The sequence below is a fragment of the Solanum dulcamara genome, chromosome 5, assembly GCF_947179165.1.
Source record: "Solanum dulcamara chromosome 5, daSolDulc1.2, whole genome shotgun sequence".
NCBI lineage: Eukaryota > Viridiplantae > Streptophyta > Magnoliopsida > Solanales > Solanaceae > Solanum > Solanum dulcamara.
In genome coordinates, this window is record NC_077241.1 from 2521977 (window position 1) to 2593793 (window position 71817).

The 71817-nt window shown below is 32.4% G+C and overlaps 6 protein-coding genes and 2 long non-coding RNA genes across 11 annotated transcripts; 6 read left to right on the forward strand and 2 right to left on the reverse strand.

Moving 5' to 3' along the window:
- The first annotated feature begins 8473 nt into the window (after nt 1–8473).
- Nucleotides 8474–14627, forward strand: LOC129888753 (type I inositol polyphosphate 5-phosphatase 2-like). Of its 2 annotated transcripts, XM_055963748.1 has the most exons (11): nt 8474–8632; nt 8737–8842; nt 9036–9122; nt 10175–10262; nt 10373–10477; nt 10969–11761; nt 12233–12423; nt 12786–12894; nt 13073–13221; nt 13522–13719; nt 13811–14627. In XM_055963748.1, exons 1-11 carry the CDS (start codon nt 8603–8605, stop codon nt 13812–13814), a joined length of 1860 nt encoding a protein of 619 aa, XP_055819723.1. In that variant the 5' UTR covers nt 8474–8602; the 3' UTR covers nt 13815–14627. The 2 variants fall into 2 exon arrangements, with proteins under 2 accessions (XP_055819723.1, XP_055819724.1); XM_055963749.1 differs by lacking the exon at nt 8474–8632 and having other exon boundaries at nt 8826–8842; nt 10175–10257.
- A 2599-nt stretch (nt 14628–17226) lies between these two features.
- LOC129888756 (uncharacterized) lies at nt 17227–33486 on the forward strand. 2 transcript variants are annotated; one of them, XR_008766712.1, is made up of 3 exons: nt 17499–17933; nt 32043–32076; nt 33188–33486. It is a non-coding gene; the product is annotated as an uncharacterized LOC129888756 (long non-coding RNA). The 2 variants fall into 2 exon arrangements; XR_008766711.1 differs by lacking the exon at nt 32043–32076 and having other exon boundaries at nt 17227–17933.
- Nucleotides 17548–23671, reverse strand: LOC129888754 (protein NRT1/ PTR FAMILY 7.3-like). The gene is made up of 5 exons (XM_055963750.1): nt 23563–23671; nt 22937–23051; nt 20178–20395; nt 18957–19516; nt 17548–18819 (listed from the first exon to the last, which is right to left on the reverse strand). Exons 1-5 carry the CDS (start codon nt 23593–23595, stop codon nt 17943–17945), a joined length of 1803 nt encoding a protein of 600 aa, XP_055819725.1. The 5' UTR covers nt 23596–23671; the 3' UTR covers nt 17548–17942.
- A 17026-nt stretch (nt 33487–50512) lies between the features above and the next one.
- Nucleotides 50513–52448, forward strand: LOC129890328 (uncharacterized). Its single transcript, XR_008766998.1, has 2 exons — nt 50513–50628; nt 51839–52448. It is a non-coding gene; the product is annotated as an uncharacterized LOC129890328 (long non-coding RNA).
- A 2703-nt stretch (nt 52449–55151) lies between these two features.
- LOC129889780 (ent-kaurenoic acid oxidase 2-like) lies at nt 55152–55640 on the forward strand. The gene has a single exon (XM_055965229.1). The coding sequence runs from the start codon at nt 55152–55154 to the stop codon at nt 55638–55640; it is 489 nt and encodes a 162-aa protein (XP_055821204.1).
- A 602-nt stretch (nt 55641–56242) lies between these two features.
- On the forward strand, nt 56243–57989 carry LOC129889786 (beta-amyrin 11-oxidase-like). The gene is made up of 4 exons (XM_055965236.1): nt 56243–56455; nt 56690–56782; nt 57655–57779; nt 57884–57989. The coding sequence occupies exons 1-4, from the start codon at nt 56243–56245 to the stop codon at nt 57987–57989; spliced, it is 537 nt and encodes a 178-aa protein (XP_055821211.1).
- A 542-nt stretch (nt 57990–58531) lies between these two features.
- On the reverse strand, nt 58532–62186 carry LOC129888757 (glycine cleavage system H protein 3, mitochondrial-like). Of its 2 annotated transcripts, none has more exons than XM_055963751.1 (4): nt 62012–62186; nt 61136–61230; nt 59468–59638; nt 58532–58792 (listed from the first exon to the last, which is right to left on the reverse strand). In XM_055963751.1, exons 1-4 carry the CDS (start codon nt 62121–62123, stop codon nt 58667–58669), a joined length of 504 nt encoding a protein of 167 aa, XP_055819726.1. In that variant the 5' UTR covers nt 62124–62186; the 3' UTR covers nt 58532–58666. The 2 variants fall into 2 exon arrangements, with proteins under 2 accessions (XP_055819726.1, XP_055819727.1); XM_055963752.1 differs by having other exon boundaries at nt 61136–61224; nt 62012–62184.
- A 1475-nt stretch (nt 62187–63661) lies between these two features.
- Nucleotides 63662–70149, forward strand: LOC129888758 (uncharacterized). Its single transcript, XM_055963754.1, has 7 exons — nt 63662–63934; nt 66436–66568; nt 67434–67516; nt 67665–67743; nt 67845–67954; nt 69045–69109; nt 69558–70149. The coding sequence occupies exons 1-7, from the start codon at nt 63839–63841 to the stop codon at nt 69649–69651; spliced, it is 660 nt and encodes a 219-aa protein (XP_055819729.1). The 5' UTR covers nt 63662–63838; the 3' UTR covers nt 69652–70149.
- Nucleotides 70150–71817: the final 1668 nt, after the last annotated feature.

A 71817-nucleotide genomic window follows, 5' to 3' on the forward strand; every position in this document is an offset into this window, starting at 1 on the left:
TAACTTTCACTTGATGTATTCTTATCACTAGACCAAAAGTCTTGGCTATAATTAGTTTTCTTTATTTTAGTCCGATGTTTGGTATGATAAAAATCGTGTGTGTAAAACACATGTTAAATTTCACTTATATTTTGAAAACTCCATAACATAAATTATTTTTTAATTAATTATTTAACATGTTTAAAAAGTGTCTATTTATGCATTTTACCATTTGGTATCCACTTTAGAATCTTACTAATTTAAATTTGCGTAACTCAATTTTTTTTTATTAGGATTTTTCTAAAAAGAAAATTAGTAGGGATTTTTCTATTCATAAGGCCAAATTCAAGACTCCAATATATTAAAAATTAAATTTTTTTACCTATCTCACCACACTCCTAAATGGATGAGCCACAATACATAACCCTTTTTTTTTTGTGTGTGTGTTGCTCAATCCCACTTACAATATTTTTTTATACATTTTTGTGTGACTAGCATTTATGCATGCATGCTTATTTTTGTATGATGTCCGACCTATAAGTCTACAGCTGTTTTAATTCCTGTTGGCAAGAAGCTATTTCTGAACCTGAAGCTTCAAGAGAAAAATGAAGAGAAAACAAAGAAGAAGAAGAAGAAATAAACGGACAGAACAGAAGTCTCCAGAAGAAGCCTTTTATGTGTCCAAGATAATGGACACAATGTATCACAGCCGTTGATGCTCGACATAGTATCACAGCCATTGAAATTATGTTGGCAAGAAGCCATCTCTGAACCTGAAGCTTCAAGAGAAAAATGAAGAGAAAACAAAGAAGAAGAAGAAGAAGAAATAAACGGACAGAACAGAAGTCTCCAGAAGAAGCCTTTTATGTGTTCAAGATAATGGACACAATGTATCACAGCCGTTGATGCTCGACATAGTATCACAACCATTAAAATTAATTTTGATGGATCAAATCTGGGCCATACACCTCAGTAAATAACACATGTACATAAGAACAAAATTAGTTAGTTTTGGTATTTACTTAACCAATGAGAAAGGACAAATATGGGTAGGAGTTTTTTTTATTTTGTTTTCCTTAACAGATTATTCATTAGGATTTTGTATAAAAGAGGTACAGATACAATATTAATGAATATACAGAAATTTCTAAAATTTCATACATCTTCATCTTGGTTTTCTCACATGGTATCAGAGCATAATCTCGATCCATATCAGATTTTCTATGTCATCATCTTCATCACTGCTGTCTCAGATTCATCTACTCACAAAGGCTAGACAAAATGGGTGACAATGCTGCATCAGCTGATACTGCCAACAACACAATGGTGAGTTATGATGTAGGTCATCCATATCATCTCAATCCTTCAGATTCTCCTGGGATGAATCTCATTCACTCTATATTTAATGAAAGAGGTTTTACAGGATGGAGAAGATCAATCTTTATTGCTTTGTCTGCAAAGAAGAAATTAGAATATATTAATGGTTGCATTAAAGCACCAGATCTGACATCTAGAGACTATGAACAATAGAGTTATGTAAATGATATGGTAATAGCGTGGCTTTTGAATGCACTATCTCTGGATATTAGAGATAGTGTTATTTACTCGAAAACAGCTAAAGAGTTATGGGATAGTTTGGAACAAAGATTTGGAAAGCTAGATGGAGCTAAACTCTATCAACTTCAGAAGGAATTATCAACTATAGTGCAAGGTAATACAACATAGCTGGGTATTTTACCAAGCTTAAAAAGATATGGGATGAGCTAGATTCTCTTAATCTTGCATCATATTGCACCAGTGTTTGTGTATGTGATGGTAAGGCTAAGCTAATGAAGTCTCTAGAAGATCAAAAGTTAATCCACTTTCTTATGGGGCTTAATAATGCTTATTCTCAAACTAGGAGTGCTATTATCATAATGAATCCATTACCATCAATGGATGTTGCTTATTCTTTGCTATTGCAAGATGAAAATCAAAGAAAGGCTAGTGTTACTACTTTCAGCACCCCAGCTGATTCTGACTCTTTTATGGTTTCTGAAAAAATGAGAGAAAACTACAAACCTGGTAATCAACTTAACAAGGGAGGAAATAATTTTAATTTGAATGGAAATGGTGCTGCTAAACCTACAAGAGGAAGAGGTAACCAGAGATTCAAATAGAGAAGAGCAAAGTACAATCCTAATGTTTCTTATTCTTACTGTAAGAAGCTAGGACATGTACATGATGACTACTTCAGACTTCATGGTTTCCCTGAAGATTTTGAATTCACCAAGTCCAAAGAGTATGGACACAATATCAGAGGAAATATTGTTATAGGAAATGAAGAGACTGAGGATATAAACTCCACACCTGCTGTTCAGTCAACTCAATTCACCCCTAACCAGGAAAATTAATTTAGCAAAGAACAATATAATGAAATAGTCCAGCAGGTGCTAAAAGAAATGAAACTCAGCCACTCAAATCCATCAGGTTCAGCTCTCAATGTCAATGCCATGGCTGGTACTATTCTAAAATATTCAGGTTCATGCTTTGTAGTATATAACACTATCACCTGGATCATTGATTCAGGGGCCTCAGAACATATGTGTTTTAATCCTAACTCTTTTCTAACTCTTAAACCCTTACCTGCACCAATGAATATAAGTTTGCCCAATTCTTTTAGAATTTCTGTCACATACATAGGGAGTGTTTCTGTTCTTCCTAATCTCACTTTAAATAATGTATTGCTTATCCCAGAATTTAAATACAACTTGCTATCGGTTCATAGATTGTGTGTACAACTTCAATGTGACCTCTTATTCACTCTTACTGAATGTGTGTTACAGGAACCTTTCCTGAAGAAGGAACAAATTTTTGGTGAAGTAGGGTATGAACTCTATCTACTCAAGCCTACTAAATTAGAGCCAAGCCAAGTCAAGGAAGTCTTTTCTATTCAAAAAGAAGGAAACTCCACAGTTCCTAGGGAAGTAGTTTCAATTTCAAGAAAAGTGGACTCCAAAATTGTTCCTAGTTCCATTTTAGTGTCTAATATAGAATGTAATACTTCTTCTGTTGATGTGCATGCAAATGCTATTTCTAATGTAAGATTATGGCACATCAGACTAGGGTATCTACCTTTTCCAGCAATGAAAAATTTAAGTTTCATTCAATTTCCTTCCTGCTCAAATTATGTGTGTCCTATATGTCCTCAAGCTAGACAAAGTAGGTTACCTTTTCCATTGAGTTTTATCAAAATACAGAGAATATTTGAATTGATTCACATTGATACTTGGGGTCCCTTTAAGGCAGCAACTTATAATGGTTATTCTTATTTCTTAACCATAGTGGATGACTATAGCAGGGGGACATGGACTTTTCTTCTAAAAACTAAATCTAATGCATTTCTAGTTCTTAAGGATTTCTTGTCAATGGTGGAGAGATAATTTGAAGTAAAGGTTAAGAGAATAAGATCAGATAATGTCTTAGAGCTTGGAAAAGGATCAGTAGAGGCTGCTTATCTCAAATCAACAGGGATCATTCATGAGACATCTTGTGTTGCTACCCCTCAATAAAATGGAATTATTGAGAGGAAGCATAAACATCTTTTGGAAGTAGCAAGAGGACTATATTTCCAATCTAAAGTTCCTATTCAATACTGGGGTGAGTGTATACTTACTGCCACTCACATCATTAATAGACTGCCTACTAAGGTCTTAGCGAACAAATCACCATATCAAGTTCTTTTCAGAAAATCACCATCTTACAACAGTTTTAGGTGTTTTGGATGTTTATGTTTTGTTTCCAGTCTAACACAAAACAGAGACAAATTCCAACCTAGAGCTAAAACTTATATTTTTTTGGGATATTCTCAGACTCAAAAAGGGCATAAGGTTTTGGATATGAAAACTAGAAAAGTATTTGTTTTTAGAAATGTAAAGTTTCATGAAGAATACTACCCTTTTGCCAAAGTTCTTAATTCAGATCCCTCTCTTTTTCCACCATTTGATTTTGCTACTGAACCTACACAACCTATCCCTATCTCACCACCTTTTAAATCACCTGATATACCTCATCCCTCACCCACACACTCACCTAACACTCTCAGATTTTCCTCAGGCTCACCATTTACTTCTCAATTCTCTCCTCATAATGCACCTCCTGATTCTTCTACTGGTATTCCTAACCTTCAACAATTCAATGTAAAAATTCTTCCTATCTTCACTAGACAATCAACCAAAATTAAACAGACACCAGCTTACCTTCAAGACTTCATATGCAATAATATTCAGTTAACTGATGTTACAAGTTCTTGTTTCATTCATCCCACAACACCAACTTTTTTTCTCTTTTGCATCTCTATCCCTCTCCATCAGACTCTTCTCCAATCTTTTTCACAAATTTTAGAGCCTACAAGTTATGCTGAGGCAAGCCAACACCCAGGCTGGATCAAAATAATGGAAGCTGAAATTTAAGCCCTATAAGAAAATAACACATGATCAGTAATGAAATTACATGTAGGGAAGAAACCTTTGCCATGTAAATGGGTATTTAAAGTGAAACATAAATCAGATGGTTTCATAGAAAGACTAAAAGCCAGACTGATAGTAAGGGGGGATATTCAACAAGAAGGAATAGATTTTACTGAAACTTTTTTTCCCAGTGGTCAAAATGACCACTATTAGATGTCTACTCACAGTTGCTGTAAAGAAGGGATGGAAAGTGTCTCAACTTTATGTCAAGAATGCCTTTTTACATGGTGAATTACAAGAGGAGGTCTATATGAGATTCCCAACAGGGCTGGAACCTCCTTCACCAAGGCATATTTGTCTTCTCAAGAAGTCTTTGTATGGTCTTAAGCAGGCATCTCGACAGTGGTATGCTAGGCTTGCGGGAGCTTTGAGTTTCAAAGGATATACTAGTTCTTTAAATGACTACTCTTTGTTTTTCAAGACTACTGGTGATCTTATTTTCATTATCGCAGTATATGTGGATGACATCTTAATCACAGGTGATGCAGTTTCAAAAATTCTAGATGTTACTGATTTTCTTAATGCTGAATTCAAGGTCAAGATGTTGGGTGAGATAAACTATTTTCTGGGCATGAAAATAATCAGGGAAGACTCAGGTTTCATCATAAGTCAACGACAATTAACTATGAATCTTCTTAAGGAATTTGACTGCACTAGTTCAAGTGTGTCCTCACCGCTTGACCCTTACATGAAGTTGCAAGCTGATGATGGACCTTTATTGGACAACCCCACTGAATATCGGCATTTAGTTGGGAAATTAAATTATCTAACTCATACTAGACCTGATCTATCCTATGCAGTTTTATGCCTTAGTCAATACATGCAACGACCTTGTATTTCACATTTCTCAGCTGCTCAGAGGGTACTTCGTTATCTTAGGGAAGATCCAGGCCAATGTATTCTTTTATCCTCTACGCCTTCTTTTGATATGCTAGCTTTTTGTGATGCCGACTGGGCCTCCTGCAAGGACAGTAGGAGATCAGTTAGTGGTTTCTTTATTACACTAGGAGGAGCTCCTATTTCGTGGAAGTCAAAGAAACATATGTCTATTTCCCTCTCCTCTGCCGAAGCAGAGTATAGATCGATGAGACGAGTTACAGCGGAGCTTACCTGATTAGTGCGACTTCTGGATGACCTATCTACTCCTCCTTCACTTCCTATTCCCCTTCATTCCGATAGACAGGCCGCGATCCATATCGCTCGCAATCCCGTCTTCCACGAACGCACGAAACACGTTGACTTGGATTGTCACTCCGTGCGTCAATAATTTCTCTCCGGTCTGATTTCACTACATTTTGTTCCTTCTCACCATCAGCTTGCAGATCTGTTTACCAAGCCTCTCTCTAGGGCTTCTCACCGTGAGATAATGGACAAGTTGGGTGTTATGACTTTTCCCCCCAACTTGAGGGGGGATGTTGGCAAGAAACCATCTCTAAACCTGAAGCTTCAAGAGAAAAATGAAGAGAAAACAAAGAAGAAGAAGAAGAAGAAATGAACGGACAGAACATAAGTCTCCAGAAGAAGCCTTTTATGTGTCCAAGATAATGGACACAATGTATCACAGTCGTTGATGCTCAACATAGTATCACAGCCATTAAAATTAATTTTGATGGATCAAATCTGGGCCATACACCTCAGCAAATAACACCTGTACATAAGAACAAAATTAGTTAGTTTTGATATTTACTTAACCAATGAAAAAGGACAAATATGGGTAGGATTTGTTTTTGTTTTGTTTTCCTTAACAAATTATTCATTAGGATTTTGTATAAAAGAGTTACAGATACAATATTAATGAATATACAGAAATTCCCAAAATTTCATACATCTTCATCTTGGTTTTCTCACAATTCCATACACTTTTATTATTATAATATAACTATTCAAATTGTTAATCACCAATTTGACCTACTATTATTTTAGTCATTAATCATTTTTTGTCTCAATAAGGTCATTACATATTATTTCTAAGTTGTGGGGTCTTGAAGATCATGCCATGAAGTCATGACTAAATTGATTATCTTAAATTCTATCAATTAGTCGTGGCTTTTCTTACAAGTTGCAAGTTTTAATCCTTGTTTAGCTTATTCTTAATCAAAGCTTAATTAACTCATCAAATTGGTTAAAGGATTTGATTTTAAAAAATTGCTTCTCTGCCTTTTCAAGATAGGAGTAAGGCTACAAACACACCGCCATTCTCAAATTTGATTTATAAAATTATATTAAATATATTATTAAAAATGGAGTCAAATATACAAGATTTTTTTACATAGTAAATATTGAATCCCATTTGCAGACCTCCGAGTCTTAAATGAACACTATTATTCTTGGATTACTACTCCTAGTTGTGTGTAAGGGTGTTCATTTATTTATATATCAACATAATAGAGACTACTTTACTTATATGCGTGGTTTAATTTTCCGGTGAATGGTGTTCGATTAATCACTTTTACTTGGTTATGATTCGATCTGCCCTGTAGAAGATACTTGATGAAATAATTGAGATGCCAGCCGTTGTTAGCAGGGCGGAACTTAGGGGGCGCTCGGGGACTAGAAAACACACTATATATGGCGGAGTCAAAATTATTGATTATATATATATATATATGTGTGTGTGTGTGTGTGTGTATGTATAGTAAATGTTGAGTTTTTTTAATTTCTTCTCGTATTTACTTCTCTATATTTGAATCTCGTTAATGAAAATTTTGATCCATCACTAAATATCAGATAACAGTCTTACAAATTGCGTATATTTTTAAAAATAGGAGGTTGCATATAAATTGAAATAACAGATATTTGGTGAAATAATTAAGATGCATGTACCAAACAAACACCATGTTATAAATTTTCTATATTATATATAAGGGTTGCCACTTGCCAACCAAGATTTTGGTCACCAACAGTGAATTATGGCCTTAATAAAACAAGTGATTAATTAATCTTACTAGATCCTAATCTTTCTGAATATTCCATTAATTATGTGATTCTTGGACTTTGTCATTTGTCGTTTGCATGTGGATTTTTTTAAATTGGAAAAAAGAAAAAACATTAGTACAAATCTTTCCTAACTATTTGTGTCAATAGCTTATGTTAGCCCACTAGGCATGGATCTATTTATCATTTGAATTTAGTACTAAACAGTTGTTAAAGATTGAAAATGACTTTTCCTATTTTTATATGCTTTTTCTTTGTGTTTACTTGAAATTTCAGCAATATCACCACCTTTTTTTTTATATCTCATGGAAGGACCTATTTTTTGGGACCATTAACAAAAAAATCGATATTTATTTATCTATTTTTACAAATGCAAGTTGAGGAAATTGATGGCTGTTAAGCTTGGCCATACCTTTTTTCTGTCATGTTCCATTTGGTCTTAGTAAGAATCTTCTTTGTAATTAGCAACAACTTGTTTTTTTTTTAGTTTCACACTCTATATTCAGTATCTATATTGAGTTTGACTAAATTTTAATTCACGTTGTGAAATTATATTGGAGTTTGACTAAATTCTGATTTACGCCACAAAGCTATATTGGTGTCTGACTAAATTCTGATTAATGCTGTGAAGTTCACTCCCGGACAAAGGCAATTTTATACTTAGGTTTTAAACTCGAGACATTAAGAGGTCGTTTTGTCCGCAGACTAAACAATCCCGAGATTAGACTACCTTATCCCACATGGAAGGTGGGATAAAATAATTTCAAGTTTGATGGGATAAGATGAGATACCTAAGATTAAGATTGAGATTAATTTTATATAGTGTTTGGTAGAGAAAACAAATTTAACCGGGGATTATAATGTCAACCGTATAAAACTAATCTCAAACTTATTCCTGAGATATCCACCTTATCTCGCGTACCAAATGATTCCTAAGAATGAAGAAATACTTACCGATCTACAACAACTTTGTTGGTAAGCAACTTGTTTGTTAAATGGTCTAAGAGAAGGCCCTTAAATACATATGAAACTCCAAGAACACTGGCAAAAAGAAGTTTAAGTCTTTTGTGACTTCTTTTTTTATCTTGGCATTCTTGGGAACAAAACATTTACTAGCATTTACTGTTTCTTGAACTTCATTAAGTTTTAAAAGTTTCCAACTTTATTTTGTTCTTGTGCAAATGAAAACTAGAAGAGGAAAAAGATCAGAGGTATGTTTTTTTTAAAAATTTATATTGTATAGTATATTTCTTAGTTATTTGTTTGCTTTAGTGGGAGATTAATTGAAGAGTGATTTGTTTTGTTTTGGTATTAGGCATTTTGGCCCTCAATTGTGATGAAGAAATGGTTGAATATTCAGCCTAAACTTTATGATTTTAGTGAAGATGAAGTTGATACTGAAACAGAGAGTGAGGATGATGGTATGTTTCTTTTTTCTTTCTACAATACCATTTAAAGAAATTTTCTTGATTTTTCTTTCAAGTTTCTTAGTTGTAGGGGTAAGATTGCGTACACACAACAACCTAGACTTCACTCGTGGGAGTTCACTAGATATGTTGTTGTTTCTTTTAAGTTTCTTGATTAGTTTTTTTTTTTGTGGGAAAATATTTCTAGCTTGTTCACTTAAAGATGAAAGGGTGCATGAAGATCATTGGCATAGATCACCAGGGAAACCTACTGACTGCCAGCCTCAAACTTCAGGTACTTCTTGAAATTCTGTTTCAGTTTATGCTTTTGGCTAACTTGTGCACGACTCGACTATTCCATTAGGTACTAGTACCTCAAACTAGCACAAACATCGAATATCTCTGGCCACCTAGACTTAAGCAGATGGGAAGAAATCACCTGACATCTTTTTCCTATTTTTCGTGTTTCGGTGATTTTACCCTTCCACATAAATACAAAACTTTTAAGTTTATAGACTCGAGGATGTTCCCGCCAGAGTTGATATCAATTTACGCATATATCCAGCCGGGATATCAGATACTGACCTTCAATAACATCACCATCTCCTTTTATTTTGTTCTATGCTTGTAGTTGAGTTTGATTGTTATAGACTTTACAATCATGACTCTTTGATTGTACTGAGTTTCATGATCATGCCTAAATTTTGCATATTATTAGAGGTTAAGATGCAATTTTGACTAAGAAAATACTAGGCGACTTATTCCTATCTCCCTAAGCCTTGGTTAAAAGTTACCTGTTACCTACGTAAGTGGAAGGTAGCAGGTAACCAGTGGAATAATAGAAAGACTCTACTACAATCATGACTTTGATTGTGCTTAATTTCATGATCATGCCTAAATTTTGCATATGGTCTTTCGAAAACAGCCTTTTTATCTCTACGAGATAATGGTAGGGCCTGCGTACACTCTATCATTCTCAGACCCCACCTAATGGGATTTCATTGGGTATGTTGTTGCTGCCTAAATTTTGCATATGATGAGAAGTTAGGATGCAATTTTGATCGGAAAAAAGAAATACTAGACGATTTATTCCTATTTTCCTAAGTGTTGGTTGACATTTACCTAGTACCTATGTAAGTGGGAGGTAGCAGGTAACTAGTGGAATAGTAGGGGCGTGTGCAACTGCCGTTTTCTGTGGACATACACTTAATATAGTTCCATTGTCCCTTAGATATCTCAATAATTCTATTTTTTCCAAATATATGCAGCTATTATATGCCAACTAAGCTTTAATTTCTGTACTGTAAAATGTAAATTATGTTGAAAATTTGAATTGGAATTACTCAGGAAAGACTTCAACCAAGTATTCATCTAGACACAGGAGAGGGAAATCAGAAACTCCGAGAGTTCAGTACATTAATACAAAAGAAGTGAGGTTTGGATTTAAATCCAGTTCATTTCGGTTTGCATTTTTGTGATACCGGCTATCTAAGTTATAAGATTTTTGTTCCTCGGAGATTTACATATTCCCTGATTTTCCTTCAGAGTTACTATAGGAACTTGGAATGTTGCTGGAAGACTTCCAGATGAGGATCTTGAAATTGATGAGTGGCTTTGTATGAATGAACCAGCTGATATATATATCCTTGGGTATGTGCTTTTTTATCAATTTAACATTTTTCAATCGATCTGTGTATCGCTCTTCCTCTTTGCCTTTTACCAAAAATGAAATCCATCGAGGGATGGAACTATATGCTTCGAATGGTGTTCAATTGAATTCCCTTAGTTACAAACAAAAACTGGATGTATTGACGAAGTTTGTTGCCTATCTGTTGCTAACAAACTTTCATGATAATTTGTCGCTGAATAGTATTAGCTACGGATTTTGTTGTTTAACAGCAAAATTTGCTTGTTGCTTCAAATCTTTGGTGTGACAATCTGCATTTTTTGAATCCCTTAGAATTCCTGACTCCCCTTGTTAGAATTCCTGACTCTGCCACTAAATCCATCGTATAACAGGTCAAGGATTTGCAACATCCCATCCCCTTTTCGCATCGTAGCACTTACCTTTTTGTCTAGCCAAGGGATCTGTTGGCTAAATCAGTTCAAACTTATAGTGAATTTGTATCTTCTCTTTATAGCTTCCAAGAGGTGGTTCCTCTAAGTGCTGGAAATGTACTGGGGGCAGAAAATAGAAGGCCAATTCCAAAATGGGAGACGATCATACGCAGAGCGTTAAACAGAACGACAGTGGAACCTGAGGCTAAACTAAAGAGTTACAGTGCTCCACCGTCTCCGGTGTTAAGGACTTCTCCTGCAGCCGATATAATTGCTGATGTGGCAACTACTACTACTGCACTAGATATAATGGCAGAGGCGTCGATGGACACCACGTGCTTCAGTAAAGATAACATGATCAACCTGAGGAAGAACTTGCAATTAAAGAGAATATATGGCATTGATTGTGATAGTCGATTGGATTGGCCTGAACGTTCACTCGATGCAACGCCTCAGGTCCTTTCTTCAACTTTTAAGTTGAGGAGAGTATCAAGCAGCTGTGCTCTTGCTTTTAGCAATCATGATGTTGGATTAGATGGTAGCAAGTTAAAAAGAGGGCACCAAAGCTCCGGAGACTTAGGATTGTTATGGACAAATCAACAAGAGGAACCTGAAGTTCTTGATGCTCTTTCTGATGGCTCTGATCAATTTTCTGACGAGGAAAATGATCTCTTCGAGGAATTCACAGAGTTCGAAGATGAAAGTTCACTTCTAAAACATGCTGTGAATTCACATCCGAGGTATATTCGTATTGTCAGCAAGCAGATGGTTGGGATATATGTATCAATTTGGGTCCGTAGGAGGTTGAGAAGGCACATAAACAACTTGCAAGTCTCCCCCGTCGGAGTTGGTCTTATGGGATACATGGGAAACAAGGTATTGCTTCTTCTTTCAAGAATTTCATTGAATCAAATAACAGCATTCATTAGTTGTAGAAAGTGAAACATTTGAATTGAAAAGAACATTTGAACTTTAGAAGACTTTATTCCCCTTTATTTTCCTCTCTTATATTGAATTCCCTTCGGAAAATTATACTGTGTAATTAGAGTATATGAATTGTTGAATGAAGGGGAGCCTTTGAGCAACAATAAGTCGTCTCCGTGTAACCTATCGTTCACTAGTTCAAGGCGTGGAATTAACCACTGATGTTTGTGTCAGGGAAAGTTGCCTACAACACACTCCTTGTGCACCGAATTGCCCTTTTCTATATATAAATTGTTGAATCCACTTGACATAAGGGAAGCTTTTAGTGTCAGTAGTTCAAAAATTGTTTTAGGTTGAAGGTTCGAATCCAGTTGTCTTGCATTTTCTTGAACCTATTGCTGACTAATTTATGGTGCTATACAGGGATCTGTTTCTGTGAGCATGTCTATTTTCCAGTCAAGGCTATGCTTTGTTTGTTCACATTTAACTTCTGGTCAAAAGGACGGGGCGGATCAAAGGCGTAACTCTGATGTGTACGAAATTATGAGGCGCACACATTTCTCATCTGTATTCGATACTGATGCAGATCAACCACAAACAATTCCATCTCATGAGTAAGTAATAATCCCTCTGTTTCAATTTGTTTGTCTGATTTTGACTTGACACGGAGTTAAAGAAAGTAAAGAAGACTTTTGAATCTTGTTGTCTTAAACCAAAGATATGTAAAATGTACCAAAACGTCCTTTAATCTTATGGTTTTAAACATGCCATACGTAGTATCTGATCCTTTTTACATTATTATTTCTCTCATAGTATGGATGATTTTCTCAATTATATATTAGATTTAGACGTGACGATAACTGCTCAGTGTTTTTCTGTTCAACAAGAAATAGCATATGTTGAAGTTCTAACAAATAATTGTATTTTCTATTTTCAAATAAGAATGCATTTATACTCCGTCCTTTAATGTAAACAGTCAGATATTCTGGTTCGGGGATTTGAATTATCGAATCAATATGTTGGATGCTGAGGTGCGGAAGCTAGTTGCCAAAAAACAATGGGATGAACTTCTCAACAACGACGAGGTAAGACTCATCACTAAGTTAAAAGTACGAGTTTATATTCTGCGCACTCATTTCGGAAACAGACTCTCTATCTCCATGAGATAGTGGTAAGGTCTGCGTACATCCTACCCTCCCAAGACCCCACTTGTGGGATTTCACTGTATATGTTGTTGTCTAACAGTATTCACCACATTGGCAGCTAATCAAAGAACTTCGAAGTGGCCATGTCTTTGCCGGTTGGAAGGAAGGGGTGATTAACTTTGCACCAACATACAAATATGAAATCAACACGGATAGATATGTCGGAGAGACTCCAAGAGAAGGGGAGAAGAAGAGATCTCCGGCTTGGTAAGTGAAATTTTCTTTAAATGGACAAATTTCAAAATCTTGGAGTCGAACAAGACATTGTCACAATCACGACATTGCAGCATATTTTGATAGGATTTAACTTACATACTTTACACTCTCAGTATATTTTAACGTGTTGTAGCATGTTACCTGCCTTATTTTTTAGGTTACTAGTCCCACTTATTATGGTCGATCACATATAGTTATTTTTATATATCCATAGAGTGTATTGACTGTGCATAAAAGTTAAATTCATTCTGAAAATAGACGTTGAAATGAGTATTTCCTAATATCGTGCAGGTGTGACCGTATACTGTGGTTAGGGAAAGGTATTCAACAGCTCTTTTACAAGCGAGCCGAGTTAAGACTCTCTGATCACAAGCCTGTAAGTTCAATCTTCTCGATAGAAGTTGAAATATTTGATCACAGAAAGCTCCAGAGAGTCCTCAATGTTAACACTACCGCTGTAAATCCGGAGATCCTGCTAGATATTGAAGAGTAAGACTTAAAAGCCTTTTCAGATAAGTTTCCATCAAGAATGAGAGTAAGTGAGTTGGTACTAATAACACGAAAATTTTGGTATTTTCAGTTAGGAATAAGAAAAGAGGCATCGCGTACATATGTACTTCAAGGTAGAGGCGAAATCCAAGACCTAGAGTCAGTGGATTCAGAATGTCTTGTACTTTAAAGATGATAAGACATGAGTTCGCGAAATCATTATGAAGCATCGTGTACATATGTACTTTAAGGCAGAGGCGAATCTAATATCTAGAGTCAATGGATTCAGAATGTCTTATATGACGCGGACAAGCCAGCAAGGTCTTCAAAACCATGTTACTTTGAAGAAGATAAGACACGAGTTAACAAAAGAAATGTCGGTGTTTTCAGTTAGGAATCAGAAATGAAGCATCGTGTACATATGTACTTTAAGCCAGAGGCAAATCCAGGATCTAGAGTAAGTGAATTCAGAATGCCTTAAATTATATGACGGATAAGCCTGCAAGGTCTTCAAAATCCTGTTATTTGGAAAGGTGATAAGACACGAGATGAAATTCGTGTCATTCAGATACATAACATATAAACATATATACTTGAGCAATGAAGAGTTGGAACCACAATGCGTTTAATGTTTTGTAATTGTAACAAAAAGAAGTCTTGACAAAATTTTGAGTGAATTTTCCCTTATTGTAAAATTTTTCTTCCCAAGTTTTTTTTTGCTGTATTGTTTTGTAAATTATGAAATTACCTCTTGATACACATTTTAAAGTTTGCTTTTAGAGTAGACATCTTTTGTGTTTGTAACAGGCTAACCTAACAGAAGTTATAGTGTTTTATTCATTAACTCATGTAATGGAGTTTCTGTTTGTGAAAGGAATCAGGGATTTATGTTTACTTGAGTTGAGTATCTATCAGAAACAAGGGTAAGACTAAGACTGTATAGATACCCTCCTTTCCGGATCATAATTATAGAATTACACTGAAGTGCGTAGTTGTAATTCATATATCTTATAGTGGAAAGCAAAAGGGAAGGTTGTTTTATTCAATTTTTAGTTTCAAGAAACAAATAAGACAATAAAGAGCACAACAATGTTTGAGTCGGCAATCAAAGTTTAGCCACAATTTCAAATGTATTTAGAAAATAGCCATTTTTTGAAAAGTTTTTGAAAGTTTGAAGCTCCGAAAACCATATATAAGTTTTAAACTAGATTTCATGAGATAGGACATGAACACACACTCAAGTCCAAAATAAAAGATTCAGAAAATGAAAAATAACTAGGATTAAAACTTTAGTTATAGTGTAATAAATAAAATGAAATGGAATTAATAATATTTGTGGTCCTTTGGTAATTAATAAAATTTTAATTTTAGTCTTTATGATATTCAACTAAGTATATTTAACCTTTAATCACTTGAAATGTGCACTTTTAATTCTTTTTCTCGTAAATAATCATAATTTTTTGAGTACAACAATAATAACATACCCAGTGATATCCCACAAGTGGGGTCTGGAGAGGATAAAATGTACGCAGCTCTTACCACTACCTCATAGAATCATAATTTTTTGAGTATTCTGTTAAAATTGTATTTTTGCTCCGTATTTGAGTATAATGTACTTCTTAAAAAAAAGTCTAAATACAATACATTTCCAATATAAAAGGACCAAAATCAAAATATTTTAATTAATTAAAAATTAAAAATGTTAAATTATGTATTATAGGGACCAAAATTAGAATTTACCCACAAGTGAGCAACCAAGAGTGTTATTATCCTTAACTTTCTTATTACTCCTATAAAGATGAACACATTTGGTAAAATAGAAACTATTTTCCCGCATAATATATTCACGATAAATCTCCTTACTGGAACGTACGTTTTCAGATCTGAGGCGTTGTACCGCCTTTCGTCGGAGAAGAACGTCGGTGATTTGTTATTTTCCGATTCTATGCCGCCGGAAACAAGTTGCTCCGAATTTAATCGTGGCCGTTCAATTCCTTTGATCAAATTGATGAAGCTGTAACATCTGTAAGTTGTGTTCTGTTATCAATTACTATCGTCTTTACATTTGATTTGCACAGTTTCATTTAGTGATAGTCAATTTGATTAATTTTTGAGGGAAGCGGAACATAGATAAGTTTCATATTTTTTCAAAAATTGAAGTAATATAAGTTGCATTTCTCGATGTTAATATGGTGAGTAAAATGCATTTTTGAAAAAATTGGTTAAAATTCCCCCTAATTTGAACCTGTAACATTTGTAAGTTGCGGTATTATCAACTACTATCGTCTTTTCATTTGATTTGCACATTTTCGTTTACTGATAGTTAATTTGATTAACTGTTCATATTTTTTCAAAAATTGAAGTAATATAAGTTGTATTTCTCGATATTAATATGGTGAGTAAAATGCATTTTTGAAAAAAATTGGTCAAACTTTCCCCTAATTTGAACCTGTAACATCTGTAAGTTGCGGTATTATCAACTACTATCGTCTTTTCATTTGAATTGAACATTTTCGTGTATTGATAGTTAATTTGAGTAACCGTTGAGCGAAGCGGAACATAGATAAGTTTCATATTTTTTTCAAACATTGAAGTAATATAAGTTGCATTTCTCAATATTAATATGGTGAGTAAAATGCATTTTTGAAAAAATTGGTTTAACTTTCCCTGATTTAAATCCGGAAATCGGAAAGAGCTAAGCATTTTGGGACAAAGGAATGTTTGATGCTTAGTGTTCATATATCATTTGATTGGTGATTTTTCGGTTTATTGAGAGTCAATTTGATTAACTGTTGAGCGAGAAGCGGAACATAGATACATTTCATATTTTCAAAATTACAGTTGTATGAGTTGCACTTCTCGTGTTCTCCATATCAATATGTGAGGAGAATGCATTTTCAAAAATTTGGTTAAACTTCCCCCTAATTTGAATCACAGAAATCGAAAAGAGCTAAGCGTTTTGGGACAAAGGAATGTTTTATGCTGCTTAGTGTTCATATATTATCACACATAAGATGAAGGATTATTTTGAGTTTTCTAAAACTATTCCGGTTGTATAGGTATAGATGTGTGCTGCTCTACAAATCGATGCTAACAATAGCAATAACTTGTTCAATGAACCTGTAACATCTGTAAGTTGTTTTACGATCAACTACTTTCGTTTTCTCATTTGATTGATATTTTTTTTCCGGTTTTTTGAGACTCAATTTGATTAACTGGTGAGCAAAGTGGAACATAGCTACATTTCATATTTAAAAATCACAGTTGTATGAGTTGCACTTCTACTCACCATATACAAGTTTGTAAGGTCCAAAGTTGATTTGTGCCTTAGCCATTTATTTAAGTAGAAATCATGTTGTGTAGTACTGTAGTTGGCATCTAGGCTATAGTTTGTAATTCTTTCTTACATGCAGTTGTTTTTAAGCTTAACTTATTCTTTCTGTGATGAAATACAGAAGTTCTTTAAGTGTGGTTTATTATTTTTCGATGTTACCTGTGAAAGAAAGATAACAGTTAGATATCTTTGTGTTGCATTTCAGTTCAGATTTCACCATGTCTAGTCATCAGCATCTCAGTTCCATCTGGATTTTCTAGGTTTACTACACCTAGGAAACAAGTACATCAATATCGCGGATAAAATAAAACAATGGAGGTTTTTTTTTTCTTTTTTTTTTTGTAATTTCTAGTGTTGTATTTCTTTTCTCGGAATTTGCATTCTTTTTGATGACCTGAATCCCTCTTCGGATAGTCATATTTCATAACTAGTAAATGATGAACTTATGTTCTTCATGGAACTAATTTTGTGAGGAAAACACTTAGAGCTCTGAATTGCATATGAAATTAATGAGATCTTTTAATACATGGAATTTTTGGGGGGTACAGCAGTACTTTCAATAGTTTCCTGGATACAGGATAAACCAATCCAATTACATATCAATCTAAAATGCTTGTCAATTTAGAACTAATATGACAGAACCAACAAATGCAGCAACAACGAGAAATGGTGGACCTAGAAATTAAGAGTAGTCCGTTTCCCTGGAGAATTCCGCAAAGCTGGGAAATTTGAATTGATTGGGTTGGAGCACTGGAGAATTGAGGAAATCCAAAATACCAATCATGAACTCTACACAAAACGTTGTTGTGGTGACTGCTGCACATCTTCCTCTTATTCATATGGTTTTGGCAAAACATGCCTAAGGTATGATCCATATCAGGTACGTATGTTAGACCTCACACTTGTCCTCTTCCTCGTTTTCCTGAATCTTTTCGCTATGCTTAATATTCTTGTACCACTTAGCACATGCAATGTATGCAGCCAAATCTATTAGTGTCAAACCAGCTAATAGAAAATAGAATCTGTCTAAATGGCCTTTGTTAAGGTTTCCTGGTATCCATCCAGGCATGCTATCAGTTGCTGATATTTTCATCACTATGCTCACAAGAAAGCTACTCACGTAGTTCCCTAAAGATATCGATGTCATGCATAGTGCACTTCCAAAGCTTTTAAGTCCATCAGGTGCTTGCGCATTGAAGAATTCTAGTTGAGCTACATACATGAATACTTCTGAAGCTCCTATAAAAGCATATTGTGGGACTTGCCAGAAGATGTTAAGAGAGCTTGAGCCTTCACAGTGTTTGCAGTCATTACTAGCATACTTAAGCCTGTAGCACTCCACAATTCCCGATGAAAGCATAGCCATCACTGCTATGACTAGTCCAATACCCATCCGTTGAAGTTCAGTTAGCCCGGCATCATCATCCTTGCACTTCTTAAACCTTCTGACTAGTGGATTAAGAACTCTGCGATTGAGAAATATGACGCCTGCTACACTAAGGATGTCAAAGGTAGACATGCTTGCTGCTGGAATTCTGAAGTTTGCTATTGTTGTTTTCATGGCATCACCTTGCTCGACAAAGAGTGATGCCATTTGCGTGAAAACTACAGAGTAGATAATGGTACATAGCCAAATTGGCAGAAGCCTTAAAATGCATTTAACTTCCTCAACTTGTGATATAGGGCAGAGACGCCACGGGTTGTGAACACCCTGCTTCTGGCTGTCGAGTTCCTTTGATGTCACCACAGCTGCTCTGTCTAAGAATCTGCCAGAAGAAAAATCCAGTTTAGTGCATTATAGAATGTCAACTAGATGTCCGTGACTTAAGCTCTACGTGACTATGACTTTGTCAATGGTTTAAATGACAGAATTAAGTCACAAATATGGTGCATTTCTACTTACTTGAAACCATGGGTGTGCAGCATTTTTCTACCACCAGTTGTGTCATCTTCATCTTCCCCCTGGTAGAAGTCGTCTTCATTTTCCGGTGTCTCCACTTTACCTTTCTTTGTTGCTGCAACTAAAACTTGACCAAACCTGGAAAGAGGATTGCCACTAGACTTGAAGTGTCTGTACCTAGGAGTGCCTCCAAGAAAGAGCATCAATGCTGCAAAGGCAGACGCTGCAGATGCCCAAAAACCAAGAGCCCACATTCCTTCATCCTCAAAGTAGTCTAGAATGGTGTTGGAGAAGAGTGATCCAAGGTTCATGAACAGATAGAAGTAGCTGAAAAAGGCTACTTTAGATGAACACTCCCTCGGATGCTGCTCGTCAAACTGATCAGCCCCAAAGGTAGCAATATTTGGCTGATAACCACCATATCCTAGGGCAATCATGTAAACTGAGACGTAGAATAGACCAACCTCCATGGTTGAATGTTCTCCACATACAGTCGTTCGATTCCCACAACCTTTAGGTTTGAGCAAGTAAAGTTGTGATGCTAGTGCTAGTAATGACAAGCCCTGTCAATTAAGTTTCAAACATAGTAAGAGCAAGATTGAGGACTCTTGTCAATCAACACAAAATAGCCGGAAAAAAATTAGGTTATTACTTCTCATTTGCTTAAGCCTTAGTGGGCAAAATTTATTCAGTACCCATGCTTGTTGAAGGTAGAAGGTACTTAGTGGTATATTCAAGGTGCACCCAAGCTAACTCGAACATCATTGTTGTGAGAAAATATAGGAATAGTGTTGTGCAAAATTGTTGTAGCAATATTAAATCTTATTGATTGTGAATTTATGTGCTAGTGTGTTCTAAGTGGTTTTTCAATATCTAGCACCCGAAGGTGTGAGCTAGTGGTCAATAAAGTGGTTTGAGAACTACGATGTCTCAGGTTTCAGAGACAAAAACACTAGGTGATTTCTTTCTATCGTCTAAGCCTTGATGAATAGAGTTATCCGGAACTTGTGCTGGTGGTAGCCTTGGTAGATAAGAGTTACCCGGCTTGTGCTGGTGGTAGCCTTGGTAGATAGAGTTATTCGACTTGTGCTGATGGGAGATAGCAAGTACTGTGTAAGTTTAGTCGAAATGCGCGCAAGCTTAGCCCAAACATCACGATTACATTAAAAAATATTACTTTTTTCAATATCTGGATAAGTATGATGGGAGGTAGTGGATACTTACAGTTACATAGATGACTTGGAAAATGGCACAAGTTTTGAACCTTCCCCAATAAGAGTCACTCAGAAAAGCACCAACAAGGGAGCAAATATAGACTGTGCCTGTCCATTTGCTCACACTATTAGCAGCATCAGCATTGTTTTCTTTTAGCACCCTTGTGAGGAACAACACCAAATTCACTCCAACTCCAAAAAATGCCAGAGTTGCTAAAGCTTGATTCACTACATAGTCAAGATGGAAACCAAATGTCAATTAAAGAAAGAAAAAGTGACATTGATATTCTCTCCGTCCCAAAATAAGTATTACCTTAACAAAAATGACGTCAATTAAGAAATCAATAAATACAATATGTAGTTTAATAAACTATCCCTACTTAATAAATGTCTCTTGAAAATTGAACACTATTAAGAAGATGGAGTATAAACGACTCATTTATTTTGGGACAACTTTCTTTTGCTGAGGCGACACTTATTTTGGGGTGGATGGAGTTATTGTTTACTCAATACATGTACTGGTTGAAATAATACAACGATACAATGAAATAGAGTACTATTTATTTATCCTTACATGGTGTTTATACCAATCTAATAACATAATCTTAGTAGTTTAAAATTAAAGTGAATTTATATATCACTTAATCATGGTTAAATAGATACTCCCTCTAGTCCTTTTTATTTGACTTTTAGTCTTTGCACACTTATTAAGAAAACTATTTTGCAACAAAGAATTAAGGATATTTTAAACTATTAATCATTATATTCTCCAATTTAAGCATAGAAAATTATATTTTTTCAATAATTTATCTAAATCATTTATCATTTATTAGCAAGGATAATGGTGGGGTGAAAATTAACACCTTAGTTTTTGAATTAATGATTCGAGTACAGATAAATCTTTATCGTAAAATAGTTGAAAGGAAGCAGCAACCTAATTCGGTCACTATCATTTAAGATATCGACGAATGTTTTAAATAAATATATATTTGTATGTATATGAAAAGGCAAAAAAGTCAGGGATAAGTGATAGTCCAGATCACATAATAAAGTGACCCACCCACCCACGCACCAAGAATACTAGTTTTGTCATCAAAGATGACGTTTCTAACCCCACCACATTTTTTCGAACCCATTTAGCCATAAGAATTTTTTTATTTTTTTCTAGATTTTTTTTTACTTTATGTAAAAATCAGCTTTTGATCATAAATTTCAAATATAACTTGAAGTTATATTTAAAATTTGAAAAATACTCAAATTCTATTTTCATTTTTTTCTTTTTTCAAATTACCTTAATTTTTTATTTTTGTAAAAAATAATCTCATTTAAATTAAATTTCATATTTCTTTTTATATAAGTATATTTAGATTTTGAAATTTTTATTGCAAAAAATATGATCAAATACGATTTTAATTTTAAAATTTTTAAATAAAATAATTTTTCTGTTATTTTTGTGGCCAAACACTCCCTCCATTTCATAATTATGTGTCAATGATGTCTTTTCCCAGTAGTGCATGCTTTTCTTGTCACTTCACTATCCATCTTTTGTCTTCCACACGAATTTTGCTATTCTACACAAATCCCTATTGAAAATTTATGAGTATCTATATTTTCCGACTTGGGTCGATAGCGCTCTATTCGAAATTCAATTATATAATTTTTTTTAAAATTTTGTATTTTTCTACTCAAATATGATACTATTATGTGCGGCAAAGTTCAAACGCATTAGACGTGTTTGATTTATGTATTTTTTTTCATAACCAGCAAATTTGTGAGGGTTAATAGTGCACTTTTCGAAACTCAGATGAATATAAGTATGCTTCTTTTATCTTTTTTCGTTTTAAGTATTGAACTCTTGTATATTGCAGAGTTTGAATATCTGGTGGTGTGCTTAATCTACCATCACGAGTTATCCTCTTGCCTATGAATACTACCTATATATCTTTTTTTTTCTTCCTTATATCCAACAAATTAGATTATTTAGGGTTATTAATGCGTTGTTCGAAACATAGATATATAATAATTTTTTTAAAATTATTATGATCATACCTAATCCACGTATCACGTGTTATACTCTCACATGCAGATAAAACACTAGGGGCAAAAAAACCTATGTACTATCTAATAGGCCAAGTAAATTTGACACACGTCGTAGTTTTAGTGCAAAGTGTTAGGCTTTTTTGACCTTTTCATACTCATCATTTTCTAGCATCCAGACATATGATAGCTGGCTTCAGTTACTCTAGAATTATCGTGATTTATTTTTTCTCTTTTTTCCCACACCCCACAAAATTAAAAAAGTATATTACAAAAAATAGATTGGAATGAGCAGAGAATTACATATTAATATTATATTAGTATACATAAATAAACAAAAATCAGTTCGAACTCAATTTTAAAAAGTTAGTTTAAGCGGTAAAAATTGTTCAAAATCATATGAAAAAAATTATAACTTATGTGACATTTTAACATACTCTTCATTTTTAAAATTGCACATTTTGAGTGTGGACGAATATAACATTAGCAATTTAACTCTGGACCAAGTTTAAAGATTGAATCTTAAATTCATAGTTTAAAAATAAATAAACTTAATTAGTTATTGTGGATGCTGAATTTATATACGCTGTACATGATATAATAATTTTAATGAAGATAAGCAGATGCAAATATCACTACTACTTTATGGCATTTTCGTCTTCTTATTTTTCTTTTAAAAAATAAATAATTTTTTTAATAATATGATTAATATATTCAGAAAGAAAATCTTACATAGTATCATAACTCCAGCCACCCATTTCCCACTTGTTTCTCTAATTGCTGGATTTCCTTTCAAATCAACACTTCCATCCTTGGTGCACTCTATATCTTCCCCTTTTAGCTTAACCTGATTTTCATAACACGAAATTTCATAAATAAATAAAAAGCTAGTGTAAAAAATAGCTTTTACTATATACTAATTAGTCATCAAAAGATAATTGTAAATAATTATTTATAAAATAAGATATTAATAACTTGAAAATAAAGCAGTTTGCCTCTAGTGTAGTGTGCAATGTAAATTCTTTTATCAGTGTATATAAGTTAAATTTATAGTTCGTATGTACAACTTTTTGCATGAGAAAACATTTCCTTTGAAAAAAGGAATATATTGCACATCATCTGTGTAACCTTTTGTCTTCAAGAATCAAAGTTTGGTAAATGATAGACACTACAACTAGGAAGGAAGAAAGTTGTTTTTTTTCTTTAACTACGAACGATTTAGCGATCGATATTTTATTTAGCTACAAAATTTAACGGTCACTAATTTCTAATTTTATTTTTGTAGTGATTTTGTAATCTTTATGAAGATGATCAAGAGAAAGAAAAGAGAGACAACCTAGATGTTGAATATTACTAACCTCTTTGGAGAGTTCCAAGCAAGCCATTGACATAATGACTCAAAGGTTTTGCTTAATTAAAAGATTTGGTATATTAGTGAGTTTTCTCAATGGTGGAAGATGAAAGAAGAATTAAACCAAGAAAGAAAAGAGTTTGTGAGTAAATTGCAAGTGAATGAAACTATATATAGAAGTTAGAGAGAGTTAAGTGGACGGTAGAGACAAACTGATTTTTAATATTAGTAAGGAAAAAGAAGAAGAAAGAAGTAATATGCACAAGACCTTATTATTATTACTATTTTAATTTAGTTGATGTTTTTGGACCTAAGCAAATGGGATATGGGAGGGTAGCTTACTTTATATTTATGATCTAACACATCAAATTACCTAATACTGAGGGTCCCCGCTCTACTCCTCTCTTCGAAAGTCTCGAGTTCGAGTCTTGAGTAATATTGTCTTTGATAAAAAATGCTAGCTTTACCTTAAAGTATGACTTTTTAACATGAGTTTAAATTAATCAAACTTCAAAGTAAGTATTGAACATTAGATTAAAAACCAAATTAAAAAAAAAGACTAATATTGTGGGTTGCCACCAAAGCTTGTGTTGAAGTGATCGTGATTGTCAATTCTTAATAAGAGTCTTGATTTCGAATTCTGGATTTAGATCATTTTTGATAGAGAGTGCTTTACTAGGACGCTCTGGTGTGAAATCGAACTAACCGAGCCTTAAAATAGGCACCAAACATCATATGAAAAATTAAAAAGAAAAAAGACTAATATTGAAGGGTCCCATTTGAATGTCCTTTGGTGTTCTCTCAATTGGTTGAGTTGAGTTGAATTGACACATCAAACACTTTAGTGTGAAGCTCTGTTGAATGGTTTTAGAGGCCTGTGTTACAAAGTTGGACAGGGACTTTGATTTTGACACTTCTATTAACCTTATTTGCTTTACCTAAATTATTGTTTTTTATTTCCTTTTATATCTTCCCAAAATTACTCTCTGTATTTTCAGTTTTATCAAATGTTTTATCATTACTTTATGTTTAAGATGATAAGCATATAATTGATTATCAAGAGTACATCTCAATTATATTAAATATGGTGAGTGTTTGTTTCTTCATTAAAGGAGTGTTGTAACTTTAGCTAAAAAAAAGTTTTATGGTGTTAAAAGAATTTACACACGTCATTTTTTTTATGACAAGAAAATCAACAGTCACCATTCTTTGGGTGCGCACAGAATAAACTGCTTTTGTGCAATAGTTTGCAAACTACACAAAAGAGGTAAATTGCACTAGGCAAGCTTCGTGCGGCGAGCTCAACCTAGAAGGCCAACCCCCAGCACAATTTGTGTGATGAGATCGACCCAGAAGGTCAACTCCTTGCTATGTCAAGCAAAGGGTTTCAAACTTGAGATCTCCGTCGTGAAAATCTCAAGCCAAACCATCTAAGCCACCCGTAGGGGTTATAATCATATCACTTATAAAATAATAATTACAAATAGATTTTTATATAAAAATTAATTAGTAACCTGATAAAAATAATAACTAAGTTGCTTTCATAAGTTGAACTATATTTCCATTGTAAAGAAAACTAGCCATTAGTGCGTATAATAAATTAACTCGAGTATTTCCTTACCTAAATGTATTGATTAAGTATGCCAAAGCTATTGGTGCCTCAACTTGATTTTGTTTTTAATCTACCATTTGATATCTGATATTTACTAACCCGGCGAATTTTAAATTCATGTCGTGTATTTAGAACTCATCAACGAGGAAAATATTTACTATCAAAATATAACAGTTATATTCTTAGAACTCGCCGAAGCTGTGGGATGTAAAAATATATCGGTAGGGGAGCGTTCCGCCTTAGAGAGAAGCCTCCGCGCGAGTGGTGGTGGACGAAGCGAAAATCTCTCACCCATTATAATATGGGGAACCACTTGCATTCTTCAAGTGAAGATTTCTCACATATCCCTATATATTTTTAGGCAAATAGTAAGTAATACCTTTTCCATGTTTATATCTTTGAGTTGTCAAAATATCTTCCCACAAATTCCAATAAGCCAAAAACAGTTCCCATCACTCAGTTAAGTCAAATAATAGTGTGAGTTGCTACTGTGGTTTTAGCCACATAAATATGTGGGTATTTGAACTTGAGTATCTAGGAAAAAAATAAGAATATTTGATGGAAAGATGGAGAATATTTTTAAACACCCGTTATAATACAGAAGTCTTCATAAAATTAATTCATCAAGTTGGTGATAAAATCAATAGCCATTTCAGTAGTGTTCTATTTAGATTACACACGCCTTGACTACCTCATCAAGTATCTATTATGTACGTACCACCCACCAGTAGAGGTAGTGACTAGCGAGTAACTATACTCTAGATTAGACGGATGAAAAAAAATCACCTTAATAATTTAAATTTTGTTGGTTTTCATTATAGTACCTATTAGCATTTCTTTCACTAGGTAGGTAATGACATATCAATAACAATGAACTTCTCATAAAGATTTCCATCAATTATTCCTAAATTAAATAAGTCACAGTGCATAATTATTTCATTTTGCTCTTTTAAATTATATTCCCTTTTCAAACACTGTCAATTTCTTTTGATTATATAAGGGGGTCCACCTTTTCCTAATATATTGACCATGTGTGGATTATGATAGAAAATTTTGTGGCAAATTAATTTTTTTATTTATTGTATCTCCAACAGTCACTATACAGAGAGACAAAGAACAAGATATGGTGGAAAAGTTAGGTAGTAGTAAGAAGAAAAAGAAAAGTTTAAATTAGGATTATTATTGATTTTTTTTAGCAAAAATACAGTGATAACTTGACTTTTAACAGCTGGAACCAGGATTCATTGTGTCAAAACATTCCACCTATTTGGAATTTTGGATGGTTGGAAATATATGAATGTTTTTTGTATTTTTAATTTTTTCGATCATCGAAAGCAATTTTCACTGACACAAGAATCTCTTCACATCAATCTTCACTATGATAGAAACCAATAATGAATTACTGAAGGCTTCGAGTAGTGCGAAATAGACTAATCACCAGACTCCTTTAGAATAAATTAATTGTTGGAATTTAAATTCTAAAACAATATAGTATAAAATATATTTATAAAATTATGTTATTTAAAAGATAATTATAAATACTTCATATGTGTATATATATATATATGTGTGTGTTCTATATGTGACTTTTTCCTGTCTCGAATGGTTACCAAGAAATAAGTTTAATTAAACAGAGTTGTGGAAAAGCTGTCATTTAAACTTTTGCTCTAACAAGTGGAGATAAGTTAAATAATAAATTATGATATATAGTTTGGTAAAAGGGGAACGAAAGATATATAAGAAGCAAATCTTCTAAGTATGTCAGGCAAATAATTAAATTGTGTTTTTATGGAAAGCACTTTCCTTCTGACATATTCATGCCACGACCAAGTTTAAGTTCTCTGCATTGATATGGGTGTATTACATGATCAAATTAAGGTGATTTATAATAATATAGAGAGAGAGACCAAATGGGTAGGTACTAAAATTAAGGAGATAGACGGGTATAAACTTTGGTTCTCTGGTAGATCGAAGTATAGGAATGGGGTAGGCATTTTAGTAGACAGTGATTTAAGGAATCAGGTGGTGGAGGTTAGGAGAATCATTGATAGGATGATGTCGATTAAGGTGGTCGTTGAAGGGACCACTTTGAACATTATTAGTGCTTATGCGCCGCAATCGGGCTTAGCCGAGGAGGGGAAGAGGCGCTTTTGGGAGGATTTGGACGAGTTAGTGGGAAGCATACCGCCTACTGAGAAGCTTTTCGTGGGAGGGAATTTCAATGGGCACATCGGGTCTATTTCGACAGGGTATGATGATGTGCATGGATGCTTTGGCTTCGGGGACAGAAATGGAGGAGGAGTTCACTTTTGGAGTTCGCAAGAGCTTTTGGATTAGTGATAGCCAATTCGAGTTTCCCAAAAAAGGAGGACCACTTGGTAACCTTCCGTAGTTCAGTGGTTAAGACTCAGAAATCTACTATACCAGATCAAGGTATAGCTAGTCCGGCGCAAACGGTAGTCGGTAAAGATAAACATAAACACATATTTTTTGGGGAAACTTAATTGTAAAACTTATAAAAACTTACATGACTTTGACTGAGAGAGGTTTCCCTTTCGGGAACCCCAAAGGTCTTGAGATATAAAGAAAACTTCACACAACCACACTTGTTTTATTACATAAACAGCTTTAGTACAACTAGAGAAAGGTTTTTAGAAGGGGACTGGTGTTTTTACAAGAAGGGAAGGGGAATATGTTGGAGGATTTTCTTACACTTAGACTTGGAGCGTTTCTCTCTAGAATTCTGTCTTTCTAACTTACATACTTCTTCCTTATATAGAGGTAGAGATAGCAGAATGAAAGGATTAAAACACTGCTACGTGGCCTTCTTCTAGACGGCCGACTTGTTGATAAGGTTTAATAATGCGCGTTGGGTGCTCATTTGGCCCCATCGTCACATGCATTATCAATCTATCTTTTTGACCGACTATTTACAGACGTGTGCTTTTGTCAACAGTCTTTCCCTCTTTTGGAGGATAGTGATAAAGTGACAACACTCACATAATATCTGTGGACATACCCACATGACACACTTATTTACTTATCTTTATGTCTTTTTCTTCTGGATTATATGTCTCCTCTTTGTCTTTATCTTCTTGGATGCTTCTTCTTTAAGTATCAAGATTATGAAGGGCAATAGAGTCAAAACTCATGCCTGAGTCGTCGTCTTCATATGGGTTTTGGGCATCTTGGTAATTATCGTTCTCATAGCCTTCTTCTGAACTGGTGTTCTTATTGGGCTTGTATTTGTATCTTCGTCTGATTGAACTCTTCTGTTTTCCGGATTTGGACTGTCTTTACTAATAACATGCTTATCAGATCCCTGGTCTTTGAAAAATTGTTCTAAAGTCTGCTTAATTATGGCTTCAATTTTTTTTTATAGCCATATTTCTTTAAGAACTGTCTTGGTAGAAAGTTTTAGGTAACCTTCTTCGTGAGGAAGAAGATTCCTCTTCTTCACTTTTTGGCAAAGTGACAGCCATTAACGAATTTGATTTATCTTTACCGACTACCGTTTGCGCCGGACTAGCTATACCTTGATCTGGTATAGTAGATTTCTTAGCATTCAGAGGGGAATGCACACCCTTCTCATCCATTTTTGGTTGAGATGGAGAACTCATGTCTTCGTTCTGAGTACCTGTATTTGATTTAGCTATGAACTTACCTTGGAAAGTCTCCAGCTGTTTCATAAGTCTCATTTTTTGTATTTAGTCTTTTGAAGGCTTCGATCATGGTAGAACAATGGTCGCAAAATATGATTTTGTCTGTGTCTTTCTGGATGTTGTATTGGGGTATTTGGGCTTGGTTTTGTCTGAGGGTTGGAGAAATGTAATAGTTTGGGCCCAGAATTCCTCTAGCATAGTTTAAGGCTTCTGTAAAATTATTAAAATATTTGAAGAACGGGTTCTTCACCCCATTTATAGAGTCTATTACTTCTAACCAAGTCTGAAAAACGCCATTTGTTTTTCCATGTATGACTATATAGTATTTAAATTTATTTTCTCTATTTTTATCTGAGAAATATTGACATAAAACATTATTGGCTGCAATAAAATATTTTGTGTCTTGTTTAGTATATGCTATTCATAAGTTGTCTATTAAACATTTTTGAGTCTTATCTATATTACAGTCTGGGAGTATTCTAAAAGACAGGTTATATTGAGGATATGAGATTAAATTAAATTTACTGAAGTAAATTCGTTCCATCATCTCAATTGTTTCCTAAGGTCTGAAATTAAACTTACCAAGCAATGTCTGAGCGTATGAGTCTGCTGGGGCTATTCCCTTGCCTTTGTCTGCTGGCTGTTGGCCAGTGGGTCTCATGCTGAAACACAGTTGTTTAATTAGTTTTTACTTGCAATCGACTCAACTGATTAGCTAAATCATTATCTTTTCCCTTACATAGTCAAAAACTATATTATTGTATATAAATATAACATCCATAAAATTTAGTTATCTTCTTTTACTACTTGCTTTACTATTGATTGTCTGGTGAAATTTTACTATTACTTCGCAATCCGTTCTTACTAATACTTCTGATTTATTTAGTATGTATAATTTAAAACTGTTTAGTCCATATATTATTGCTAAAACTTCTGTGTCTATACTACTCATATTTTCTTTTTCTTTATATTTACCACTTTGATAGACACATATTTTTAATACTATATTTATTTGGTCTAGTTTTTAAAACAACTCTCATCCTAGCTGACTTCCATCAGTTTGTACTATTAAATAATTTGTTTCGAGGGGGATTTGTAAATATGGTATATGTTTAACCTTTTCTTTAATTTGCTGAATTAGTTTAATATCTTCTATGTTAAAATATTTTTGTCCTTTGCTACCTGTTTTAGCATATAAAGGTCCTGCTATTTTTCCTAAATCTTTAATAAAATTTCTAGCATAATTTACTAACCCTAGAAAATTTTTGTAGATGTTTAGTAGTATCTAGTTTATCTGGCATGTCTAGTACCTTTTTGGCTATGTGTGGTTGTAATTTTATTTTACCTTCTCTTATTGTTACTCCTAAGAAATTAATATGAGTCTTACATAGTTCCATTTTATTTTTGCTAATTATGATTTCATTTTTAACAAATAAACGGAACACTGTTTGTAAGTGTTCTAAGTGTTCTTGTATGTCTTTGCTAAATACTAGTACATCATCTACATAAACTAATACAAAGTTTTTATACTCTCCGAATATAGTATCCATTTTTCGTTGAAAAATAGGTGGTGCAGTCTTCAACCCGAAAGACATGGCTAGCCATTCGAAATGTCCTTCTGGACAAGTGAATGTTGTCCATTCTATACTTTCTTGGTGTATTTTTACCTGCCAGTATCCTGATTTACAATCAAATTTACTAAAAAATATTTTACCTTGTATTCTATTTATTAGTTCATTTTTGTCTGGTAACTTGTATGCATCTGTTTTAGTGTTATCATTTAATGTTTTATAATTAATTACCATTCTTGCTTTTCCTCTTACCTGCTCACTATGGTTTCTAACCATGAATGCAGCTGATCTATGTTTTGAGGTGGATTGTCTTATTACTTCTAGTTTTAGTAATTCTTTAATTTGTTTACTAAATTCTTCTGTATCTTCGTTATTGGCTTCGATAGCGGCTGTTTTTATGGTATATTCTGGGTTAATTATCTATAGTTTACACATAATTTTGTTATTATCCCAATGTACTAGGGGTCTTTCTCCGATTATTTCCATTTCATCTAATATTAAAATTATATTGTCTAAATCTTTGGAATTTTTTATTTTTCCTAGTGCATTTATCCCTTTTTGAAAATTATAAAATTCTGTTTCTATATTTATTAAGGTGTAATCGTTTTTCAAGTCGTCGAGGTATGTATCTTCCTGTTCTTCATACATGTTTTTTGTGGTACAGTTATTGCAACCTTTGCAATCTGTACAACAAACAACTGTTTCTTCTTTTGGCTGTGTTTTTAGTTGAGATCTTTCCTTAGTAAGAAACTTTTCAGTTTGTACTAGGGTATAAGTTATATTTCTAAATAACATTATTCCGTCTCTGGAAAACAAACAACTTTCATTATTTTGTATGAGAAAATGTAATCCTATTACTAGGTCGGTTTTTTATGTCTAAGTCTTTTGCGAGTATTTTATACATATTGTAAGTAGGTTTATAAAATTCATTACAAGTGTTAATAAAGCTTATTTGGGCTTTGTCTATGTAATGATTGTAAAAATTATAGGTTCCATCCATTTGTATTGCTGATATAGGTTCTTTAAATGTTTTTAATACTTTTTCTGGCAATATCTTTTTATTTATAAGACAACTCGTACATCCTGTGTGTACTAATGCTAAAGTTTCTATTTCTATGTCTTTAATTTTAATTCTAGCTAATACTTTAACTGTTTCAAATTGTTTGTATTCATTACAGATAAGGCCAGTATTATTTTCTTCTATATTCATTAATTCTGTTTCGATATTATCTAAATGTATTGTTCCTAGCGTTTCTTCATTTTCTTCTACTTTTTGTTTATCCTTTTCTAAATATATCAATCTTTGTTCTATTTCATTTATTCTAGTTTATAAGGTTATTAATCTTAAATCTGTTACTGAGTCTTTTGTAATTACTCTATCTTGTTGCTGTTGTTTTTGTTTTTCTATGTTTATTTCTAATTTAGCTTCTATACACGTAATGCATGCTTCCATGTAACATTTATTGCATTTGGCTCTGTTTGCTCTACTGGGGTACCATTTACATATGTTACATTGATTACTGTCAATACCTTTATATCTCTCAAAATTATGGTGACATTCCATTCCTGCGTTCATCATGGTACTTAATTGTAAATCTTCTAAATTTAGCATTCCTCTATTTAATTCTATTTCGTTTACTAGGTTATCTTCATCTGAATCGGAGGATTCGAATTGGGTCTGTTCTGCTACTTCAACACTTACAATGGAGTATATGCTATCAGTATCTGACATACATTCGTCTACATTTAAAAGTGTCTCCTGCAATTCTTCTATCAATTGGGAGTTTCTAGTTCTAATATTATTTCTTTTAGGGCATATGTTGGCAAAATGGTCTATACTTCCACATGTATAACATTCGAATTTATTTTTATAGTTTCTATCACTTCTATATTTTCTAACGTGTCTATCTCTGTTTAGATAAGGTTTTCTTGCTGATGATCTTTTTAAGTAATATTTTTTATGTTTATATGGTTTTGGGTTATAGTATAATTGTCGTTTATGCTTCTTTGGCTTTTGTGCTCTTTTATCATAACTTTGAGTTGTATATATAACAGACTTACAAAAGTTCACTTCATTTTGTTTAAGCTGCTTCTGAATTTGTATATTAGTACATTTCTCTTGTAGTATTTTCATTATATGCTCTATCTTTTGTCTTATTGACCATAAAGCATTTGGGTCTTGTATTACTCCTGCTCTCTTATACCATCGTTCTTCTATTTATCTTCCTAGTTCTCCAGGTAACTTATGAAATAGTTTTTTACCTAGTTCGTCATCAAATGTATTACCACTAACTGTACAATAATAAAAATAATCTTTTAAAAAGTCTTTAATATGCATCCAATTCGTGATGCTTAACTGTTCTAATTTTATTACTGCATTTCTTTGTAAGACTAATAATTCACTATTTGGATCTTCACTTGTTAACAAAACATGTATTTTATTAGCAAAATTGTATGAATTTGGTCCTAACTCTATTATACCTTGAAATTCTTGAGGGTAAGTCTGTTTATATGCTTCCCAAACTGCTTTATAGGATTCTCCTAAAAAGGCTTCTAAATATTTATACATTGTTTCTACGTCTTTTTCTTGATAATTTTTTATGAAATCTGCTACAATTATTCATTTTCATACGTCTATTACTGTATTCCACATTTGTGGATCGTGAGCTGCTATATTAAGTATTTTTTCTTTATTTCCTCCTTCTTGTAATTTAATAGGTTCTTCTAAGGGCATTCGTCTACTTGCTGGTTTAATATTGTCTCTTATTTCTATTTCTTGTGTTGCAGGCCATGCCTTTCTTGAAAGATTGCCTGAAGTATGTGTAACATTTGCTGCTGGACTGGTTCTTTGGAAAGGGCTTGCACTATGGGCACTTGTTGCTTCATTCATTAGTTATTTGTAGCTGATTAAGGATGTTATATCATCTAGAGATTCTAGGTCTTCTGTGTCTTTTATGTTATCACTTTCATTTAGTTCTTTAGTATCTTCTATTCTATATGCCAGGTTATCATTTCTTTTTGGGCAAATTCTAAAATGTTTTATAATTTCAATAATATCCTTTTTGCAACCTTTACATTTAAACACACTATATTTATTTTCTTTGTATAATTCTTTTGCTATCGCTATAGCATTATCTACTTCGCATCCTTCTTGTATTAGTTCTATATTCATAAATTCTTCTTGTTCTGTAGCTATTGTACTTTCTGTATCTGTGTCATCTACTAGATTTTGATTGGTATAATTATAATCTGTAAACCTTATTGAAGTTTCTCCTTTGGAACTAGTGTACATTAGATGGTCTTTTGGTATAAATACTTTAGGCTTACTTAATTTATCTAGATTCCATTCTAAACCTGCGTATTCTTCTGGATTGATTTTAATTGGTTTTATCAATTTTATTCCTTTGTTTTCCATTACTTCTACCGCATCGTTAACTTGGACTTTGAATTTTGTATTACTACTCAAAGTCATTTTTCGTATAAATCCTAAACACATTAGTAAGTTATTACCATTATTCATTACATCATATCCTTTGGTTTGTATTCCTATTTTAATATGTTTACCAAATTCATTAAAAAGTTCGGGCTTACATAGAATATTCCTCTATTATTTGTCATATCTACTTCAGTTAATTTGATTATGGATGGATTTTTTCAAATCTGACCATCTGTCATCATATATTACGATCAATACCTTGGCATCCAAATTTTTTCTAGTTAAACCTTTAATTTCTATAACAATCAATCTCATATTCATCATCATTAATCTAGGGCTTTTTATTGTCTTCAAGAAATTAGGAGTTACTAAGTTTAAAACCGAATAATTTTCTCCTAGTGCTGATATTTGTTCTTCTATATAGTGTCGGTATAGTTGAGTATCTTTAGAGAAACATCCTACCTTGTATAGAGTCTCTGGGTTCAATAGTTTTAATTGATTTTGTTGGAAAATTTGTAAATCTTTATCTTTGTCAACTATTTCATTTAATTCATGGTTTTGTTCATCACTAGAGCTTCTCCTCCTAGATTGTATCCTAGATATGAGATTATCTCCTATTCTATTGTCTGAGTAGTTTAAGCTTGGTCTATTTCTTTGGATATTTTCTTCATCTGTTGATCTAGACTTGTGTGAAAAAAGGTCCATGGTTGTGATTTTTTGACAATTTATATTTTTTTCTTTTGGAGAGTTATTTCTATTCTTTTCAATTGATTTACTAAAGCGTCTATTTCTTTATTAGGAAGTTGCGGTATTTGCACTTCGGATTGTTTTTCTTTAAGTAGTTTGTCTAGTTTAGTATTTAATTCTATTAGCAAAGCTATTATTGTGTTATTTTGTTTTACAACTATTTTATCTGATACACTAGTCGGAAACGTGTTTTGTAAGACCTATTGGGTCATCATGGTATTTGTTTGAGATTTCTAACGCCTTTTTATAGTTTATATCTTCTTCATAATGAAAGAGAAATCTATTCTAGTCTTCTTATTATTTCTTTTAAGTTGTTAACTTCTGAAATTATATACTCTATTTGCTCTGTGATTTTTGTTATTACTTGGTTATTTTGTACCTCTAGTTCTTTAGGTTTTTTCAAAATTGTCTTTACTAACCTTTCTATTTCTGTTTTAGTAGGTATTTTTTCAAGATTAAACTTAGTATTTAAGAAATGTATTTTCCTATCTACTTCTAGTTGTTGTGTTTTAAGGAAATCGAAGTTTTGTTCTAACTTATTTAAAATCTTTGTTTGTTTATTTATGTTAGACTCTATAGTTTCTAGGACGCGTATTACTACTTTGTCTTTTAACTGAGTATTATCACTAAGGTTTATAATTAGGTCGACTAAGGTATTGTGGTGTTTATCTTCTGAATGTAATATGTGTTCTCCTTGTGAGAAATTACACCTAATAGTATTGATTTTATGTATAACTCTATATTTCTTTTCCGGATGTATTCTAAGGTCTAAATATTCTAGGTGTTTTAAATATATATATATATATATATTAAATAAATTTTGATATGAATTTAATAATAGCATAATAACTTGTTATAATCCATTAAATTTATCAATTTCATTATACTCTTAATGCATATGACTTAATTAGTTAAATATCATCTACTTTTGGACCAAATTTGAAAGGATGGAGAATCAATTGTTGTGGAACGGAGGGAGTATAGAAATGATTTAACATATTTAAATATATTCACATCGCATAATTTTTTTAACAAGTTTTTTTAATTTTGAAATAACTTTATATATGCTATGTTTAAAGTTTCACATAATTAAAGTTTAATTATTTTTATTTAGTTTTTAGCTATATATATGAAAATTCAACTATTTTTGTCTGAGCTTCTGTCGCATGATTCTAAGATTGGTAGACACGAATAAAAACATTTAAAAATAGGTTTAAAATCGAATAGCAGCGTTCAAATAAAATGCTCTTTTTTAGTGTCAAAATAATAAGATCAACCACGAAAGCGAAGTAAATTCACTACCTATTTCAATGCATATTCCTTTGTATTAGTACTTACATCTTTTTATATAATCTAGAAGATTTGATTTAAAGGTGGCAAAATTAATTTATAAAAATATAATTCGTTCAATCGATTTAAATTTGGGTTGATTATTGATTATTTTTTATTAGTTCAATTTATTTTAGTTTGTCAAAATTTGGGCTGATATATTATTTAAATTTGATAGATGAAAAATATTATCAAAATATTTGACATTTTTAGTACGTTGTATAACCATAATAAAGGAAAAAATAGTTTTATTATGTAGTAGTAAGTTATTAAAGAACAAATAAAATGATTAGTAAAAATTAAATGTGTTGAATTATGACTTTTCAGCCCATTTCAGCATGCATTTCAGACTACATAACTATTGGCTAGGTAATATTTATTAATTCAGCTAATTTTGATCAGTCTAAATTCAGTCCAATTTTTCTATTTGACATTCCTAATATTAATTAAGCAGCGAGATAAATTTAAAAGGGCGAATTTGAGCCATGGAATCAGCTACTGATACTTTCAGTAGGATAGACCGCCTATATTATACCTTTTAGGGGTGCGATCTTTTGTTGTATTCGAGTTGCTTAGTACATCAATGTGTCCTTTTGAGTGAGATAAATTTAATCCAGCAAGATCAAGATTATTATGCAAATTCATGTCCTTTTCAATCTAAAAATGTATATATAGCTGTGAGCCATTAAGTCAATTAGAAATTTGTCATTGTCTCCCTAAGAAGTGTATAAATATAAATTACCCTTTTTTCTCTCCTTTCGAGCCAATTTTTGCGCACTTCGATTAATTTTATGGGATATTTGTCACCTCGACAAATGAGTAGAATCACCTAGTGTTTTTTTTTTGTCTCCGTTGATTTTTGAACATGAGACCTCAAAATTCTTAACCACTTCATTGACCACTAGGCGACATCGTTAATCTTTCTTTCTAGTATCTTTCTTCTTATTGCAGACCATTTAACCTTTTGTTGACGTTCTTTGTTTTATTTAATTTTAAGAAAAGCAACTATTCAAGATTGAAGCACCATACAGAATTAGGTCTGTAAAGAAAAAATAAAAGGTGGAAAAAGAAAGAAGGGACAAAAAGTCAAAAACCTCCATTGACATATGCATAATATTTTTGGCATTATAGAAAAAGAAAAAAATGATATCCAAAAAAAAATCTCAATTTAATTGGAAATATATACCGACGCTTGATAGTTACATCGAAATATAGCATTTCGTTTAGATTAACTGATTAAAAATGATGTTAACGATTGTTAAATGTGAAAATGTATGTCATGTAAAAAACTAATAATTATGTCATATGTAATTATTTAAATTTTTCGATGAAACAATCACTTAATTTAATATGGTATAAAGGCATACGGAGATCTTGAGTTTAGTTTTTGGTATCAACCCCTTAATAACAAAAACTTGCACATGCTTGACTTATGAAAAACAATTGAGCTTTTATGTAAGAGGACGTATTGAAATATAATTTAAGTAAATAAAAATTGAACAAAAAGTCCCCAATCTAATGTATGTTAACATCATCACCTATCGTTTTTAACCATCTTTTTTGGTTGATGTTTAGCATATATATGAAAGAATACCACCTTTCCCAATTATTTATTTTGAATAATTTACACCATTCATCCTCATCACCAACAGGAATGATAGATATATAATACCACAAAAGATTGTGATGAAATGGTAAATATCTTAAAAGCGGAGATATATTATGTTTATGAGTTCGATAAATTTTATAGATTTGGATCAAATTTTATATTCATTTTAAAAATCAACATAAGTTGTATAAATAAAATTATTCAAAACCTAGTAACTTATCTTTTAAAAAATCTAGAATCCAAAATTAAAAGCTGTGAATCCACCTCTAAAATACTCCTTCCACCCTTAATCAGAATTTTAATTAGATTCGAACCTTGGGAATATGATTATCTTTGGCAAAGAACGCCTTACCCCTCAAAATTAAATTTTTCAATGTGAATCTTAATTAATCATGTTTTGAGATGATACTAGACACAATGTGGAAAACAAAACAACAACAAACATGAAAAAGCTTCCCTTTTTTACCTTTTTTTTCCTCCCAAGAATTGACGAGCCAAAAGAAAAAAATACTTCTTTTTTTGTCCTTTTCATTTTCTTCCCAACCACATTGATGATGCAAGCAATTTAGGTTAAGTGATGATAATTTGGACAACTTTTAACTTGAATATAATTATTGTTCATGTTGCTCAAAAAACACTACTTTTAAGTTTTACCAAACATAATGACTCCACTAACTTAATTATCAATAGTGATTTTCAGGTGTCATATTTGAACTTCTTACGTATCCAAACACTATGGATATGTAATTTCACTGCTCAAAAAAGTAAGATTTCAATTTTTCTCTTTAAAGAATGTAACATATGGCTTGTGAAATACTGTCTTGTCTCCAACTATAGTAGTATTTCTTTTAAAATAAATTTAATTGTATTTTTTTTTTAAATGATTGGTTAAGTATATTGTTGCGGAAAGATTGTGAGCTATGTAATACGTAATAACACACAAAATAAATAAAGAAGAAAATTCTAATTTTTCATAGTGGAAAACTCTCTCTATTTTTATATGAAGGATTAGACTTACTCGAACCTTATTAAATATTTACGTTATTTTTATCTTTATTTTCTTTATGTATGATTATGTGCTACATAATCCACAATCTTTTTGGTCCCTCACCTTTTTTGAGGAAGTGGTTTTAGTCCCTCAATGTGACCCCTATGACTTTTGACACAAGATTATGGAATATGAGGATAAAAAAAGAAATGGGTCCAAAAAAAACTAGTGTCAAGTGAAACTATTATTTTGATTACCATCTAATGTATTAAAGAGACGGTTTCTCAGACACTAAATAAGAAGTAAATTGTGGAATATAAAGAGGTAAGAAATTTTATAGTGGAAGATTCCTTGATCAAGAGAGTAAAACAGACTTATGACAAAGAAATGAACTTTGAGCCTAACTTATCGTAAAAAAACAAATTCACGAGTATTGGGTTGCACATATAAAAAGATCAAACATTCATCCATAATTGATGTGTGAAAATCAACAACCCTCCCCATGTCCAGGAATGAATATTTGGAGTATAAAAACTCATTGGTCCTATTGTCTAGTACCGCGACAACGGCCCATGGTCCGCTACACTAGCCCCGTTGTAGCGTCTGAGGGACCGCGGCAGCGGTCCTAGGAAGTGCCCCTGCTCATTATTTCCGCTCCTAAGAAAATTTTGTTAATCAAGACGGGGCTGACAGTGGCGTAGCTATATATAAACTAGGGTGGTCAATTGGACACTATTCATCAAAAAATTATAATATATATATATATATATATATATATATATATATATATATATTAAATCTTGGATATTCTTAATAAAATTTTTGACTTTGCCACTAGCTGCTGATCCAGCTTAAACTCGATTTGATATACATAATTTCTCACTCAAGTATTTTATCTCAAATATTTTTAACGACAGAATAGATCGTTACAATTCATTCCTTAATGCTCCCCGTCAAAATGGAGCATAGATAGTGGCTATATCCAACTTATTGCAAAGATAATCAACTCGAGTTTCATTCAACGCCTTTTTGAACAACTCATCTAGTTGCTCTCCTATCTTTCACATAAACGGTAAAAATCAAGTTATCTTGAATTTTCACGAATAAAATGATGGTCAACCTTTATATATTTTAATTTTTTTTCTAATACACGAGATTTCATGAGGGAATATGAAGTGCAGCTTAATATGTGTGAGAATCCATTTAACTCATAGCTTATCTTTCTTACAATTACAACATACATTCCATATAAGAGCTTACATATTGTTGCTTTACCGTGCAGAAATATATTAGTCAATAACCTGAATTATTTAATTATTTTTTCAGTATATAAAACTCAAATTCAATATATAATCTCGATTCACTTACTATAAGAAATTAGTGGTTAATAATAATACTTATGTCTCAATTCTAAATAAGCTAAGTTACGTTATATACAAATTATACCAAATTATTTCTCTATTGAAGCTCAACTTATGTCATTATTATATTATTAGAATACTCATTATAAATCAATAAGGTTTACGCTTGTTGTTAGCCTACCTCCATGCTCATCCTTTATCCGAATTTGAGACCAGTAATACAAGCAAGCTCGCATAGGCAGAGTTTAACTTCTAATATGACTACTTTAATTAACAATAACAACAATAAAATATTCAACCGGCCACAAAGTGAGGTATGAAAAAAATAAAACGTATGCAGACCTATACCTTAAAAGTAGAGAAGTTGTTTTCAATAAAAGTTCAGCTCAAAGTAAAACAATCTAAAGCAATCGGAAAAAAAAAGTACCAGAAGAATAAGAATAACAAAACCAACCCATAGTAACACTTTAATTAATAAAGGGATCAAAACAAAATATTTAAATTAACTAAGAAATAAATGTGCCTAGCTGTATATCTCAAGGATCAAATTTGTAAACACCAACATAATGGATTGGCAGAGCACAATTATACTTTAATGATAAAATAAAATCATTACTCATACAATTGGAATGCATGGATTAACCAGTCAGATCCCACCTTAATTATTTTTCATTAAACATCAGCATCAGTTTGGTGCATTCATTAGTTTGAATATTCCCATAAGTAAGGTTGAACTAACTTGATATCGTCATTAATTTATATTTATATTAATGACTCTTTGTTCATATTTTTATTCATTGAGGCAGCCCGATGCACTAAAGCTCTCGCTATGCGCGGGGTCCGGGGAAGGGCCTGACCACAAGGGTCTATTGTACGCAGCCTTACCTTGCATTTTTGCCAGAGGCTGTTTCTAAGGCTTGAACCCGTGACCTCCTGGTCACATGGCAGCAACTTTACCAGTTACTCCAAGGCTTCCCTTCTCATTGGCTGCTTCTTAATTCATGGTACAACATTTTTTTCTAAAAGAAGAAAACTAATTTTTCCGATCTCAAATATTAGTTGTTTTGATAAATTAAAATATTTGTTCTAAAATACTTGTTATCAGAGTGTTAATTAAGAGAGACGTGTATGAAAGAGATAAAATGGTAGTTAGTGGTGGAACTTTAGTTCTGATCACAGGTTTGACAAATTCAATAATTTTAGTTCAAATTTTATATTTGTGTTGAATAATTATTTAAAATCAATGCCTGCTTTTTTTAGAATTTAGAACTCACAAACTCAAAATCATAACCCTTTATTTGATAGTTTAGATAAATACTTTTATGATTTAAAATTTATGGCTATATTGACTTTTTTAAAAAGTGCGTAAAATCTTAAAAGAAAGATAATATAGACCTAAATAATATAGTTTTAATTTGTACCTCTTTCTTCTTGGAGAAAAAGTTGTATTCTTGAAGATGACATAGATTAGTTAGGTCATTATTTCTCCTGAATCTACCATAAAAAGGATATTACAACTAGCTAGCTTTTACTTTATTTAATTTATTTTGTTTTATATATGTTGCTATCACAATATGTTCAAATCCACTTATCAAGAAAAATTACCCCATCAAAATTTTACCTTTGTTTGGATTTTACTTAGGGTTTAAAAGTTGATGGAAAAATCATTAAGTACTATCCTCTTTTTTCATTTATTCTTACAGCCTGGTGGATCATGTCATACACTAGGCAAGAAAACTTGATGAGACTATGATTTACATATATATGATAATAAAGGAATTCATCTTTATTAATTATATGATGGTGACATGCAATCTTGGAAAGTATGAATCAATATATTATAAATAGGTTATTGTCGAATCCATTCAAATTTCCCTTTTTTATGATTTATTTCAAGAATGGCACTTAGGGTCCTAATATGAGACGATTAAAGGCTTATAATTAGTTAATATATGAACCACCAAAGGATATGGTGTGATGGATATGATGCATATGATATTCCTCTGTTGTTAATTAGAAGTTTCAAATTTAAGTCTTGAAACAATTAAGATATTACAAAAAAAAAGGAAAATTTCGCAAATAACCATTATAATGAACTTAATCAGGTTCCTTAACTATAGTTTGTATATTTACGGGTTGTAGCTATATATAGTTTAAGCTGTCTCGTTTGTATAATTCGCGGATAATTAAGCTATTTTTGTATAAACTCAAAATAACGAATTTATACAAACACAAACATCTGAACTTTAAATAGTTATACAAATTATACTATACAAAATTACATTATATAAAAGTTATACAAATTATATTATATAAATTTTAAATTATACAAAGTCAAACCGTAATTAACATTAAATGTTAGTGACGAATTATAAATTAACTAAACTATAGTTATGTTAATTAATTAACTAGTATATATTTATTTATTCGCATAATTTTTCCTATAAAAAATAGCGTCCACTTGTAACTTTTATTTGAAAACTAGTCAATGTCATGAAATTTTAAATTTCACTAATGAAATTGTGATGGACGAGATCCCAATACCTTTAAACCTCGATTTCTCGTAAAAATGGAGTCCACTAGCTGCATTTGGCCTTTTGAATTTGAAACCTATATCAACGGCTATTTTTTAAAAATAAGATAAAAGAGTAGCTATTCGTGAAAAATGGTTATTTGTTAATTTTCCGCTTCTCCTTAATGGGCCTTACGCATCGTGAGTAATCGAGTTTGTGGGCTCCACACATCAAATGCTTAAAAAAAATTGATATACAAATTCCTTTATTGTGTATGATAAAAAAAAAAGTGAAAAAGCTACACCTAATTAATTATGGCTTTTATAAGTGTTATATTTATGCACGCTATCTCAATAGGTTTGATCAGCAAATCCCCTTTTGGATATGGATTTACTTTTGTGAATTTGTGTCCATGTATTTATTTATTGATTTTAAAAATATGTATATGGTGTAGATCAACCTACTTCATACTTTGGTATATCAAAAGTTATGATAGAGTGATAAGTATTCTAATCTTTCTATCTTAAAATTAGAATTCTTAGGTTCGAATTTTGAGTATGAAATCGTCTTTGATAGGATGTGTTTTACTCCCCGAAAATGGGACTTTTCAATGCAAATTCTAATTAACCGCATCTCAAAATGAGTACTGAACATCAGATGAAAAATTTAAATATATATATATATATCTTACTTTCGTATCTTGTCACCCCTAGTGGCAAAATACCCCATCTGCTTATAAGTTAGCAACATTAGGTCCTGTCACTAAATAGGTTTTTACATGTTTATTCTTTATAGTTAAATAAATATGGACAGTTATATTAACTTTTCACGACCAAGAACCCATACATTACAAGTTACATATGCCTTCAGATTCACAGAGATCCAATAGCTTTTATTCAAATCTTTTTTATATATATATTAAAAAAATTACTAAATATTTATAAATATTTGACCATTAATTCAGTTATTATTATTATAATCTTAATTTGAGACCGTTATAAGAATCATAAGCTTTAAATCTCGAATTGACATTTGGTCTCTAGATGTCTAATTCAAGTTAATTACATTATTCCTTGTTAAGAAATTCAATTTCGACCTGATTTAACCTCAAAAGTTAGTTGATGAGATGAGAATCAGGGGAGGATCCAATCATTTAAGGTGTGGGTTTAGAGGTACCTAGTGACTTTTCATGTTCATATCATGTATTTATATCAAGAAATCAATAAAATATTTATAAATAGTAGATTGTGAACCCAAATATTATTTTATATTAATTTGAGATTACTGTAGAAACTCATAAATTTCAAAAATCTGATCCTTCTTTAACAAGGATTATAATAATACATTTATCAACCAATGTGAGACATGTTAACACCTCTCATGCGATAACTTGAGATTGGATATCTGAAATGTGTGGACAACCTAAATCAAAAATTGAAATGAATCTGACTCTAATACGTAAGATATTTATTAAGAAAAATAAAATTTGAATCTTACTCAATTCTCAGAATTTGCTCATAATGTGAGAATTGTCAAATGTCAAAGATCATATAAAAAGACGATAGCATATTTTCTCAACTAATATGAAACATTCTAACATCTTAGTTGAACTTTGAATTTCTTCATAAGAATTATGAAGATTGAAGAATTTAATACTCGAGGGTCTGTCTGAAACTATCTATTTATCTTTACAAGATCGGAATATGATTTACATATATACCACTCTGCTCATATTACACTTGCAAAAATTATACTGAATTTCAATCATTTAAAACACATTTTAATACTAAAATACAAGTTTGTTGCGTGTTATAAACATGCAAGAGTTAAAATACTATTGCTAGGATCTCCATTAATTTTGAACTATTCTGATGAGAAACAAAAATTAGGTCAAATTGCATATATATAATGGATTATGAGCTGGGTACTAATTTAACATTTTTAAAAAAAGAGTTAACATGTTCATCACCTTAATAAATATTTTCAAAAATGTAACTTTAGTACATTTATTTTAAAAAATTATTTACTAATTGCATTTCTAATTTGGTACATAACTTTTACCCTTTCTACAATTATTAATACAAAGGAAAATGGGAGGTTTTGCCACAATAGCTACTGAGCTTTTCCCTTTTCCCTTCTCCCTCTCTTGTTGGATTATAAAATATTAGTCCAAGATTATCTTAAAATCTCATGAATTAATTATGATACTTACATTATTTAAGAAGTTCATCTTGATCCATTGCGTATTATTATTGATAAGAAGCTAAGTTGAACAAAAGATCAATTATCATCAACAATTAATTATTAAAAAGAATAAGAAACTATGTTTAAATAGAGAAATATTGTTAGTGAAAATTTGTATATCTGACAATACAATAACAATAATAACATATTTATTGTAAACTATTTTCGATAGACAACCCTCAGTTCAAAAGAAAAGTTTTAAAGCAGGATATAACTGACGACCCCTTGTTATTGTAAATTGAGACACAATTGTTATTATAAATTGGATAAATGCTTTTCTTTTGTTGAGAAACAATGTCATTTGTTCAGATATCTTTTTCGTTACTACAGCAAAATATGTTTTTGAGAACATTATAATGTAAAATAACATGAAAAATCAATTTCAACGAAAAGTTGACCATTATAATGAAATATTGTTATAAAGAATGACTACCGTAAAAAAAGGTAATTAAACACATATGTATGGAGACACATATATAAAAGAGGACTAGCTTATCCTTTATACAAAATACAAATATCATTTCCTAATCATATATAATTAAAGACCTAGTAACCCAACTTTCTTTCATCTTAATACATTTTTTTATTATTATTATGAAAGTAATTACACACAATTGGCCTAAGATTTTTTTATATATGTTTGTTTATTGCTTTTCCAAGTCTAACTAAGATTTTTCTTGTTTCTGTCATCCACCTAAAGAGGTTTGGTTTCAATTTCGAGGCACTGCTTCGTGTGCTTCAAGAGACAACTTAATGGGAAAAAAATGATGTCCGGAGTGTTGCCTTAAAAAATGAATCATGCAAATGCATAAATTTAAATTTATTTGAGTTTTAATGTAGATATCAAATAATTGAACATCGGGCGAAAAAGTTTAAAAAATTATCCTTTATATTTTGAGTAAGTTTAAAATAGTCTCTTTTAAATGTATTTTTAAGTAGTTTTAATTTGGTTTTTTAAACTTAGCAAAAGTGAGCAATTTTTATATTTGTCAAATATTTATCAAATTTTATCTATTAGATTTGACTGAAATAATGAGAAAAAAAAAGAAAGGATTTATGGGAAACTCACATTTAGAGGTGTAGTTTTTGCGATGTCTCCTATTTTTCTCTATTTTCTAAAGTTTAGTGCAACTTCTTGAGGTGCTACCTTGTTATTTTTTGTCTATTTTTTTGTGTTTAATGTAGTTTTTTGTGTTGAGGTTTTTAGGATTTGTCGGGATTGTTCTGGTACTTTTAGTTAAATATATCTTCTTCTTTTTTTTTTCCAGTTTTTGACAAATCTTTTATTGCTCAAAAATATATTTAAGAAACTGTTAATTTGTCAATTGAATAATTTTTTTCTATTTATGATTATTATAAAAAAAAAACATTTAGCAATCAAGTTTCTTTATTTCGATGAAAAAAGAAAGAAAAAAATACATCTAACATACATTGTCTTTGAGATTGAGAAATAAAATATTTCACACACCTTTTGCCAACTCAATGGTACAAAAGCACTTGTTGACCTCATATTCAATAGATAAAATCAGATATTTATCTAATTATTATATATGATACTTAAATGTTTATCTAATGATGTCAACTTTAATTTAGATGTTTATTTATGTACTCCACTTGTTATTTGAATTATAACTAATTTTCTTTGAACTATAAAAGTACATATAAATTGCATAAAATTGAAATTTCGGAAATTCATTTTTTTTAAGCTTTTATTTAATTAAGTTGCTTTTATGAGACTTTCCCCCTACGAGTTCCAAAATTATAAAATAACTTGAGCTTTTAATTGAAATTTCACATGTATAATTGTAATATCAATATTTTCTCCTCACGCTTAGTTCAAGTGATAAAAGTTGAAGGATTTGTGACTTAAATTATATGTTTGAGTCTCGCATTATGTGACCATAACTTGTTATTTAAGTTGAGAAGAATCAAAAGGCGTTTTCATTATCCTCAAATTTCGAAAGTTACAATTAATCTTAAAAGTTGATCCCAGATAGATTCTTCAGTAATCGACCACTAGATATTCGATTTCTATAAAGAAAATTGCTCTTTTAGTAATTCTTTGATAGCACAATTTCTTGCAACACTGAAAAATTAGACATATATCCATATCACTTTATCTCAAACTCAAGAAAAGCTCACATTATAGTTTTGTTGATATCCAATGGGCTCAAGAAAAGACTGCATGTGGAAATACAACTATGCAAATGGGCCTTAAGTAACTTGGAGTGTTTTTTCTTCTTTGGTTCTCTTTTATTTGGCAAATTTAACCATGTGGGTTAATTCAATGTCACTGCTTAAGTTTTAATACTAATTAAAAAAAGTTATTTGGTCGCAAAGTCCTGACGAATCGCTAGAAATTCAGATGAATGCAACTTATGGCGACCACTAGGAGTTTATTCATATTTCGTAGAGATAAAGAAGTTGTTTCTGTTAGACTCAAATAATTTCGCGATCTTAAATTCAAGGTCTATGTCTATCAAATTGAAATCACAACCGAAGAAAGTAAATAGAGGAGCCCGATGCACAAAACATCTCACAGTCGCACAAGATCTGAAGAAGGAGTGTAATGTAGGCAATATATATATATATATATATATATATATATATATATATATAGTATTTTTACAAGTGAGATTTAAAAAGAAATAGTTTAAAGCATTGTAGAATATCTATATTTGTTAATTCTGGCGCAAATGCAAGGGGCCATCCTGACAATAATGTTTAAACTGCTTTCATAAGTATATATTGGAAGGTATAATCAGGATCTTCTCTAACAAGTTCGATGGCCTAAAGTCAAATTTCATAAAGAGACCTTTTCTTTTAGTTGTCATATGTAAATTGAATAACTATAACATATTCAATGTAATCATACAAGTGAAGTTTCGAGAAGATAGGATGTATGTAGACTTTATGAAATAAGAATGTTAACAATGAAAATATTCAATGAAGAAATATAATATAAAGTTAGAATAATAGAATTTGACTCAAAATTTAAAAAGTTTATATAATGCTAGTATGAATTTGTTACAGTGCTTAAAATTTAAAGAATACATCAAAAAATAAATTTGATCTTTTATAAATATAAAACAATAGATTTTGCATAATGCAAAAGGTTGGACCATTTGTGTTATGACCCGTTTGGTCATTTTGAGAATAAGTCATCTCTCTTCCATAAAATACTCTCTCCAAAAAAAAAATTAATTAAATTATAAATTTGGATTATTCAATAACTACGGTTATTTAGTTGAGGGATAACTTTAGATAACTAATTTAATTGATGGACTAAAGTGTTAGTTTAGTTAATATCTTAAACCACTTTATTTATTAAAATAAGTAGTAGGGTTTTTACTTTTAATTCATATTGGTTAGAAAAAAAAAAGAATAACAATCAAGAAACTGTGCAACGACGGCTAAGTGATTACGAAGAAAGGTAAGAGAATTTCAACCAAGTTTGAAGTTCGTGTGTATGCATGCATTGATTACTCATATATAATAGTATTATTATAATATGTCAGGGGAAGACATTAGATTTCAAATTGTCTTAATGTTTTTTTTTTTACAAATTGATGGGCACGTTTAATTTATTTCTATTGGTTGTTGTTGATAAGGATTAATGGTCAACCATAAAGTATTTGTGGCCAAGGATTGGTAATAGTAAACCAACCACTGAAAGGAAAGTTAGAATTATTATATAATAGGTATACAAGTAGCATTTGCATAGGCATATTTCATAGGTAATATTGAACTTCTACGGGTTTGCATAAATTGAGTCCGATTTTAGGTTTTTTTTATAGTTAGTACATTATGATTTAAGTTTTGATATATTGTGATAGGTAATTAAATATTAGGCATATTATGTCATATAAATTTCATTAAATTTATGATATTGGGGAAATTGAGGCTTAACCCTAATCTTGAAATTTAGAAAAATATAAGATTTGGTTTATTAATTGGCATCAAGATTTGAGAACTTGATTATTGATTTGGGTAGGTTTTGGGTCTAAGCTAGACATATAATAATATGAGTGTTGTTAGTTTCGAAATCTTATTGTGGTTATTTATTTGATTAGATTATACTTATTTGGAGGCCCAACGAAAAGGGAAGACTCAAGTTCCGGAGTGATTGCTTGATTAATTAAAACAAGTGAATTTTTAAACCTCAGTTTAAGCTTGTAGATGCTTGTATTTCCATGTTATGTGTACTGAAGAGTAATGAGAATTGGACTGATTATTGACTGTATGATTGGCCTTAAAAATAGAGATGAGGGGTATAAAATAGTGATTTAATGACATGTATTGATGGAATTGATATGTTGTGATTGTGAGTTTATTTTGGATATATGAAATGACTACGTTGGTGTGAGATAGGAAAAACTATTGTTGTTGTCATTTTATTATCGTGAATTATATGAACATGAATTAATTGCATTGGTTCTGACATATTGTGTTGAGACTGGAAATGATATGAAATAAAGGGGTCGGGCCACACGCTCCGTGGCAGGTATTATGAAACAAAGGGGTTGGGCCACACGCTCTGTGGCAAGTATTATGAAATAAAAGAGGTCGGGCCACACGCTCCGTGGCAAGATATATATGCTGAGGGGACGGGCCACACGTTTCGTGGCAGGTTACATGGACAGAAATGTCCCCCATGGGTTTCAGACTGTGATTCAGTGGATGTGTACCGATAGGAAAGACATGCATCATTTCATTGCATTGCATTGCACCTTTTTGATATTTGTGAATTTGTGTTTACCCCCATATTGCTGTGTGTGTGCTGAACTTGACTTGGTATGATTCATTGACGAGACTATTGATGAGTATTTGTGGACTGTATTAATATTGTTATTGTACAAGTGTAGAGTTGGGCTGATTTTATGCAAGTTGTAGTTAAGGAGGTTCGGTTGGGAGGACAGGAGTACTTGTATCTATTAAGCTTTGCTTAGTTTTAGTTATCCACTTGCTGAGTAACGTGTTGTTTGATACTCACCCCTTGCTTCTACACTTGTGTAGGTTGTGAGCCCGGACCTGCTTGATCTCCTACTGTTTTCTACTACATCCGAGGCTATCATTCCGAGTGTTGAGGTAGTTGTTACATCCATCTAGCGGACATCTCTTACTCTTTTATTATGTTTTAGTCCTATTCCATAGACGAATACATTATGACTGTATTTCTTTTCGTACTTCGGCAATACATTAGTGGCTTGTGTACGTGACAACTAATCTTGGGGATTTGAGTTTATTTTACGTATTTTCGATTAAGTTAAATTTTGAATTATCTCATTTTCTTCCTCATCTACTTTCCGTTGGGTATTAGGCTGACTTATCTCGGTGGGTTGAGATGAGTGTCATCACACCTGGATTTGGGTCGTGACAATTTGGTAGACATTAGAATATTCAATAATGGGATAATAAAAATTGATTGGGGAATAAAAAAGGTAAATGTAAAAATTGTAATGTGGCTTCTTGATAATCACCAAAATATAAATAAGTTAACAAAATAGGTAGTCACGTAAAAAAAGATGTTATAATTAATTAAATACTATTTAATCTCTCAATTATTACAACAACCTCCACATTAAATAAAGTAAACAAATACTATATATATATTCCTTAGGAAAAATTTGAGGGTCCTAAAAAATTTGAGGCCCTAAGCAATTGCTTTAGTGACCTTATAATTGAGACGGTCCTGGGTATAATAGTTTCTATATTCGGCTACGTAGGTTGATTTTGCTCTCTGCCTTCTCATGGTAAAAGTATATCCAACATTTATCCAAAACCACAAGGACACAAGTGCTATTTCCTCAAAATTCGAGGGTAAGAGATGCTAATAAATATAGTTTACTAAAAATAGGGGTTTTGTTGATTGGCTAGCCGATAATCTAATTAAGAGGAAATTGAATTAAAATAGAAAAGCACCACTCATTTATACAAATCCATATACTCATCAAAAAGGCACTGAAAAAAAATTAATCAGAAAGGTGCTTTACTTTTAAAGGTACTCTTCTTTTCTCTCCTCTTTCATATAAATAAAAATATATTTTCTGTGTTTTTGGTTTGTATTCTTTAAAAATCATTTTTCTATTAGATTATGCAATTTGATTTTGTAAATTGTAATCTAGTATATAAATGTTTGTAAATTCACTTAGGAGTCAGAGTCTTGGAATAATTGATAAATGTTATAAGGTCAAATTGTGGAAACATTTTATTGTCTCGCCTTTCTTTAAATTTCATGCATAGCGAAATTTTAGTGCACTGGCCTGCTTTTTCTTTGGTAGATTCACTTTTTATCTGTTCAAATTGTAAGTGAAAAAGTTAGATGGTGGAGATGGCATTCTGAAGTTACGTGTGCAAACAATTTGTTGAATTTTTGGAAAGAAGAGGGATTTAAAATTATAGTTAAAAAAACAATCTAAATTATCACTTTTTCATAAATTTCATATCTCAATTATCTATTATTTGGTTTGGCTATCTAAACTATCAATCCTTTAGTAGGCGCAAAGGAAGTGATAGTTTACGTAGATGTAAATGAAACAATGAATAGTTAATGTACGAAACTCTCTATAATTTTAAGTTTTTTTTTTACCATTAACTTTTTTTTTAATTTAACTTTTCTAATTTTTAAATTCAACCTCTTGATATGGCTGATTATTTCTTGAAAATGTTTTCTCTAATAAGCCCTGTAATTGCTACATGGCAATAGAAGATTGAGATATACTTATTATTTGCTTTGGTGTGTCAACTCAATGATGTTTTCTTTGCTCTGATTATCATATTATTTTATTGTGGTTATTATTATTTTTCTATCAATTTATGCTCTTTGAAATGCTGCTTTACTTGACCTGTGTTGTTTATTTGAAACTACTTTTCTACATTTGCAAGCTAGGAATAAGGTTTGTGTACACATCACCCTTCCTGGACCCTACTTGTAGGATTACACTTAATATGTTGTTGTTGCGTCACTAGTTGTTGATAGTTGCAGAGTTGTGTTTTTCACTAAGGGGTTCAACATATGAAAAGTATACACATGGAGTGGTGAAAGGGAGGTTCAACATCTACTATATACACATAAAAGATAATTTTCATCATGTCGTAGAGGATTCAGATGAAACCCCTCGACTCTACTTGACTCCGCTCCTGGCTGTTGAAATATTACTTTGAAAACCTGTTTTTCAAGCTAATAGTTCTATGTTGTACATTGCATTTAGTGAATTCAGAGGAAGGATCTGCATTTTATGGCAGATAGAGCAATTGGAGAGGAAGCTCCTTTCGATGTAGCACGTGAATTGCTCATTGCTATATCTAATTTGCTACCGGATATAGTGCTTGTGGAGAATTCTTGCACCTCAAACGGTTCTATAACGTCTTCAGGGGACAGAACAGAGGATTTCAGGTCACAATTGATGTCCATTTCTCATACTCAATCTTCAGAGGTTGTTGTTGTCCTGTGTAATGGTTATATATAGTTGTAATTGCTCGTTAATGAGTCGTTGATCGCCTTTCTGTGTTCTTATGCTCTCGCCTTATGAGTGAATCGAGCTTACTCTCCTATGGATGGATCATGTTCTAGTAGTATCATGTGTGTGTTGAGTTCTTGTCATTGAAGTTCTTGTTTGTAGTATTGGCTAAATTCTGTTTTTTAGGTGTGAGATACATCATGTTTAGTGTCCACAAGGGTATATTATCAATAACATTGAATTTGCACTGTAAGTGTGTTGAGTTCTTGTTTGTGGTATTGGTGTGATATGCGTAAGCTATATGTCATGAGTTCGAGCTATGTAATTAGCCACTGATTCTTGCGTTAGGATAAGTTGTCTACATTACACGTCTTTCCTAAATCTTGTGGGAATGTGATATTTTTGTGCATCGAACTGCTCTATTTACTTTCTTCGGTTGTGATTTCAATTAGAGAGACATGGGACCTTGAATTTAAGGTCGCAGAATTACTTGAGTCTATCAGAAACAATCACTTCATCTCTACAAAATATGGGTAAAATTTGCGTATAAGAGTGCTTTATTTTCTATAAAAATCTGTTTAATACGAATTCAAATTTAATTAGATTAGAAAAGCAGATATATAGTAAACTTCTTAACACAAATACACGATTTAAATAAAAATTACTAATTTCGACAAAGTTGTATTCGAACTTCTAGATTAGCTCCTACCCACTAATTAGTTGTGCGGCCATTCAATATATAATAATTCTGGTGAAAAAACAAGTCAGGTGCGGCTGCCGGTTAACACAAGCCGGCTTGTCAATTCTAGGGCAATTGATGCTGGATTTATTTGAATTTAATATTTTTTACGCAAGATATATAATTTATGTAAAAAATTTATTACATTTTATACAATATTTAAAGTATAATAAATTTAGTGCTAAATTAAATTTAAAGACTGAATTCATCAAACTAAAATTTTGAATCCGTCTCTACTTCACATCAACAAGAGGCTGCAATAAGATAGTTACATTGTATATATAATGTAAAATGATTATATATACACTTTACTTTTTTTATTTTTTATTTTATGAAACGGCAGATGACACCATATGAAACATACAACACATCTGTGTCCGCCAATAACAAATTATACTAGGTAAATTCCAACATTATGTCATTATATCTGCTGTCTAGTTATAATATATATATATATATATATATATATATATAAGGCATAATACATAAATATGCCCTTTAATTTAGCCTCATTTCACATTTATGCTCTCTAATTTTGGGTGTGCACAAGCAGACACTTAAATTTGTATAAAATTGAACAAGTAGACACACATGTCTTACATGACACAATACACGTATGACACAAAAATGTCATGTTGAACGTCATGTAGGACGAATGTGTTTATATGTTCAAGTTTTGGATAGTTAAAATGTCTATTCGTGCATTAGTAAAGTTAGAAGTCATAGTTGCCAGCTGAAGCCAAGTTAAGATTTATATTTATGTATTATGCCTAAAAAAATCATTATCGGTTATACGATACATTCACATGGATGAGGTAGGAGAATTTATGTTTTTTCCCTTGGAAATCCTTAGAATTTTCTGAGATAACTATTTACTAAATGGTCCTATATTTATTTCTCTCGTAATTTATAGACCATATAGATCACGGTCTAAAAATCTCTCTTAAGAAAATTGATAATTTTATGAGGAAATGTCAGACCATGATTTAAGATTTTATAAACGTCAAACTACATTTTAATGTTTTATCAGTCCCAAAAAGCTAATTTACACAACTTTTAAAAATAGAAAATGACAACCTAAAAAAGGGACATTTGCATAAATTAACCATCTATTTGTGGAAGATGCTTTGTATGTGACAAACTCTTTATAAAATGATCAATTGAATCATATATTTATCTTTTTTATATGAATTAAACCTTTCTTGGTTTGCCTCAAAATGGTGTGTGATTTTGGATCAATCTTTTTTACATCTTTTGCAATTGGAATTTTTGCTATTTATTGTTCGTTAAAGAGAGCAAATGACTTGTTTTATACAAGCAAATTTAGTTCAAAAGAGTATAACATACCTCCAGGTGATATGAGCTGGCCATTCATTGGGAATATGTTCACTTTTTTTGCAACATTCAAATATGGTGATCCTGAATCATTTATCTCTTACTTTACTTCTAGGTATGTTCCCTACATTAATCATCCTTTTCTTTTAGGAAAAATGGTTTTTCTTAAAACAATATTACTACCCCATTCTACCCTTTATCCCGAGTCCATGCTTCATCGAAAACAGTCTCTCTACCGCCACAAAGGTAGGGATAAGGTCTGCGTACATATACCCACCCTCCCCAGACTCCACTTATGGAATTATACCAATATGTTGTTGTTGTTGTTTGTTGTTGTACTATTTGTTATACTTTGAGTCATTTGTACCCTTGTTGTTAGCAATGCATCTTGCGTATTTTTTCTTTATCTTAACGGAGCTCCAACTTGGAGTATAAAAGTACGGAGGGATGACTTTGTAACATAACCAAAAAGTAGATGGGCCAATTTGAATCTTTTTCTCGAAGAATACTACTAAAAAATAAGAAATTACCGACGGACAAAATTTCGTAGCTAAACAACAAAAATTCCATGCTAATCTCATTTAGCTACAGATTAGCTATGGATGATAAACTTATTTGTGTACTAGAAAGTGCTAAGTTTTGTACCTTTTTCCCCTTCTTTTATTTTCTTGTCAATCCACATAGATTGAAGGGTGGTCTCACATTCCAACTATTAGTTGTTTTTTTTCTTCTTTTAAATCTGAACTATATATCACTATCTATGGATTAAAACAATTGATAGTCGAGATGTGAAATTTACTGAAAAAATGATAATTTAAGTGTGTTTTTGACCATTAAATCTTGATCATCCTTAATAAAACTTCTGAATTCCCCACTATATGATTCTTGTCATCTATTGTCTTAACTAATATTAATTGATTTCTATAGTGCAAACATTCTTGACATTTGGTGAAAACAAATATGAAACATTGAAGGTATGGACAAGGAGGAATGTACAAGGCATTTATGTTTGGAACACCAAGCATAATTGTCACAAAACCAGAAGTATGCAAGAAAATCTTGATGGATGATGAAAACTTTGAATTGGGATGGCCTCAATCAGTATTGAATCTAATTGGAAAAAAAGCTCTCCATGGAATTACAAGCCAAGAACACAAGCGTCTTCGTCGAATAACAACATCTCCTATAAAAGGCAAATATGCATTGTGTGTGTACCTTGGTCTAATTGAAGAAGTTGTGAAGAGTTCATTTGAAAAATGGAATGCCATTAAAGAAAAACCAATTGAGTTTCTTACTGAAATGAAGAAATCTACATTTGAAGTTATAATAAGAATCATGATTGGTAGTGAGATTGATCCTCAATGGTTAGATATGGTGGAAAAGGTGTACACAATTTATTTGCAAGGTTTTTTGGCTCTACCTATCAATCTCCCTGGATTTGCTTATCATAGGGCATTCAAGGTTAGATCTATGTCCTAATTTGTTTTACCCACTCTTTCTACTCATTTTGAGGCGAATTCAAGATTTTAACTTGGCAGGTTTGATCTCTATTAGATTCTTACTCCCTCCGCTTAAAATTATCATCAGTCGTGATTTCTTAAAATAGTTATCTCAAAATGTTTATCATTTTAGAAGGTCAAGGCAAAATTAATATTTTTTTCTATTTTATCCTTTCATTAGTGGTAATTGTTCTCGAAGAACACAAACATCTCAATAGAGTAAATATTTATTGAAGAGAGATTATATCTCAAGATATACATGAGGGTAAAATAGTCAAAAGCCTCTCCTAATTAATGTTTTATTAATGGGTGTGTAAAAGAGAAATATGACAGATAATTTGAGACGGAGGGAGTAGTATTAAACTCATTATACCTTTAAAATTATAAGTTCAGATTTAGTTTTTGTTGAAACTTTAGTGATTTTTCACATATAAATCTATGTTCCACGTCGAAAATACTTAAGAGTCTGATAAGCTTAAGTTTATAGTCATTAACTTGTCTTTTTTTCCAATTGTGGCTTTAATTTAGGCTAGGGAAAACCTGGTGAAGATATTTCAATCAGTAATAGATGAAAGGAAGGTGATGAATATGAAGGATGAATCAAGATCAAAGTGCAATAATATGGTGGATTTGATTATGGCCATTGAAGACGACGAAGGAAGAAGATTACACGATGAGGAGATCATCGACTTGTTAATCGTTTATGTGTTTGCAGGTCATGAAACAACTGCCCATACTGCAGCATGGGCAATAATGTACTTAGAACAACATCCTGAGTTCTTACAAAAAGCAAAGGTAATATCATAACAAGTCATTTGTAATCTAAACAAATATTTTGTTACTATAGTTAAACCTTTCTATAACAACGTCATTTTTCCAGATAACGTATACAACATTACATAAAAAATTGATTCTAAAGAACACTTGGCCGTTATAGTGAAATGTTGTTATATAAGATGACTGTGTCTGTTATAGAGAGTGTAAGTTATCTAAACTTCTTTTTACCTTTGAGAAATTCTATGTTTTCAGGAGGAACAAGAGGAAATTGTAAAGAGAAGGCAGGCTGATTCTGATAAAAAACTTAGCTACGATGAGTTTAGACAGATGAAGTATTTAACCAAGGTACGTAAATAGTCTAGTGGTACGAGAATGTAGACCTTACAAAGTTCAAGAATTTTAACATATAGATTGTGTTCAAATGCAAGGTAATCGATGAAACTCTACGTTGCTCTAATGTCACCTTAGCAATTTATAGAAACGCAAAAAGGAGAATCAACATGAATGGTAAACTTCGCCCTTTTCTCTCGTCTGCACCTTCATTTTTGCCAATTTTTTTGACAAAATAAGATGTCTTATGTACTAAAGGATTTGCTTTGTGCTATATAGGGTACACAATACCAAAAGGATGGAAGGTATTGACTTGGATAAGGCAAGTTAATTTGGATCCTAACAATCATGTGAACCCCAAAGAATTTAATCCTTCAAGATGGGATGTAAGTATTATAAGTAGTATCTCCTTATACTAATTTTCTTTACGATAACAACGATAATTGTGCCTCAGTCCCAAACAAGTTGGAGTCGGGCTTGAGTTGGTTTTCTTTTTTCCTTTCAAATCCCGTATGGATTTCTTCCTCGTAGTTTTGGCCTCAATCCCCTAACTCTTGTAGTTGTTACAAGGTTGCTTCTTCCAAAAAAGTGAGACTTGTTAGACTTACCCTAAGAAGGATGATGACCAAGACTAGCAGAGGCGAATTCAGAATTTGAACTTGATTGGTTCAGCTTTTAAGTTTCTTAACATTGATCTTATTATACTTGTGATTTTTTTTACAGTTTTTGTGTTTTCACGTAAACATCGATGTTATGTGTCCAAACTACTAGGTTCAGTTGAACTCGTGGCTAATAAGCTACATCCTCCACGAAGATTTGGTCAAGGTTAAAGGACAATACTAACTTTTAATCATGGCTGAGGAAGTAACACAGTTGATTCTTAACAGGATGATGAGGCCAAGACATTTAGCGCGTTTCTTCCCTTTGGAGCAGGACCTCGGTTGTGCCCCGGAGCAGAGTTGGCTAGGCTTGAAGTTTCAGTGTTTCTTCACTACTTTCTTCTAAACTATAGGTACTAAGATTATCAACACACATTTGAGTTCTGCAACTTCTCCTAGTACAATTGATTTTTGTGTATATTAATGCATAATTTGCCTTGAATTTGTTCTGGTGCAGGCTCGAGCGTCTTAATCCAGAAACAAGTGTGACATATCTACCAATTCCTAGTCCTACTGATAATTGTCTTGCAAGACTCAAAAGGATCTCAACATCATGTCAATAAAAATTGCATCTTTTCTTGATTTCATATTGAGCCTTATCATATTCTTGTTCATTTAGTGTACCATGTTTTCGTTGTATTTTCGAGTGGATTTTAAACCTGTTCTGTATGTCAACTAGAGATAAATCTTCATTCATTCCTGTTATTCAAGTTAAGAATTTCAGATTACGCGGTCAAGTCTTGGTGTATCCGGTGCAACAAGTGAAGACACCTTAAGAGAGAAGTGAACCAGTAACAAGTACAAGTATTAAGGAAATCAAGCCAAAGCTTAGTTTCTCAGATTCTTCAAAAATGTAGATGAGTGCATGCCAGATCATCCAAAAGTAGTGAATTTTTGGAGGATCTGCCACGGGGGGCGGCAATATTTTTGGAAATTATGAGCAACATAAGGTCAAAACAGTAAGGAAGAATTTGCTATCTAGATGACCTGATCATAATGTAGGGTCGAAAATTCTATCCGTGGACCAATTTTAACGTTGCGAAAATTACTAGAAAGAGTATCATAAATCAAAAAACTCAATCACAACTCTGCTGAGGCAAAGAAAAAAACAGAAAAGTGGATCTTATTATTTATTTTTTGTGGAATTTTAACAACTGACAGGAAGTTTGATCACAATATCTCAGGCCTTAACCAGGCAAATGTTAGTCTAAAAAGTGAATTCAAAAATCACCTTCAAGTTTTAATGACTTTCCTCTTCTTCACAGAATTTAGTGTACTCTTTGGCCTCCATCAAAGATTCAATTTCTGATGGACTGCTCGGCTTCACTTTAATCATCCATCCATCTTCATAGGGGCTCGAGTTGATCTTCATTGCATAAGGTGGCAAAAGAAACATTAAAAAATCTTACGGAATATGGCGTTTCAAACTATGTTACTCGGACTTTTTAGAAATGATTTTGCATACACGCAAGATTCAAGAAGCACCCCATAGCATTTTTGAAAAGTCCGAGCAACATAAATTTCAGCTAGATGGAGAATGGAGGAAAGACACAAGAAGTACTTGAAATATATATATCAGAAAGTAATATTGACCTTGAGTGCAGAAGGTGAAAAATCATAAGGAATATGGCATTTCAGTTTTCAACCTATGTTGGCCGGACTTTCCAAACATGCTACCTAACCCGTATCGAATCTTCCAAAAGTGCACTACTTTTGGAGCATAAAGGCATTTTTGAAGAGGTCCGAGTAACATAAAGTTTCTACTAGCTGAAAAATGAAGGAAAGACACAAGAAATATTTGGAATATATATACCCCCTCCGTTTCAATTTGGTTGTTTGATTGACACGAAATTTAAGAAAGTAAAGAACACTTTTGAATGTACTAAAATATTCTTTAATCTTGTGATCTTAAACATGACATACAGAAAGTTAGAATTAAAGAGTTATCAAAAAAGAAAGAGACGTTCTTTTTGAAACGGATTAGAAAAGAAAGTAAACAAACAAATTGAAATGAAGGGAGTATCAGTTAGTAGATATTTACCAAACCAGGTGTTTCAGTGAGCTTTGTGTTGACCTCAACGATCTCGCCTGAGATTGGAGAGTTAATGTCACTGGTGGCTTTCACACTTTCAACAGCTCCAAAGCTACTTCCATGTGAAACAGAAGAACCAGTTTCTGGCAGATCAACAAACACCACTTCTCCCAAATGATCCTGAAAACATCCATTGTTTGAAGTTCAACTATATATAAATGCAAGTCAATTTCGAAAAATGTAACTTGAATCCCTAATTCCTTATGGACTTGACTTAAATATAGACAACGTATGAAGAAAACTTACGCTACTGATGTATTTTGACCTGTAGTAACAGATAATCTGCCTTATTTTCGAGATCACTAATTCTGTTTTATTAAGGATGGTTACCACAAAGTAGTTATGTTTTAGGTGACCTGATAATGTAAAGATTCTTTTTTTTATTTGAAAGAAAATGTCATCAATTGATAGCATACAAGAAACATTCAATGTATATGCAAGTCTGCCCACAGAGAAAAACTTGGTATTTTAGCGGAGAAAGGTAGAGGGACAAGTCCATTATCCACAGAGTTTCAAATTGTAGGCAACTCGAACCAGGGGCAGAACTAGAAACCCAATAACATTAGTTCAAACCTTATATTTGTATTTATAAATCCATTAAATTTGTATATAGATCTATTCAAAACCAAGCTACTTACACCTAATGTTGTTATCCTAGAATTTACAGCTCATAAAGTTCTGTTGGGTTTAATTGATAGGTTGAATGAGAAATTGAGGGAAAAAGGAGTGGAGAGGAAATGATATGTTATCTCTTGCTTTATTAAATAAGCTTTGGTCCCACATAGGTGGTGGAAATGAAAAGTCTCCTATTTAAAAGTAGAAGCACTCCTTCATGTTGCTAAAGGGTCAAGAAGAGGGTCTCCCCTCGCGCCGTCGTCGTCGTCGCTCGCTCGGCTTCGGAATTGATAATCTTTTTGGACCAAATTTTCTTTAAATTTTTAATTAATTAATATTATTTATTTATTTAATTAATTAAGTGGAAAAAAAATCCTGATCCGCGACCCGCGACCCCCGTTTCTTTCCCGGATTAATTTAAAATTTCCCTCAGTTTTTTCCAACGGATTTTTGAAAGGTTGCAACCTTGTCCGAAAAGTTGCAAACCTTTTTCCAACAGGTGCCTTTTCTTAAAAGGTGTAAACAGTCTATATAAATATCTGTTAATCCTCAGAATGTTCCATACGAAATTCTGAATATACAATCTTCTTCTTCTTTCTGCACTTTCTAAAACTCGTGTGAAATACAGCCATCAAGTGGTTCGCAGTCACCAAAATTAGCAGTGCCTCTACTTTGGTGAGTAAATCGTTCTATCCTGGGAGGAAAGATTCCAAAACCTCGGGTACTTTGAGGGGAATAATTTCCTTAAGGACACACTGTGTATTCAGTGGGCTCGATTTTGTTCTTATAATAATTGTTCATATACTGTTATTATTTTTTTTAATTTCAGATTCTGTCTTTATTATTTTTTCAGAAGTTTCTGTTACTGTTTAATATTTTCCAATACAGTTTACTAACAAGTTCAAATCATGGCTCCACCTCTAAGTCTCGACCCTCTGGGGTTTATTGATATCAAAACATAAGCGGAGAACTACACGAAAAATACTATAAGTCAAGAAAAACCTGAGCATGGTCAGTTATTCCAACTGTTGCCACTGATCCCTCATGCTTCACCCACTCATGTGAAGATGCATACTTCAGCCCTTCAAGAACTGCAACTTGCAATATATCCAATAAAAAACTCAATATAAATTTATAAACAAAACAAGAAATAAGAATTAATCTCTTGGACAGCCGCTCACTCAATCGTTTAAATTAAAAATAATCGATGGATGTATAATATGTGTATAACTGTATATAATCTAGGCATAATACATAAATGTGGCCTTTAATTTGGCTTCAACTGACACTATGCCCTCCAACTTTGAGTGTGCACAAGTAGACATTTAAACTTGTATAAAATTGAACAATTAGATACACACGTCTTACGTGGCATATTACTCGTAGGACGCCATGTAAGATGCAAGTTGACACATAGGACGCCATATAGGACGCATGTGTCTACTTGTTCAATTTTTTACAAGTTTAAGTGTCTACTTGTGCACATCTAAAGTTGGAGAACATATATAGATGTCAGCTTAGCCAAGTTAAAGGACTTATATATGTATTATGCCTATAATTATGTATACCGATTAGTAAAAGTAAACAGTAAATCCGATCGGCCAGGGCAGAGCCACAATGCAAATTACTAGATCAACAGAACCATGTATTTATGCTAAAAAAGAAAAAAAAAAACTATCTAACAAACTACAAATACTCTATTTAGAACCCATTAAGTAAAATGAATAGTACTTCAAAACTCATAACCTAAAAATTGTGACTTCATATCTATGGCCAGCTATTTGTGTAAACATCCTTATAAACAAATTTAGATTTATTTTTTTTACTGATGAGAATGGAAAAAATAATAATTAAAGCAATGAATTGAAAAAAAATTACCAGTAGAAAAACATCTAGAGAGTGAAAAAGCAGGGGGAAAACTGGTTCTTGAAGCATTGGAAGAGACTCTAAGTGCATTGGCTGTTGAAGAAGTCCACATTCTCAGAGCCATTTTTCTCAAAGTAAAGTGTCAATAAAGGGAGAGATTTTGATATTGCTATATAGTTTATACTTCTGGTTCTTATATATATTATCTAACATTGAATGGTTGAAAATGAAAGCCTCATCCTAAAGTCTGGGACCAAACGATATAGTATACTGTTTTTGATTTTTTATCTGGGGTTCAGTATCCGTTTTATGGCCTGACTACTTAAGTTGGGTTCATGCCGGGAAGTCTCACTCTAAGGGGTAAAGTATTTCCTATCGAAGGCGGCACTATACCTAGGGCTCGACCAATAAGGATTGTGGTAAAAAGGTAAGTCATACTTTTTCATCCCAAACGAGAAGTTTCGGGTTCGAGTCCTCCTCAGTACGTGATCGTCTTTGTTAGGAAGCGTTTTCCCCCCAAATATGAAAATTTCTAATACGAATTCAGATTTAGTCGGATCCCATACGACTATCAAAACTAGAGCTCGAATTCAAAACTTCTGATTAACAATAGAGGAACACTTACTACTTCATCAAACCTTTGGTGGTGAGACCAAATGATATATACCAATGAGATTAAGTAATATACGTTGTCGGTGTAAATGACATATTTACACCATTAAATCATTTTTTTTACATGTTATAGCAAATAATATATCTTATTTTTAAGATTTCAAATCACATATTTTAAGATGACTTATCTATAAATACCATCTGGATGACTTGATAGTGTCAAAAATTAGTTGTATACTATTTCTTAAGCTCTATACATATACTCTTTATCTTTTTGGTAATGACAGTATAACAATGACCTGAAAAAATGCAACACTATATTAGTAAAAAAAAAAAAAGTAGATAGAGAATTGACCTAATGACTGTAGAAGGTTAGCCTAAAATCTTGTGCTTTTGAACCACAAGTGATGTTATCCTTCTTGTTGGGCTAATACAAGGGCATCATGGGACCACTATGGACTATGACAACCAATAGATTTTTTTTTAAAATTAAGACAATCATTCGGTATTCAGAATCAATTAATCGGACTAAGTCTGTAAAAAACATTTAGAGGTTATCTGATTGGTGAAATAAGGATAATAATTTCAGAATATTTCATTTCACCAACCAAACAATTAAGGTCTAAAGGCTCGAACATGAAATTTTGCAATTGAGAATAAAGGAATCTCATTTATCCCACGACATTCTTTGGTGCTCAATCTTTGATTATATCACTAGTTTATCCAAATGCTTGTAAACTACTCCCCTGGTTTCAAATATATTCACAAGTGGTTTTTGTTTTAATTTTAAAAATAGAAAAATTTATTAAAAATTAATATTTTTACTTCCGTCAATCAAAAAATAGTATATTTCATTCACTTGTGTAATTGCAGGAAATGAAATATTTAACGAAAGATATATTAACTCTAAATGGTATAGTAGAGGGGTATTTTTGGATTTTTACTATTCAATTATAATTTTGGAAAATTCAGAAAATAGAACTGAGATTTATAAAATTAATTAAAAATCCTAAATCCACGTAGATAAATACATCTTCCCTAATTTTTTCCTTTTCAGCTTGGCATTGAATAATCAAAAAGTGAAACCCGTTTACAAAAGTGGTCCGGTGAACAGTCAGGAGTATTGACCGGAGATCAAATTCCCGGCGCCGGTGATCGTATCTAAAGCATAGCGCCGTCAGAAAAACCTCTAAATTTTGCAATTGAATTAGGTTTTCTAACGGCGCCATGGATGAAATTGAGGAGAAGAAGATGGTAGAAATCTTTCTGAAAATCATCGGTCCTTTTCCGCCTTGTCGCCTTAATGTTCCTTCTTCTATTAAGGTACTTCCTTTTCTCCGTCTCCTTCGATCGTAATAGCTCGAAATTCACGCAAATTATACTGAGGAAAACTAGGTTTTATTTTTTCTAATGACTCGTAATCAGCGCATACTTAGCTAAGGTCAGAATGCGATCTTGATAAGTAAAGGATAAATATAGACGATTTCTACTAGTTGTAATTGAAGTATTTAAGGAAAATTGTTGAAGTATTGGAATGAACTAGAGTTGAATTGAATGTAAATAATTCACAGAGTAGACCCTAAGCTGAATTTGAATTGAGGTGTAGTTGATTAATTGATTGAATGGTGTTACGATTTTGAGTCACATTGAGGAAATGTGTTTTGTTTATTAGAAAAGTGGTGAATTAGTGCAAATTATGAAGTTTGAGATGGAGAATAATGCTGAAAAGATTTTTCCTTTCTTTTCCTTAGTAAATGCTTGGATAGTTGGAAGGAGAAAGTCTGGAAGATAGTGAGTTGAACTTCATGGCAACACTAGGGAACTTAAGAGGACGAGAAAGTACATATTAACTCAGCCAGCTATGGTTCATATTATACCTTATTAATCAGGAATTTACTTAGAAAGAGAAATGGTAGTGGACAAGGAGGATGATTAAGAAAGTAATATGGACTGAAGCAAGAAAAGATTATTATTAGCTTAATGAGCATGGCTTCAGAGAGAACTTGGTGTAGTACATGGATATGTGTAATCTGAGTGATAATTTCTTTCTGATGAAGGTAATCAGAGTTTGATACTGAGATAAGTTTGAAATTAACTGAGAATCTATGTTGGGCGTTAGACAGCAAAACCGAAATGGCAACAAGTCATTAGTTTGTCACCTTGGTTTCCCTTATTGAATTGAATTAGTCAAGCAAAAAATTAGAGTAAATCTAGGATGAATTGTGAGTTTGGTCTGCTTTGATGTCAAGAGATCCCTTTAGTATTCTGATAGGCTACTTCTAATTTGGCATGTGACAAGTACGCAAATGATTGAAACTCTCTATGGAGACACTACATAGAGAAGAATTTTGAATCATGAACCCAAGGATGTGGCATATGATCAATGAAGTCATGCAAGCTATAGAGTCCAGGGTTCAAATCGTAGCAGAGACAAAACAAACTAGATGATCTCTTCCCATCTTTCTGCCTAAGTCTTGGTGGGCAGAGTAACCCGATACCTGTGTTAGTGGGAGGTAACAGACTAGCAGGTCCATGATGGAATAGTTGAGGTGTGCCCAAGCTGGCTCCCTCAGGATAGTTCTGTCACAAGTGACCTTGTCTTCCATATGCTTCTTCCTCCCTGTGTTATTCTATCCTGGTGCACGCCTACCTTCTTTTCCAGGCTTCTCGTATATACGAGTCCTGCAAAAACATCCAAGTTTGTGAGCCCTGTGATGGCCCAAAGACTAACTACGAGAACAACTATGACTCAATCCCAAATAAGTTGGGGTCGGCTATATGAATCCTCATTTCATCATTTAAGCCCAGAGACTACTGTTATTGGAAAAAAGGAAGAGGGCCTGATATACCTTCGTTATAAAAGTGACTCATATATACCCCTACTGTTATACAAATGACTCACATATACCCTTTTTCTCCAATGGAAGTGAAAAAATTAATTTTAAATTTTTTTTTAGTTTTTTATTTAAAAAATAATCCATGTGAGGGTATATTTGATTCTTCTCACAAGATTGTTTTTTAGTTTTTTGATTTAACCGCTAATTTAAATTATTATTTTGATTGTCAAATTTATTTTTTCCCAAATTTTAAAATTTATTATAGATCCCCCAAGTTTTTTTACAAATATAAAACTAAATTAAAATATAGCTGCAAGTTACAATATAACCACAAAAAATATTAATTTTAATTTTTTTCTTACTTTTTTCTCCTTTTCATTTCACACTTCTTCTTTTTTTTTTTCATATTTTTACACTGAAGAATAAAAGAAAAAATGAAAGAAGAACAAGAAACTAAATAATGATAATCAAAGAAGTCAAAAAATAATTCATGATTGAAAAATATCATATATACCCCTACATGGATTTTAAAAAAATTTAAAATCTAAAAAATAAATTTAAAATTATTTTTTTCACTTCTATTAGATGAAAAGGGTGTATGTGTGCCATTTTGTAATGGAGAGGTATATGTGAGCCATTTTTGTAATGGTAGGGGTATTTGTGAGCCACTTTTGTAATGAGGGGTATATCAGCTCTAAATAGTAAAATTTAGAGGTATATTAGACCCTTTCCCTTGAAAAAAAGAATTTGTAATCTAGAAATGAGAATTTGTTGATACCTAAAGTGGCATTTTGTTTAAGTTTCTGCAAAAAAATCAAAGAAATATCTCCTAGTATCGTGGTTTGTTTTCTAATCATAAGAAAAAGGTTGTAGAAGTGCATGAAAAGATGTTGTTTAGACTTGTCTTGTGAGCTTCATTTGTTATGCATATAATTTAAATTCCTGGAGTTGTTCTGAATATGCTTTGACATTTTCTGTGGCATCTAGGTACATGAATTGAGAAAGATGATTGCTGCGAATCGACATATGCCTATTGAAAATTTAAGACTTGTTCTGCGAGGAAATGTATTGCATGATAGTGAAAATGGAGATGATGAAGTAGTCCAACTCAACAACGGAGGTACAATTTTTCATCGATTTGTTGATTATCAAAGTTGGTATAACCATTTTGCATAATATACTGTAACAACTATACATAGGAGGATTTTATTTATGTGAGATATAGAGGTACCGTGATGTTTGATCTCTTTTTCTTCTTGCGGTTGGAAATCGGAATGAGTAGGAAATGCACACATGTATAAGTTTGATGATTTCTAGCAAACTATCTGTTTTGTTGCATAGCGATTCTGCAAACATTTCTTGCTTCACAACTGTGTTATTTGCTTGATTGTTTGTTCCTGGATGCTGTTCCACTTTCACATTTCCATAGCAGACATAATGCTATGGAAATTGCTAGCCTAAAGGGAAACAAATTAATTTTATGTACTTCCTAAGAAGTTGTAGAAATTAGACTAGTTCGAAGATTCTGTTTGTTTCTGAATCTTCCTTTAGTGGTTCTCTTCAGAAAATCTAGACCAAACAACGGAATACTGTATCTGTGGTTACAAGTGTTAAGAGTGTTAATGCCATAAGTCATTTTTGGCTGTTCTCCACACATTCCTTTGCTGAACAACTGAGTTATTTGCTTGATTATCTATTCCTGGATGCTGTTCCACTTTCACATTTTCATGGAGCCTTGGAGTAACTGGTAAAGTTGCTGCCATGTGACCAGGAGGTCACGGGTTCACGGGTTCAAGCCTTGGAAACAGCCTCTGGCAGAAATGCAAGGCAAGGCTGCGTACAATAGACCCTTGTGGTCAGGCCCTTCCCCGGACCCCGCGCATAGCGGGAGCTTTAGTGCACCGGGCTGCCCTTTTATTCTATTATATCATAATTAATGGAACTTCTTTCTCTATTATAACAAAGGTTGAAATCCATTTCTGTAGATTCACTAATAGTTGCTGTCAAACCAAAGCCACCACCTAAGCATTTTCGTGATGAATTTGAGGATGACGATGATGATGAACTGGTGAGTGGAAAATAAATGCCTCAAAAAGTATAGGATATTCAGTTGTTGTCTGGAAATTGAATCTAGCTCCCATGTGCATACTTCTGTATTTTCATTTTTTCATTTTGCAATGATTTACAAGTTTTATTATTCCCATTTCTATAAGCAGAAGTTTCAGTTACCCCCATCAAGTAGTAAGTGGAAGAGGAAGCTTTTTTATATACTACGTCATAAACTGAAATTTCCAGGTGAAGCTCTGACTAGTTGTTTTCACATTTCATATCGTTCACGTAAAAACTATCTTCTTATTCCTCTTCACCTGTTCCGTTACCTTTTCACTTGTTTGTAGATATGCTCTTGATGGTAATTTTCTCCATCAGTCCAAAGGTTTGGGTTATTATCATGACTTGGTTCATTCTGGCCTCTATTGCGCGAAGATATGAGGTTGCACCTTTATTTGTAAGTTCAACCATTTGGTCACATCATTTGCTGTGATATATATATATATATATATATATATATATATATATATATATATATATATATGGCAGATTTATTTATTTTATGATTCAGTAATTTTTTGGAACAGTATCCCAAAATGTAGACTGAATGTATATATGCTTAGGAGCATACGTTGGGATCTAAATAGTTAGATAGGAAGAAGGATTATAACAAAAATATATTGGGGAAGATCCTACTTTGTTTTACAGTACTTGGATTTTTGTACTAACATGGATGTGGGTTAGTAGCTGCCAATTGCCATAGTGTCACAGTCTGAGAAGAGAGGATTGCTCTAGTGGTTGATCTGTTACTTCCAACCAAGAGATTGTGTTAGTTTTAGTCACCAAAGGGGAAGTGGAAAAAGCCACTGGTGGCGCCTCTGTGTGTGTGGGGGGGTTGGGGATGGGATTTACCAAATTAAAAAAAGAAAGTCTCGGACTTGCTAATAACTTCTTATGACTTATGAGTCACTTGTGTTTCTGTAAGCTTTCAATAGACTGAACTGTTGTTTTGCGGATTCTTTCATATAATGCTGGTTCTTTATGCTTTGATTAAGGTGGGGAAAACTAAATGACATTTTGCTGAAACTGATACTTCTATTCCTCAACAAGTACTCAAGTTCTCATGGAAGATAATGTCACATTAATTCTGCTATTTATCGCTGCTTATATTACCTTGAAACCAGCTTTGGAATTATCCATAATATATATACAAGGAGTTAGAAATGATTAAACATATTTGATACATAAAAGGATTAACGTGTACTTTTTTGAAAGCTAAATATATACTAAATACCGTGTATATGTCTACTCTTGTACTCGCTTACATTTATGAATTATTGAACAGCTAACTACCTTCATCATGTACACGTGTGCTGGGAAATCTTAGAATTAACTATCTTAGAGTTATGGCCTCTTATGTATGAACTAACTACTAAAACAATCAAAAATTGCATACTTTTTCACAATTTGAGAAAGCAGAATTCCTGTATGGTCTTGGAAAAAAGAACATAGTAGTACTATTAACTCTTTTTCTTAACTTAATGCAGTTACTGGCGACTGGGTTTGGCCTCATCTTTTATAATCTTGGACACCGGAAGCAGGGAGAACTTAGGTATGTGATTTTGTAGATATATGAACCTTTAGATACAAAAGTCTTTATTCCTTTTGGTTACTTTTAAACCTCCAAGTTGATATGCTTTTCTGTTGTGTGAGTGTAATTTTTCTTCTTAATCTGTGATAAGAAGATGGATTTCGTCGAAGCCACTTGGACACACATTTACCGCATTATAAATTTGTTTGCTTGTGACTTCTGTTCTTCTCATTTAATGCTGTAACCTTATCCTCTTTAAGATCTGTTAGTTCCTCATTTGATAGTCTATCCAACCCCCAACCCCACCCCACACACTTTAAGCTTCTTCATCCGCGTATTGACATGCTTACATAGTCTGGTGTTCTTTTTTTCTTTTTTGGATTTCCAACGTCAACTACTAAAGCACATAATAATAGTATGTGATTTTTTCTAAATATAGTCACCCTCAAATTTTTGTCCTCCTTTGCAGTGCATATTCTGTATTCAATGAAGATTTTCGAGAACTTCCAGGAACCCTCAACGCAGATCATATTGACAGAGATATTCGGGCAGGCCGATTTTGAGTCAAGATTTTCAACATTCAAATGAAAACGAATCTTTTGTCCTTTCCTTCCCTGCCTCGAATCAAATTCATTTTGTACCTGTTGATGGAAATACTCAGCTCTTGCCTCCCGCTGCTTCACCTAAATGGTGACGATCGTACATGTGAAAGTCAAATGAAGTTTAACACCAACGAAGTGAAACAGAAGTCTCTCAAGTAAATCTTAGGTTTTAAGCCTCTTTTTTCAGGTATTGAAGTGTTTTGTACTGTGTGACATAGGAGAAAAGTTCATGTAGAGCCAGGGGCGCAGCTAGCTTAGAAGTTATGGATTCACGTGAAGCCAATAACTATCGTTCAGACCTTGTATATGTATTGAAATTTCATTAATTATATAAATATTTAACTTTAAATCTTGTTATAATTGTATATCTTTGATGTCATTGTAGGAACTCATAAACTTCATATCTTGAATTTACATTTAAAAGCTATATGACAAGGATTACATTTGCATGGTTGTAAACTGTTGGCAAGTAGTACACTCCTTTTTTTCCTCTCTTCATTTTTATGTGTTTTATTGTGATCCGACACATTTTAAGAAACTGAAAAAAACATTTAGATCGTATGATTTCGAATTAAAAATGTGTCTAATGTACTAAAATGTCATTTGAGTCGTTTTCAAGTTTTTCTAGCCATATATATAAATGTTCTTTTCTTAATATATTAAGGTGGGTTCTTCGTGTGTGTTTGCTAATTAATTTTTTGGTGATATGGTTTTCGGTCACTAGTTTTCAAAAACTTTATAGGATATTTTGTAATGACCCGGTAAACAGTATGTAGAGCATCGGCATGATCCACACCATTTATTTAGCCTTTAGGGGTCACTCAACATAAATTTAGCGATTTTTCCAGTTTTTCGTGTATGTAACCTATGAATTTTTTGGTGATGTAATTTATGATTACTTTTTTACCAAAATTTTTACAGGATCCTCTGTAATGACCCAGAGGAACAGCATGTATAGCTTCGGCATGATCCACACAATTTATTTACCATTTAGGTGTTATTCAATAGGAATTAAGTAATTTTCTCAGTTTTTCGTGTGTATTAGCTCATGAATTTTTTGGTGAAATGATTTTTGATTGCTTTTTTTCCAAAAACTTTATAGGACCTTTTGTAATGACCCAAGGGAACAGTATGTATAGCCTCGACATGATTTCGTGACATTTATTTAGCATTTATGGGTCACTCAACAAGAATTAGATGATTTTCTCATTTTTTTCATATGTGTTAGCCATTCATTTTTTGGTGATATGATTTTCAATCACTTTTTCTTAGAAACTTTATAGGACCATCCGTAATGACCCGGGACAACAGTTGGTATAGCCTCGACATGATTCATGTCATTTATTTAGCATTTAGGGGTCACTCAATAAGAATTAGGCGATTTTCTCATGTGTCTTAGTTAGCCCATGAATTTTTTGGTGATATGATTTTTGGACACTTTTGTTTTTCCAAAAACTTTACAGAACCCTTCGAAATGACCTGGAGGAACAATACGTATAGCTTCGGCATGATACACGCCAATTGTTTAGCATTTATGGGCCACTCAACAGAAATTAGGCGATTTTCTCAATTTTTCTTGTGTATTAGCCCATGAATTTTTTGGTAATATGATTTTCGATCATTTTTTTCAAAAACTTTACAGAATCCTTCGCAATGTCCCGGGTGCACAATATCTATAGCCTTGGTATGATCCTACCATTTATTTAGTATCTAGGGGTCACTCAATATGAATTAAGCGATTATTTTAGTTTTTCGTGTGTGTTAACTCATGAATTTTTGGGTGATATAGTTTTAGGTCATTTTTTTTTCAAAAATTTTACAGGACCTCCATAGTGATCCGTAGAACAGTACATATAACACATCAATTTCTCAAAAACTCCGATACTCAAATGGTCAATGACTAAAACTCAAGAATACACATCGACTCAAAGGTAGAAGTAAGGAATATTACCTTGAACATCATCGTCGAAAGGCACAAATAGATGAGGATATTTAGCCTTCATATCTTCTTCAGCTTCCCATGTAGCCTCTTCAACAAATTGATTTCGCCATAGGACTTTGACAGATGCCACTTCCTTAGTTCTTAATTTGCGAACCTGACGATCGAGAATCTGAACTGGAATCTCT

Bases quoted from the DNA above. Each gene is read 5' to 3' on its own strand.
- LOC129888753 (XM_055963748.1), top strand. From the start codon at position 8,603: ATGAAAACTAGAAGAGGAAAAAGATCAGAG. The intron at 8,843-9,035 runs GTATGTTTCTTT...AAATATTTCTAG, and splicing joins AACAGAGAGTGAGGATGATG to CTTGTTCACTTAAAGATGAA. The intron at 10,478-10,968 runs GTATGTGCTTTT...TTCTCTTTATAG, and splicing joins GCTGATATATATATCCTTGG to CTTCCAAGAGGTGGTTCCTC.
- LOC129888754 (XM_055963750.1), bottom strand. From the start codon at position 23,595: ATGTCAATGGCTTGCTTGGAACTCTCCAAAGAG. The intron at 23,052-23,562 runs GTTAGTAATATT...TATGAAAATCAG, and splicing joins GCTTGGAACTCTCCAAAGAG to GTTAAGCTAAAAGGGGAAGA. The intron at 19,517-20,177 runs GTAAGTATCCAC...CTTAATTGACAG, and splicing joins TCCAAGTCATCTATGTAACT to GGCTTGTCATTACTAGCACT.
- LOC129889780 (XM_055965229.1), top strand. From the start codon at position 55,152: ATGTACAAGGCATTTATGTTTGGAACACCAAGCATAATTGTCACAAAA.
- LOC129889786 (XM_055965236.1), top strand. From the start codon at position 56,243: ATGAATATGAAGGATGAATCAAGATCAAAGTGCAATAATATGGTGGAT. The intron at 56,456-56,689 runs GTAATATCATAA...CTATGTTTTCAG, and splicing joins AGTTCTTACAAAAAGCAAAG to GAGGAACAAGAGGAAATTGT. The intron at 56,783-57,654 runs GTACGTAAATAG...GATTCTTAACAG, and splicing joins AGATGAAGTATTTAACCAAG to GATGATGAGGCCAAGACATT.
- LOC129888757 (XM_055963751.1), bottom strand. From the start codon at position 62,123: ATGGCTCTGAGAATGTGGACTTCTTCAACAGCCAATGCACTTAGAGTC. The intron at 61,231-62,011 runs GTAATTTTTTTT...ATATATTGCAAG, and splicing joins CTCTAGATGTTTTTCTACTG to TTGCAGTTCTTGAAGGGCTG. The intron at 59,639-61,135 runs GTTTTTCTTGAC...GGATGTTTTCAG, and splicing joins GAATAACTGACCATGCTCAG to GATCATTTGGGAGAAGTGGT.
- LOC129888758 (XM_055963754.1), top strand. From the start codon at position 63,839: ATGGATGAAATTGAGGAGAAGAAGATGGTAGAAATCTTTCTGAAAATC. The intron at 66,569-67,433 runs GTACAATTTTTC...CCATTTCTGTAG, and splicing joins AGTCCAACTCAACAACGGAG to ATTCACTAATAGTTGCTGTC. The intron at 67,517-67,664 runs GTGAGTGGAAAA...TTCTATAAGCAG, and splicing joins ATGACGATGATGATGAACTG to AAGTTTCAGTTACCCCCATC.